Genomic DNA, 72,089 nt, shown 5'->3' on the forward strand with positions numbered 1-72,089 from the left:
GGCTGTGCAAAATTTTTGATTACATGCAATTACAAAAGTATTTGGGTCCAGGTGCTGGTTTGAAAACTATAGAATATTTTTCGTGGGACAACCCCTTTAACTGATGAAGACCAGCTATACAGTGTGGTGTTCATTAGTTAAATAAGAGGCAACTGCAGCCTGATTGGCCGCAGGGTTCTCAACTGCAACTGGGTGCGCCCCAAACGGCTCACACCACGCCATCCAGTTGTACCCTAATTTGCCGCTCTTATGTGCCACTTTTGTGGTGTAAAATCATTGACAAATCTGCCCCAATATATTAATTACAATATTCTGCCTGGACTAAAACAGTGGAAGTCAACATTTTATCTGGTGTTCCTTAAGAGGGTTTAGTAGGGATCTGAATTTGTAACACATTACATCAAGTAGATCATGAAAGATATATTTCTAGCATTCCCTGTATCATCATACGGGATGATACAATAATTTGTATCTCGCTATTTTTCTCATACTTTAGAAGCAGCAGTCGGCTCCTGTTATTTCTTTGTGACACAGATAACTAATTACCAACCTCATGATCTTTAATAGATGCAATATCTGTATTGTCCATGGTGTATTGAAATACAAAAATCTCACTAGTACCAGTCTCTTCTGCTGTGGTTGCTGGACGAATCCCAGCTGGCCTGGGCCTGCTCTGGAGTAGGAGGGACTGATGGAGAGAATAGAGAGAACATGGCATGATTGATGGTGGCTTAATAGAACCCCACTGATCCCTGGCAGGATTGCAGCAGTTACTTCAACTGCTAATTTATTGAAAGTGTATATGTATTGGGTGGGTAACCTGTACTGCTCTGCCATCACTGACCTGCAGTCATCAAAATCATCTAAGCGCATTCACTGGTTTAAAGAGGAATAGTCCTTAAATTAAAGGCAAATTTGTGGATAACCCGAATTATCAGTGTAGTAAAAAATATGGCAATGAAGATTCAGTTCCACAGATCTTGCAGACTACAGTTAAGCCCCAGGGACATAGATATTGGGGACGCAGAGGTAGCAGCCACAATCAGTTGCAATCTGCGGAGGAACTGGTAGCAAGTATTTTGTTCCTCTACTGCATCATCACAGGGGAAATTAAGCATATGGGTCCATATTACGACATCAACAACTAGACTCCCTGTGACTGTATTAACCCAAAGTTAGATCCCCATAGGTTTCCATGGGCTTTATGGGAGGAATTGAAATCACCATCCGGTGTTACATAAAATTTTGCATAAGCTGGGGAATGTATAGTGAATGTACCTGGAGGCCTGTGGACTAAGAACAAACTCTGGGAGAGAGAATGTACTGTGGCAGAAGACAGAGCGGCCATTGCAAATTGAGAGCGCTGGAAATATTTGTCAGAAAAGGTAACTCCTGAACTTTGGGCCATAGACTTTCCTGCACATTGGTTGGGGCAATAAACCTCAGTGTCCTTATTATAAATAAGAGACAGACTGACCATCTGAAAAAACTACACCCCAGAACTTGGGTGCTTTTAGTGCTGAATTTTAAAGAGAACAAAGACTGAGCGAGATACAGATATATAGAGAAAGTGCATGCCACCAGACTGGAAAGAAGTGCAGTCTGATTGTGGAAAGAAGAGAGACTTAGAGGGGACTAGTATACTGCCCACATTTCCCTACACACAGCCTTGGGGAAAATTGCATAAGCCACCTGTAAAGATTGTGCTAATGTTTAAAAGTGCTCGTGTGAACCATCTATCCAACTGCCTCAATAAAGTACGGTGAATTGTTTACTAACATTGGCCTCATCATTGTGTGCACCAACACCTGCTTTGCTATAGTACCACATTGCCTTGCACGACACTGGGATCCTGCCTTGCAGCCTAAAGACTAACTTACATCAAGATCACCTTGAACCATCATCAAGCAGGACCCCAATGCAAGGGTGCACCCCAAGGGAATAAGGGTGCACCCTTCCATCACTGCTTGGCCCAGGGAGAGTGGACTCCCACCATGAGGATAATTATCCCCATCGTTGCCACTACTGCCACCCTTGTTCTTCACCCCTCACTCTTGCTGGGCTCACTGCACACAGATGTGACAATTCCAGTCCACTTTGCCTTCCTAAAAGATTACCATCAGCTTCTCACACTACCCTGAGCACACTGTGCTGTGGTAGTCTGAGACACCCTCTTGCTCTCGGCGGGACCAGTAATGATTATTTCAGTGATCTGTCTATCCCGCTGTGCTTTCCGTGAAAATCTTAGATGAAAACTGAGGGGACTAGGAAGATGGCATAAAATTGTTTTCTGTTTTTAAAATCACAAATAAACCAAAGATAACGCTATAAGCAGCACAGTGGCTCAGTGGTTAGCACTGGGGTCCTGGGTTCAAATCCAACTAAGGACAACATCTGCATGGAGTTTGTATGTTCTCCCCGTGTTTTTTCTCACACTCCAAAGATATAGTGATAAGGAACTTAGATTGGGAGCTCCATGGGGGTCAGCAAGCAATGATAATGTCTGTAAAGCACTTCGGAATATGTCAGCGCTATATAAGTGAGTTAAATAAATGACACAATGTTTGGGTATGTTTACATGTGTCTATAATAACGTAAAAGAAAGAATCACATTAATTTCTTTATAATGTAAACATGAAAAATACATCTGCATCAATGAAGTCATTATACATGTATTTTAGAACCAAATCCAAAGAAGCTGTTATAGAAAAAGCTATGCACTGATATTATTTCATGTATGACTTGTCCAATCATTGTAGATAATTTGCACACAAAATGCAATAAAAGAAAAAAATAATAACAAAAGGACACAAATGTAGATGCGCCCTAAAGATGGCTATACACATTCCTGAACACAGCTTGCATGTTTATGGAGTATTCAGGTGTAATTGTTTAACCCCTTAGCACCCGATGACGTACATGTACTTCATCTCTGGATGTGACTTAAAGCCCAGAGAAGTACATGTACGTCATGGTGATCGGGCGGGTGCAGGAGCTGCTCCTGCCCAATCAGTGGCAGGGGTCCGGCAGTCACTGATAGCCGGACCCCTGCTGTATGCGCCGGCATCAGTGAAATCATCGATGCCGGCGCATTAACCCCTGCACGGCCGTGGTCAGCGCTGACCGCGACACGTGTGGGCTTCAGACATGTGCGGGGTGGCCATCAAGCATCGTGGCTGCCTTCCGGAAGAGCCTGTGAGATCCAGCCCCCTGGATCCTATAGGCAAGCAGGCTGTAAGAGAATTACATTGAGTAATACACTAACAGCCAAGGCATTACAATACAGAAGTATTGTAATGCATTGTAAAGGGGATCAGACCCTCAAAAGTTGAAGTCCCAGAGTGGGACAAAAAATAAAGTTAAAAAAAGGGAAAAAAATAGGGAAAAAAAGATGAGTAGACATATTAGGTATCGCCGCGTCCGTATCGACCGGCTCTATAAAAATATTACATGACCTAAACCCTCAGGTGAACACCATCAAAAAAATTAAATAAAAACTGTGCTAAATAAACCAATTTTTTGTCACCTTACATCACTAAAAGTGTAACACCAAGCGATCAAAAAGTCATATGCACCCTAAAATAGTACCAATCAAACCGTCATCTCATACTGAAAAAAATGAGCCCCTACATAAGACAGATGCCCAAAATAAAAAATATGGCTTTCAGAATATGGAGGAACCAAAAATATATATTTTTTTCAAAAATGCTTTATTATAAAAAATTGAAACAAACAACCAACAAAAGTAGTAATATTTGGTATTGTCGCATCTGTAACAACCTGCTCTATAAAAATACTTCATGATCTAACCTGTCAGATGAACACTGTAAATAACAAAAAATAAAAAACAGTGCCAAAACAGCTATTTTTTGTTAACTTGCCTCACAAAAAGTGTAATATTGTGCAACCAAAAATTATATGTACCCTAAAATAGTACCAACAAAATTGCCACCTTATCCTGTAGTTTCCAAAATGGGATCATTTTTTGGGATGCATCAGGGGGTCTTCAAATGTGACATGGCAACTTAAAATTATCCCGTGAAATCTGCCTTCCAAAAACCATATGGCATTCCTTTCCTTCTGCACCCTGCCGTGTGCCCGTACAGAAGTTTAAGACCACATATGGGGTGTTTCTGTAAACGACAGAATCAGGGCAATAAATATTGAGCTTTGTTTGGCTGTTAACCCTTGCTTTGCTATTGGAAAAAAATTGATTAAAATGGAAAATCTGCCCAAAAAGTGAAATTCTGAAATTGAATCTCCATATTCCATTAATTCTTGTGGAACACCTAAAGGGTTAACAATGTTTGTAAAATCAGTTTTGTATACCTTAAGGGGTGTAGTTTCTAAAATGGGGTCTGTTTTCTGTGTGGTTTCTATTATGTAAGCCACACAAAGTGACTTCGGACCTGAACTGGTCCTTAAAAAGTGGGTTTTGGAAAATTTCGGAACAATTTCAAGATTTGCTTCTAAACTTCTAAGCCTTGTAACGTCCCTAAAAAATTAAATGGCATTCACAAAATTATCCAAACATGAAGTAGACATATGGGGAATGTAAAGTAATAACTATTTTTGGAGTTATTACTATCATAAAAGTTGAGAAATTGAAATTTGCTAATTTTATTTTAAATTTGTAAATTTGGGGGGTTTTTTAGATAAAAATGATTTATTTATTTTTACAAAATTTTACCACTGTCATTAAGTACAATATGTGACAAAAAAAACTGTCTCAGGATGGCCTGAAAAAGTAAAAGCGTCTTAAAGTGACACATGTCAGATTTGCAAAAAATGGCCTGTGCAGGAAGGTAAAAACTGGCCCGGGTTTGAAAGGGTTAAACGACGGCTGTCTAAAGTGTATGGCCAGCTTAAAGGGGTTCACATGGCCTATTCTCACTGAATGGTGGGGGTAGGGTTGTTTCGATACCAAAATTTGGATTCGTTTTCGATACCATAAAAAAGTATTGCAATACTCGATACCACACAAAAAAAAAAAAAAAAAAGCCGCGTGCATTCCGCATTTTATGGAACATCCAGCCCATAATCAAACAGTCCTATCCTAAGCAGTGGCATAGGGGGGAGGGTGAGACTGATTCCTTCTCCCCGTGCTGCTGAGGGATCATGAGCGCGCTGAGAGCAGCGCGATCCATGTTCTCTGATACTGGGCTGTGCAGTAGTACAGCCTAGTATCGATAAAAGGCAAACCCGGTATCGTATCGATACCAGGACAAAAGTATCGATTGGGTATCGAAAATTTGATACCCGAAACAACCCTAGGTGGGGGACAACACCTCACACCCATGGCAATCAGTTATTCTGCAGTGACTCCGACGTTAGAAGTCAGCACTAATAATACACAGTGCCGTCTGTTGTGCAGTGGACGGAGCTACTTTCTGCTGCACTGCTCCTACTGAAGTGAACAGGAGAAGATCTGCTGTAACCACCTCTGTCCATTGCCCAATGGATGGAGCTGTATGGTTATGACTTTGGAGCACCTGCAGGACAGCTGCTATCCAGTGGTGAGAGACTGATGGACCCCTTAAATCAGATGATAAGGATAGGCCAAGACTTGTAATTGCACAACTTTTAAAGGGGTTATCCAGTAATAGATAATGATGACCTATCCTCAGGATAGGTCATCATTATCAGATCAGCGGGGGTCTGAGTCCCGACCCCCCTGTCGATGAGCTGTTACAGGGAGCTGTCAGTCTCTGGTGAGCATAGCTGTCTCCTGGCATCTCTCCAGCAGCTGTGCTTGGTATTGAAGCTCAGCCCTATTCACTTCAATGGGGCTGAGCTGCAACTAAGTCATGTGACCGATATACGCTGATGTCACATGGCTTAGGAAGAGGCCGCGGCACTCACTGAGAATCTGGTCTCTTCTAACAGCTGATCTGCCGGGGTACCCGGTGTCAGACCCCTGCCAATCTGATATTCATGACCTATCCAGAGGATCGGGCATCAATATGTATTACTAGATAACCCCTTTAATCCATATAAGTGCTTTGCAAAACGTAAAACATTTTAGAATATCACGTGTTCTTCTACTTCAGGGATAGTTGTGTAATTGCCAGGATAAACAAACACAGCCTCACTAAAGTTTACAATGGAGCTTCTTTGTATCCATGGATAATTAGAGACTGTTAATGGGCACAATTGAGATAATTCCCTTGAAAATTATATACCCTGATTAGGCAGCATCAATCACAAGGAGTATATTTATACTACAAGCAGGTAAGAAAACGTTCCTAACATTAAAACCCACAGTGTTTTCTTCCATGTGCTCATAATGTCCTGTCTGGTTAGTAGAAATCATTACATAGCATAATGCACATTCTTTGTATGGTAAACTGGTAAATGATGGGCTACATACTGGCCAAACACAGTGGGCAAAGGTCATGTGTCCGAACCATCACCTTTACAAATCTTCATATTTCTAAGGGAGAATACCTCTGTAATATGGCATGTAAAAAAGAGACACAGTACATAGTATTGTACAATAAAAATAATTTTATAACACATTTAGGACAGAAAAAATAAAAAATAAAAAAGAGGCACAGTATAGTGTGCATGAGGCCAAACACCATTTGTGCTCTGCATTATTCATTGTGTATTTATTTAGTCAGTTAGTTAGTTATCTATTTATTTATTTATTTCATGCCCTTATTATTGCGCTTCTATATTCTGCAGACATTAGAATCACGCTGTTCCCAATGGGGCTCCCAATCTAAGTTCCCTATCAGTATGTCTTTGGAGCGTGGGAGGAAACCAGAGAACCTGGACGAAACTCACGCGAGCACGGGGAGAACATACAAACTCCATGCATGATATTCTCATGGGCAGAACATGATATGAATGAGTAACTCTACAACAGGCTTAGCTGATAGTTAGAACTGATTCACACGACCGTTCTGGGTTCGGGAAACACAGCCCATGTGTCGGCTTCATCTCCTGGACTGACCATCGCTTCCCAGACCCAAACTGACAGCATCATAGTGATTTATGATACAGTCAGTTCCTATCTGATCGTGGGTCTAACGTACTGTACTCACATGGAAGATGACTGCATCATAAATCACTATGATGCAGTAAGTTTGGGTTATGGGAGCCACGGTCGGTCTGGGAGATGTGGCCGAAAGATGGGCCTTGTTTCCTGGACCCAGCATGGCTGTGTGAATCAGGCCTCAATGTGCAGAGATTTTGTGTGTATCACTTTGATAACTGATTACCTCTGCATTGATATTGCTTGCATATTGCTAGTAATATCCTATCAGCATAGGATCTGACCACTGCTATCTCCATAGGTTGTTACAACACAGTGTTAGCCACATTAGGATAGCAACATGCCTCTGTCTCCTGTTGGTACAGCTCGACTTATTCCAGGCTGCCACAGGGTCTGCCATTGACTATAATGGGTCAACCATGCAGCTTCCAAAGAAAGCAAAGTGGACCTGACACAAGATGATTTTGCAAAGGAATGAGCTGAGCACCTCTGACAGAAGAGAAAGAGGCACAGAGCTTTCCTAGTGCCACTTTCTCCTAGCAATTGGCAAAACAGCAGTGGTCAACCTGGAAATGTGTGACATATCCGAACAATATGCCACCAATATCTATGCTGAGACCCTTTTATTTTAGATTAACTATGCTGTTTCATGAAAACTATCCCAGTAAAGAGCATAATGCAATTAGAAATAGAGCACCCTTTAAAAGTGCCACTTTTTATGCACTTATGATATTTTATGATTTTATGGGGCGGCAGACCATGCAACTGCTATAAGGGCCCAGGGCAAGAGGGGGCCCAGTTAGGATCATCCCCTCTTCTACTAGGGGTGAAAACTTGGTCAGGACTCTACCCTCTAAAGTAGCAACTTTTAGCAAATGAGGCAGTGGAGAAAATGACCCAAGGTTTACTGAAAGGGGTTTAGGTGGAATCCCTTCTGTCCTGGTTAGATCCTTCCTATGGGGCCCTTACTTCTCTATGTACGCCACTGCCTAGATGCCTTCAAATATCTCATTAATGATCACATGCTACAAGCAAAGTGAGATCACCCAAGAGATGGGTGCTGCCTGTGGCTGCCTCAGGGTCTCCTGAGTTGCTAATTTATAACACTACCTTTAACCCAGGTGCTGAATAATGATTGATTACCTTTGTACACCAAGATGTTCTGCAGGAGATGAAGTCCCAGCTGATCATCAAATGTTCACAGTTTGTCAGCCGCCTCTCTTGGTCTCTGATGCTATTTCCAAGTGTAAAAAAGTATATTGCAATTGTAATTTGTATCTCTCCACTTCCTACTAAATCAATATACATATACATTAATGTTAGGAAAAAAATAAATGATTGCTGCCCTGATGTGCCATTTTGTAATTAAGAAACAATTACTCCAATTATAACATGGTTTTAATTGAGTGGCAATTATGCTTAGATTTTGTGAAACAGAGACCAATAACCTCGCTCATGTTTCAATCTGACTATGGAACTAAATGAACATAGAAAAAATGTGCTGCCTATTTATCAACATATCTCATATGACACATTTATGGCATATTCAGAGGCTGTGCCCTAATTGTCGAATAGGTGGAAGTCCAACTTACAGTGAGAAAGTGGGCCCATGACCTCCATCTCACCAGGCAAGCTACAGACTTAATGGAGAGGTGGCTGTGCACATGCTCCAGGTTTGCTCCAGTCGAGCCTAAAGGAGGTACAGAAGGTTCCAAACAAGTGCAGCTGCCTCTCGATTCAGTTCGCAGTAAGATGTGGCCAATGGTGGCAACGTTGCTTGGTGGAATGGAAGGTCCTGTGGTCATAAATGTCTCAGATGTAAAATATACATCACCTTTCATGTAGCCAACAAGGCACTTACTGCTGTAATAGGGATGATCCCGCCTACTGTTATAGGTGGTTTTTCAGACTACACAGCCAAACTATTGTTATAAGGAAATATCCAGATCACACAACCAGACTTTTACCATAATTGGAGGTCCAGACTGCTGTTATAGCAGGAGGTCCAAAGTAAACAGCCAGACTGCTCAGGGCCACCATCAGGGCAATAATGCAATCAAGGGCCCAGGCCCTGAGGGTCTCTGGCATGGGCAACCTCATTAATATTTACTTCAGTGCAGTGAACATTAATGAAGCTGAGCTTCCTGCTCCATATGAGTTTGGAGAACACATAGACGTTTACTAAAGAAATAAATTGAACCCCAGAGCTTCTAGCATAGCATAGCAGGCAGAAGATTTACCATTGCACTATAGACATGCTATGTTAAAAAGATGGAATTTTCTGTACTTAAAGATATGTTTTCTTCATGGACATGATATTGATAGTAAAAAGTTGCACCATTTTTAGTTGCACTGTTTGCCAATCAACATAAATAATATTTTCACTATATTGTACGGGTTAATATAATTACAGAAATGCAAAACACTATTTTGTAATATTTAATTGGGTGTTATTTAAAAAATGCATTTACTGTAATGAGTTTTTCTCTGTTTTTATAGCATGAACTTTGATCAAATACAGTCAGGTCCATAAATATTGGGCACATCGACACAATTGTAACATTTTTGGCTCTATACACCACCACAATGGATTTGAAATGAAACAAAAAAGATGTGCTTTAACTGCAGACTGTCAGCTTTAATTTGAGGGTATTTACATCCAAATCAGGTGAACGGTGTAGGAATTACAACAGTTTGCATATGTGCCTCCCACTTGTTAAGGAACCAAAAGTAATGGGACAATTGGCTACTCAGCTGTTCCATGGCCAGGTGTGTGTTATTCCCTCATTATCCCAATTACAATGAGCAGATAAAAAGTCCAGAGTTCATTTCAAGTCTGCTATTTGCATTTGGAATCTGTTGCTGTCAACTCTCAAGATGAGATCCAAAGAGCTGTCACTATCAGTAAAGCAAGCCGTGACAAATCCCCCTCTTTTGAGTTTGCCACGAGTACTTGGAGAGGACTACTTGTCAGCCTCTTACCATGTGATTGCGGTCCCATGTTGAAGGTACCTGTTTTATGTAATAGCTGCATAGTTATATAAGTTCATGTATTTTGCTGTCTTTTGCTACCATGTGGCTAATGGAGTCTTGTCTCTGTCCTTGGAAGATAAGTGGATCACTTCTCAATGGTTTCCAGGACAAAAGACTGTGTAGGACTGGTTTTGGGCAGAAAAACCATGAGTACAGCCAGGCCAAAGAGACTTTTACTAACTTTTGAACCCCTGGTCTAATTTGTGCCATTTTGGGATGTTAAATGTCTATGTGTACTATAAAAGGTGGGACATTGTATATTTAAGTAGTGATGTCTGTCTTATTGTCTCCCCATGAGTATTGGCGATTTCCCTTTGTCCTGAGAGATAATTGAATTACACCTCGGTTGTCTCCAGGACAGAAGACATTGTGTATGTTCCTGCCTGTGACAATTATGTTAACCATTGTGTGCCATAATTATATCATAGGCAGAGGGGAGGATTCTATGTGGGTTTTACCTTTGTGTTATTGGTTAATGTATATTGGTTGTGGGTGTCTCCCTTGCATGGGAGCAGGGCATAAAATAAAGTGTAATTCTGAATGCCTGGGTTGCTTCCAGTAAAGTCTTGTTCCAGCATTCAGCTTTGGCTCATGTATGGACTTATTTAGCGATACCAGCGATACCAGCAATATGGCGATACCAGCAATACTAGCGATAATAGCGATTTATCGCTCTGTGGATTATCAGGCTGTGCTATTTCATGGGAAGAAGGGAATACTAGACGGTGACACAGATGATACCGTTACAACTGGTGGCAAGCAGCGTGATTTTCCCTTCTTGTTCCCTGCACAGAGGATTCAAGGAAGGCACTAGTGTATGGTGCATGGAGGGCAACGCTGGCACTCGTGCAGCGACCCTGGCTTTGAAGGAGCTCAGGGGAAATAGCTAGCTACCGGGCAGTGTTCCTATCCACAACAACATGGAAGAGGAGTTTCGCTGGAGGTTGCAGCAGCACTTGGCCCAACTGGATGGGCCTGTATCAGATGAGGGCATACTAGACTACAGAGATGCCACTCGAAAGGGGCTGTGGTATGAGGTCTTAGAGGAGGTACAGCGGCGGTGGAGAGAGAGCCTTCCCATTGAGGAACAGAGGTTCCAGGTACTCATGGCCCTGCGGTCACCCTTCCTAGGAAAACAACCCTTGGCTGAGTGGGTGACGGAACTGTGGAACCTGATTCGGGAGGAGTTGTGGCTGGACAAAGCGTACCGGGCACTAAAGTGGTATGCCACCCAGCGCAACCCATGGATGACTAACCACTATCAGCAGTAGGGAGAGGATTATAATGGTCCGGGCTTACTGTGGGAAGCCTTTGAGGAGGGTGATGACTTTGGATGCCCCACAGAATGTCGGTTCTGGGACATCCACAACATCAGGGAAACCATGCTGGACCTTCCCCGAGCGGACCACCTTGGGCCAGACCTGATGCATCTAGTCACCGTAGAGTGGGAGCTGGAGCAGAGCTACCATCAACTGTTCAACCTAGCTCAACCACCATCCCTCAGCCCAGAGGATTGCCTGGAAATTATACCCTCTTTTGCCCAACCAACCTCAGAGGTGAGCAACCTCATAGAATGGTCCTGGGAGGACCCACAGATGGCAGGTGGAGATGGGACCGAGGTCTTTCTACCGGCCCTACAGGGATGCTGGGCCGCCTGCCCAGATCTCCAGCGGCAGTGCATATCACAGGGAGAGGAGACAACCGGTCTCTCTCCCCAGCGGCAACCTGAGTTCTAGGGGGAGGAGATGCTGGGTCCCTCTGCCCTACAGCAACCAGAGTCCTGGGGAGGAGAGGCAACCGGCCTCACCTTCCAACAGCAGCCGGAGATACCGGGAAAAGGGGAACACAAACCCCACTACACGGGCACAGAGGAGACCGCGGGCTCGGTGCCAGTCCTACAGGGATGCTGGACGGTTGGTCCAGATCCCCAACCATCTCCGCAGGGATACCAGGAGGAGGAGGTAAGCGAGCCCTCCCCTTCCCAGCTACTTCCCAACCGAGTTCTGGGGCCAGGGGATGAGCCTGCGATACCCACTAATCCCTCCCCAACCTCAGCGGGGAGCAACCTCATAGACTTGTCCTGGGAGGACCCACAGATGGTAGGGCTGGCTTGCACCCCCCTCACCCCAGCAGAAGTGCTGGCATTAGTGCAGAACGCCGCTGACTGCTGTCCCCCAAGTAGCCCCAGCGGTTTGTCTAGCTGCACCAGGGAGACTGAGGATGCTGAACTGTTTCACCACAACCTGGGACCTACAGACCAGCACTCTCCCTTGTGGGTGGGCTTCCCGACTAATCTAGGTACTGACCGACAGGAGGTCAGATACCTGTTTAGTCTTAACTCCAAAGGGAAGATATGTGACAAATCCCCCTCTTTTGAGTTTGCCACGAGTACTTGGAGAGGACTACTTGCCAGCCTCTTACCATGTGATTACGGTCCCATGTTGAAGCTACCTGTTTTATGTAATAGCTGCATAGTTATTTAAGTTCAAGTATTTTGCTGTCTTTTGCTACCTCTGTCCTTGGAAGATAAGTGGATCACTTCTCAATGGTCTCCAGGACAAAAGACTGTGTAGGACCGGTTTTGGGCAGAAAAACCATGAGTACAGCCAGGCCAAAGAGACTTTTACTAACTTTTGAACCCCTGGTCTAATTCGTGCCATTTTGGGATGTTAAATGTCTATGTGTACTATAAAGGGTGGGACATTGTATAGTGACATGGATGATACAGTCACACAAGCCATCATTAGGCTGAAAAAAACTAAATGAACCCACCAGAGAGAGAGCAAAATCATTAGGCGTGGCCAAAACAACTGTTTGGAACATTCTTAAAATAAAGGAACGCACCGGTGAGCTCAGCAACACCAAAAGACCCGGAAGACCACAGAAAACAACTGTGGTGGATGACCGAAGATTTCTTTCCCTGGTGAAGAAAACACCCTTCACAACAGTTGGCCAGATCAAGAACACTCTCCAGGAGGTAGGTGTATGTGTGTCAAAGTCAACAATCAAGAGAAGACTTCACCAGAGTGAATACAGAGGGTTCACCACAAAATGTAAACCATTGGTGAGCCTCAAAAACAGGAAGGCCAGATTAGAGTTTGCCAAACGACATCTAAAAAAGCCTTCACAGTTCTGGAACAACATCCTATGGACAGATGAGACCAAGATGAACTTGTACCAGAGTGATGGGAAGAGAAGAGTATGGAGAAGGAAAGGAATTGCTCATGATCCTAAGCATACCACCTCATCAGTGAAGCATGGTGGTGGTAGTGCCATGGCGTGGGCATGTATGGCTGCCAATGGAACTGGTTCTCTTGTATTTATTGATGATGTGACTGCTGACAAAAGCATCAGGATGAATTCTGTAGTGTTTTGGGCAATATTATCTGCTCATATTCAGCCAAATGCTTCAGAACTCATTGGATGGTGCTTCACAGTGCAGGTGGACAATGACCCAAAGCATACTGCAAAAGCAACCAAAAAGTTTTTTAAGGGAAAGAAATGGAATGTTATACAATGGCCAAGTCAATCACCTGACCTGAATCCGATTGAGCATGCATTTCACTTGCTGAAGACAAAACTGAAGGGAAAATGCCGCAAGAACAAGCATGAACGGAAGACAGTTGCAGTAGAGGCCTGGCAGAGCATCACCAGGGATGAAACCCAGCGTCTGGTGATGTCTATGCATTCCAGACTTCAGGCTGTAATTGGCTGCAAAGGATTTGCAACCAAGTATTAAAAAGTGAAAGTTTGATTTATGATTATTATTCTGTCCCATTACTTTTGGTTCCTTAACAAGTGGGAGGCACATATGCAAACTGTTGTAATTCCTACACCGTTCACCTGATTTGGATGTAAATACCCTCAAATTAAAGCTGACAGTCTGCAGGTAAAGCACATCTTGTTAGTTTCATATCAAATCCATTGTGGTGGTGTATAGAGCCAAAAATGTTAGCATTGTGTCGATGTCCCAATATTTATGGACCTGGCTGTATTTAATAAATATAAAAATTTCATTTTCTGCTATAATTTTTATAGGGGTATTCCGAGAATTTAATATTGATGACCTATCCTCAGGATAGGTCAATAATATGAGATCGGCAGGGGTCTAACACCCGGCACCCTCAACGATCAGCTGTTTGAAGAGAAAGCTAAGTTCAGTGATCCAACTAGTTTTGATTGAGATGACAAAAAAAGATAATAAATAAGTAGCAAAAGAAACACTGAAAAACCAACACTGTGTAAACATAGACCAAAGATGTGCATAGACCTAAAAATTGTCATGTATGATCCAAACAATTTTTTTATTTTATTTTTTTTCAGCACAGAAAATAATCCATATGAACATACCCTTAGCAAGAAAGAGAATATGAATAGCTTTTTTTTCCAAGGCATGAATTTCTAATCCATGCTGGGAAAAATCCACATTGTATGAGTATGAACTGTGCTGTGGATTCTCCCTGGCAACAATGGGGGGTGGATCTTGAGCAAATTCCACATGTATTTTGGCATGGAATACCTTCCAGAATCTATGTGGAAAATCCACCTTGTGAACATGTCCCAAAGGCTTCTCTATAGGACTTTAAAAAGCCAGAAAAGAGGCTTGTTTAAAATGCTATGGAAAGTGCTTGATATTCATGGTGTTTTTAAAAAACGTTTAAAATGCTGAAAAAATGTGAAGGAAGCAATAGAGTCATGTGCAACAAGCCAGCAGAAAAGATGGTGATTATACCTCGGAACTTAGGTCTCTGTTGATGACCACTATAGCATATAATCCATGAAGAATTTAAAGGATTATATGCTAATTTAGGGATTTACGGTGGAAAAAATCCTAACTAGGGTTTAGATTGGCATTGCAGACTCGTAAACTAATAATAATAGAGTAGACAGAAGAAGTGGGGATCACTCACTTTATTTACAATGTAGAACATCAAATAAGTCTTCCTGGAGATACCTCTCATGTAGTTGATTTATGGTTCAACTTGTAATTTATAACCATTAGTTTAATTGCTAGGAGCACTTTTACTTACCTGGGCGAGGGCTCCTAATAAATATACAAGGAGCTTCATTTATTATCCTGCTCCAAAGCCGCATTTCATTCTTCTCATTCCAGTCACTGGCAGCAGTCCACGGAATTCTCTTAATATCAGCTTCATATGTGCAAGATTCTTCTTCCCAGCCATGTGCTGTAAATCAGGGCAGCTTATCTGCAGCCAGTGCACTGCTGGCCCTACTGGTTCTGTGCTGGCAGAGATTACCTAAATCATTCCTAATGCCTGACTACTGCTGTGCAAATGATCTCTTATTATGTAGAAGGATCCCCACATAGCATGGGGCCATTCTAGGATGTAGGCTTCTTCACTGTCTGATGGAACTCTCCACATTTCATGTAGTGGATGATTTTTTTTATTGCTGTGCTTAACACAGTTGGTTCATTAAGTTTGGTTTAGTGAGGGAAATAAGATAGGTAGATAGATAGATAGATAGATAGATAGATAGATAGTGAGATAGACAGATAGATAGATAGATAGATAGATTGAATATAAAAGATAGATAGATTAGATATAAAGATTAGATAGATAGATTAGATATAAAGATTAGATAGATAGATAGATAGATAGATAGATAGATAGTTAGTTAGTTAGATAGATAATAAGATAGATAGTTAGATAGATAAATAGATAGATAGATAGAATATAAAAGATAGATAGATTAGATATAAAGATTAGATAGATAAATAGATAGATAGATAGATAGATAATAAGATAGATAGTTAGATAGATAGATAGATAAATAGATAAATAGATAGATAGATAGACAGATAGACAGATAGATAGATAGATAGATAGAATATAAAAGATAGATAGATTAGATATAAAGATTAGATAGAAAGATAGATAGATAGATAGATTAGATATCAAGATTAGATAGATAGATAGATACAGTAGATAAATAGATAGAATATAAAATATAGATATATAGATTAGATATAAAGATTAGATAGATAGAGCTATCGATAGATAGATAGATAGATAGATAGATAGATAGATAGATAGATAGATAGAGCTATCGATAGATAGATAGATAATAGATAGATAGAAAGATTAGATAGATAGATAGAAAGATTTTGCTTACAGAAGTTATGACCTTGTGTGACTACCCCCTTTGTGGTACTATACAATAGGTTACCACTCATTGTACATAATGTAACATAAAGTAAATAATACTGTAAATGTATCCCACAATGAGACCTGTGGTAAACCACAACACAAAGCAAAGCCAGTGCACAATCCCATTCACCGTGTGCTGCAGACAATAGGCACATTCAGTATGCTAGTTCAGGACAATGCTCAGGTCTGAGATCAGATCGGTGAAATTATTTTTTTTTATTCGATTTAATCCAGAGAATCTCTACAATTTCTAGAATGAAATCCTTGCTGGTCATCCTCCTCCAGCCACAACCCTGAAGAGCTCCTCGTGTTATGGGAGGCATCAGCCATTGTCCTCTGGCCTGCAGTGCCCCTCTATCTGATGGAAGAGGGGGCTGGATGCTCTGGGGTTATAATGGAAGTCCTACATAAGCATTTGCTCAAAATGGCGACCAGGGTAGTGTGTTCTGCTCCCAGCCATAGGATACAATTGAATGGAATAGAAGTGGCTGCTAGCATCTGTCTCGTGGTCCTGAAGAACATACACATGTCATCGAGGCAAAGAGCTGGACATTGTATTCATTTCAGCAACCACCGCTTTCCTAAAAAGAAATATCTCTCCAGTAAATCTTAGATATGATAATCCATAGACTTCCCCCAGAACACAAGCCTTGATGGGGCTCCATTTATCATTGCTAGGCCTGGAATGGTTAATCCTGAGGTTTCCTGAGCAGCCCAATAAAATAAATCGATGTTCTCTTTTTCTTTTCTTAACCCACTTTGGATTGATTATGTTGAAAAACACTTAAAGTCCTAAGGAGGTGCAATGCAGATTGGTTGCCATTAAATACTAGAGCAATAGGTTTACATGCTAAGTAAATAGGAATGGGATGTGTGTAGTGGTGAGGGGTGAGGTAAATGACAAAATAGGGGTACAGTGATTTAGAACACAGTGTATGGTAATGAGAAGGTCTGCCTGTGGTTAAGGTACTGCAGCAATCCAAGGCATGATTAATGGTAAAGTGGCTACTTAATCCTGTTTGCTGACTGTCATATATTGTAGGTATGGCCATTTGTGGTTGGGATGGTTAATCAATGGACTGGTAGGGAGGGCTCCTCTCCCACACACAGCATTGTTTGCCCTTGTAATGTGTAGGATGTTATTGCACACAGTACATGAGGAGATGCTGAGATGAGGGAGCATGGAGCTTTCACATAGCTGGAACCAGCAGAGCCTCTAACTTAGTTAACCACTTCATTGCTGCAAGGCCCAGGAGTGAGAGCTGCTCCCCCTGGCAGGAAAAGGAGTTTTAATTAACTGCAAAATCAGGACACAATGTTGTTTTCTCAATGACACTTGTGCTGGTGCTGCATACACTTAACCTATTTTCCCTTTTCACATTTACATTTCTAGTTTTTTTGGTAGAGTTAGTTTTCTTGCAGTTTCCTGTAGGAAGCTTTTCATTTGAGGCATCCTGTAATTTGAGGCCTTGTATGGATGGATAGCTAGGTAGATAGATAGATAGATAGATAGATAGATAGATAGATAGATAGATAGATAATAGAAATATACATAGATAACAGATATATTTTAGATAGATAACATATAAATAGATAATAGATAGATAGATTAGATAGATAGATTAGATAGATAGATTAGATAGATAGATAGATTGATAATAGATAGATAGATAGATAGATAACATAAATAGATAACATATAAATAGATGATAGATAGATAGATAGATAGATAGATTAGATAGATAACATATAAATAGATAATAGATAGATAGATTAGATAGATAACAGATAGATAGGTAGATTGATAGATAGATAGATAGATAGATAGATAGATAATAGATATATACATAGATAACAGATATATTTTAGATAGATAGATAACATATAAATAGATAATAGATAGATAGATAGATAGATAGATAGATAACATAAATAGATAGATAACAGATAGATATTAGATAGATACATAGATTAGATAGAATCTACAGTTAGAATTTATATATAGAATAGATCACAAGAGACTGAACTAGAGACCAGCAGGCCTATAGAAAACCACATATATGGTGATATGTATGATAAGCTATATTGTATTACATCATGTTGTGCCCATGTTTTATATAAATCGGGGTCTGTGTGTGTGTTTAGAAAAACCGACTTTACTTATAAAACTAGTTTACCACAAATGACTGGTATTTTCCTTCAGACACCAATGAGTCCTATAAAGCCCTATGAAAAATCAAGGAAACCATGAATTCGGCTAAACTCAGCCGTACCTAGTGTGTTTATCACTGACTTCTGTGCTACATCTATTAATAGTTGTTGTTATTATTGTTATTATTATTAATAATATACTAATATAATAATAAATAATAATAATAACAACCACTATAATTACACACATACATCATGATGGTAAATATTAGATATTTCCTGCAAGGCGCCGACACTGCTCCTCTGTCGGGTGTTGTAGGATTCCCTTGTAAACATTGGGTTACTTGGAACATCATCATCATTATCATCATCATCATCATCATTCCAACAATAATAAAAATAAGACACAGGAAATCCGCAGCGAGAATTGTAAATGGGTTTTATTGGGACAATACTGTACAGTGTCATCATCATCATTGCTGTGCTCTCCCTGCGGTTCGGGCTCCTTGCTCCTTCCCTCTGATTTCCGAGGGCTCTCAGTCTGTGTTTTCTTTCTCTGCAGAACATTAAGGGTCAGATCTTTCCTAGGAGGAGGGAATGTGATCTCTTGTCACAGCTCAGGAGTAGGAGTCGCGTTCTCCAAGCAAACAGGAATGCGTAGGAAGAGGATCACTCTGAGTACAAAATGATGAATCCTAATAATAAACTGCGGTCTCCTCATTCATCTCCACATCAGCCAATGTCCATAAATAAAATAAATCCGTTCTATCATTAATAATATTATTTATTAACCCTATGATGGGCCATACCCTGTAAACCAATTGCCACTGCGCGAAAGCCCTTAAACGCTAGAAAAACATTGGGCTCTCCTCATCTTTTTTTTTTTTTCTTTTTTTTTTTTATGGTGATTGTCATTTTTTTCTTTTTTTTATTATTGTTTTTTTTCTCTAAAATTGTTAACGCCTTGAATTTCAAATGTACATCTAATATACAAAGAATACAATGAAAGCCACAAAAAAACTATGAACCAAGCAAATAACAGATTATTGCAAACACTCGGGGGGGGGGGATCACGGGGGGGGGGGGGGGAATCACAGGACAGAAAAGATTCGGGATGGTATTGGTTGCATTGGAAGTAAAAAAAAGATTTTAAAAAATGTAAAAAGAGGCATGGTCCTATACTGCAGCTTGTGTCGGGCATAATTCTGCCACCTTCTAGTTGTCTTGTCTATTGGAACAAGTACACAACAATTCAGTTATAGTTTATTCTATATACTGCTGGAATGGAGCAAGACAAATAATTTTTTTTAAAATTAAAAAAAATGTTTCAAATGTCAGATGCCCATTGTGATTCACTACATTGTATTTGCTGCATTTAATTAACCCTTTACATAAACTAGACACACCACCAGCCACAGTCACTGATCATGGGGACTAATCTCCACTAAAGAGAGGAAATAATCATGGACTTTAAATCATTCTTCCAAGTTTTTAGAGGAGAAAAACAAAAAATCCACACATTCACATAAATACATTAAGACAAGGATAAATAATTCATGGTACAAAAAAAAAAAAGAGCAAAGTTGAAAAGTTAAAATAATAACAATAATAATAAATAGGTGTCACATAGCTGAATGCAAATTTCAACAATTCATAAATAAAAATCTCATATGCAAGTCATTACCATTTGGTACAAAAAAATAAAAATGAAAAAATGAAAATAAAAAATAAATGCATGACACTGGCTAATGCTAATCTAGACTTACCTTCAAGTACATCATTAATAGTCTATATTGTGCCTTGCTTTGCAGTTTATTGCACTGTCATGCTTAGAATACTTATAAGGTTCCTTCTCATGGACATGGAGCTTCTTCATGATGAGACCTTCCTTATAGCCGTTGGCACTCACAATAAGGATCCTAACAATGTTCTTGCAGAAAAAAATTGAGGTAATTAAAAGGAGGATTATCTTCTCTCTCTCTTTCTTTCTTCATCCCACTTGTGGTAGTTACAAATGTGTTAGCTTGGGCGCTTCTGGCATCCTTCCCTGAGTCGTATGGTGAGAAGTTAGGTCTGTGTATGTAGGATGTGGGTCACAAGGTCCATGGTGATGGTTGCCTGGAATCTGTGCAGCACAGCTGTAGTCCACACTGGCAGATGATGGGTGAGAGAGGTGACCCACATTAAACATAGGACCAGAAGCTGGCATGGAATCCACAAAGTTCCCTCCAACATAAACAGGGCTGCCTTGCAAATTGGGATTGGCAAAGCCACCGTTGCTCTGCATGGGGTGGTGCTCATACTCTGGACCAGGGTACCTTTTCTGCTGGGGCAGGCAGCTGCTCAGGGGAGCTGTGTAAGCTGCCAGGCCATACATGTTTTGCTGGGATTTGGCAAAGGATGTTGGAGATGGAGCATCATAGCTGAGGCTGTTAACAGTGGGCAGTTGGCTGGAGTATCCAATATGGCTGGAGCCACTGAGTGGGGGGCTGCGGTCTGGAGATTGCCCCGCTGGAGAGTGCATGATCCCTTTAGCTTTCTGGTCCTTTTTGTATTTCATCCTGCGGTTCTGGAACCAGATCTTGATCTGACGTTCTGTCAGGTTCAGCAGGTTGGCCATCTCCACCCTGCGTGGGCGACAGAGGTACCGGTTAAAGTGGAACTCCTTCTCCAGCTCCACCAGCTGCGCGCTGGTATAGGCTGTGCGCACTCTCTTGGACGCGGGTCCGGTCGGACTCTTCTCCTCGCAGTTGTCTCCTGGATTCAGAATCACAACAAAAACACATTAATCCCAACGAATAAAACAATCATTTTTACCTACATCAGCAAACGCATAAGTCCTGCACTGAGGAGGCCCCATTGTCAACCCTGCTGCTCAAGGGTTAATAGTTAACCATATGTAACCAGCAGCCATTTCATTCATTTACTAGCTGTGCGTCCATTTTGATAAATGCAATAAATAGAGAATATACTATATCCAGATCAGCGACTTCAATCTAAAATGGGACTTTTCTACTAACTGGGCAGATCTGTGCTTAGCTTTTTATATTTGGTATATATAGACACATAGCAGATAATGGATAAATATATAGGAATAGATAGGTAGATGGGTAGATAGATAGATAGATAGATAGATAGATAGATAGATAATGGACAAATATATAGGGACAGACAGATAGATAGATAGATAGATAGATAGATAGATAGATAGATAGATAGACATGAGATAGATAGATAGATAGATAGATAGATAGATAGACATGAGATAGATAGATAGATAGATAGATAGATAGATAGATAATAAACATTAGATAGATAGATTGATAGATAGATAGATAGATAGATAGATAGACATGAGATAGATAGATAGATAGATAGATAGATAGATAGATAGATAGATAATGGACAATTATATATGAATAGATAGATAGATAGATAGATAACATTAGATAGATAAATAGATAGATAGATAGATAGATAACAAACATTAGATAAATAGATAGATAGATAAATAGATAGATAGAACATACATAAAAAGACTGATAATAGACTAAATAATTAGCTAGTATTAATATTCTCTAAATGACCACAATTATTTCTTCTGCCCCACCATTTCTCACTTTTCATTTCACCTCAATACTTTCAGTTTTCTATGTGTATGGCCCCCAAAGTCAGGAGAAGCCTTGTTGTTTTGGGCTTTTGGCCTTTACATTATTTACATGGAAGTAATTGAGATTTCCATATACATTGCCATCTTGTTTTCTTCAAATGGCTCCAACGACATTACTATGTTGGAGGGATCTTTCACACCCTGACCATATTATATTATCTATATATATATATATATATATATATATATAACATCCACCCAAACCATAATCTCTAGTCCGCATTATATTGGCTATGGATTATGTACCTGGAGGAGTGCTGACATTCTTCTGCTTGGCGTTTTGTCTTGATTCCTTCATCCAAGGGAATATTTGCTTGGTCATAGTAGGCTGGGAAGAATTAGATGATCCAGAGGACTTGCTCTTTTTTTGTGTTGAGGTATTACCCTGGTTAGGAGAGGAGGGAGGCAGAGATGGAGCCTGGTGAACTTGGTCATTCATATTGGTGGTTTGGCTGGCATTCTGATTAGAAGATGTCCTCATGCAGCTGCCACTAATGTCACTAGTTTTATGATTTGGGGGCCTGATTGCAGATGGTTGAATGGAACATGCTGAACCTGGATAATCATTCTCTAGAGTAGATTGGGAGTAAGGTTGATGACTGGAGCCATAACTGTATGACTCAGGCTTGGCATAGGTGTAACCCCCAAAAAGTCCAGAGTTTTCATAGTAGGCTGTCTTCTGCATCCTGCTGTCTCTCAGTGATAGGGACTCTGCACCCTTATCAATAAGCATTGACTTCTTCTGTCCAATCTTCTCAGTCTAAATCATTCGGGGGGGAAATAAAGCAGAATTTCCATAAAACTAATCAAAGCACATATTCCTTCATTCTACAACATTGCCCATTGTGGTCGAATGGGTTTCCATTTGTTTCCAGTCTACCTTCTAGATGCTCTCCACCTACACCTCTTCTGATATTTCCGTCATTACAGCATATGTAAAAAAAACATAAAATCTGTTATAGCTTGAACCTACATTATTATCTTTTCCTGATAAATTATTTATTTTACAGTAATGCCTGATTGGTATCTCTGTAGGACCCTGTGTTATTGTTTGCATTATGGCATGTTTCATGTGTGCATGAATTATAGCATGATGTGTGTTTATTTTAGCATGTATTATATGTATTACATGTCATATAGATGTGTATAGCATGTCATATATTTGTGGGACATGTATTAAATATATGTATTGTTGCATGTACAATATATGTCTGTATTAATGCATATATTATATATGTGCGATAATGGTATGTATTATAAACGTGTGTGTTCTATGTGTGTATTATATCATGCACCATATAGGTGTGTGTTATAGCACGTATTATATGTTTGGTGATGTATATATTAATACATTATATCTGTGTATTAATGCATGTATGATATATGTGATATTACATTTTTTTGTGTATTATAGCATGTATCACATAGGTGTGTGTGTGTGTGTGTGTGTGTGTGAGACATGAGAAATATCTATCTAATGTCAGATATGTATGTATTAATACATTATATGTGTGTGTATTATGATGTGTATTATAAATATGTATTAACGCATGTATTATATATGTGTATTATATCATGAGTTGTGTGTGTGTATTTGTTGCAAGTATGTACTGTTCATGTGTATGATATAGCACCAATTTTATATGTGTATTATAGCACACAGCTTCCATCGGTCTAATGGTTTGAGTCCCAATGAGCAGTTTTATTTGTGGCATGGAGTCTCCCAATCCAAACTGGAAGCATTGCATGTACACACATTAGTGGATCAAATGGACTTGCTTGGGGTATTAATATTCCTCTCTGTTTCTTTCAACATCTGCTCTCTCCAGTGTGATCAAACACATATAAATTCCCAGATGAGAGTATGCACTGAAATATTTCTCAGTGCCCAGACCTGACTTGCCTTTTAGAAAATTTGGATAAAGATTAACTTGGCCCCTGCACCATCCAGCTTGGGTGAGCTGTACATAGCTTGATGGATTGAGCTACATTCAGAACCTGAAAAACCAGAAGAGAAAACCCCTCTATGTCCATTGTAAGCCAGGCCTTGTAACGACCCAGTTAAAGTATAACTTCTTCTATTCAACATCTTTCTGTTTGATCCGTTTGGGGAAGGGGGGAATGCTATGTCAGCTTTTGTGAAATTTAATTATTTGATGTCTTTTATAAGAGATCTCAGCTAAACTGCGAGTGTTGTGTATTTTCACTGCAAGGTACAAGCAAGCCTGCTTGTTGTGACAGTAATTGTTTTAATAGTAGCACCATTGCCAATATACAGAAGATTTATTATCTTGTCCATATTAGCATAACGATTGAAAGAAAATGGAAAGCAATTATACAAACAGTATAGTTTAATCACATCAAACTGTAAAACATAATGCAAGCTCCCACTTACATTATTACTAAGCCACTTCTAGATGATATAGGGTCTAATTCACCTTTTACTTAGTGACTATTTCAATAGAGCCAGCCTTATACTTGGCACAGGTTTAATTCTAATTTGTGCCTCAAAAATTAAGGCCATAGTCATTATATCATATTATTTGTACAATAATATCTAAGGGTGATATTCTGATTGTCCCCAGTGGATTCTTGGTCTGCTTGGAACAACACTGAGTCAATGTAACCCTTATGGCTTGATCTGTAAGGCCATGGCTTAATATTGGGATGTATTATAAATGTGTAGATCATTGAGTGCTATCATAGATCCACTAGATATTGTGAAATAAATGAAAGTGAACTTCATTGGTGAGGGCTAAGAATGGATTGCACTGGCAATGTGTTGCTATCAGCCCTGCATAGCTTCCTGCTATATTGTCTACACCACATAAACAATGCACGATTTCTTGCATGGAATCATATTTAGTAACAGACTGGCAAGAGGATTATTCTTGTTCTGAAAGGTCCAACTGTTACTGAACTCTGCTTGAACCTAAATAAGGAGCAATGTGCAATAAATCATTTGGACAATGGGCAAATGTTTTGTGCTTCTTCTTCTTTACCCCAACAAGCAAAATACAGATTAAAAAGCAGAAGCCTATAGTGTGTGTATATATATATATATATATATATATATATATAATATATGTATAGCTATAGATATATATATATATATATATATATATATATATATTGCTATAAACTCAACATATATATGTAATCTGAGCAATAAAATTAATCTATAGCAATAAACATAAATAACTTTTCCTTCCCTGTCCTTGGTGGGAGAATATCATTTTACAATAATCTACTCCATTTTCAAAGAGGGGTTCTTCCCTTTGCTAGGTTTAACATAGGTGGCAAGTTAAAACTCTAAACCTTTCCTCCACCGACATCTAATGATCAAAACTACCCAAATGTACGGGAAATATTTAGTATCAAATGTGAAATTTATTTCAAAACAAGTAGCAGGAGTCTTTTGATTATTAAGCAGTCCACACACACAGAGCATATCAATGCACCTGTCATTGGGGTTTGGAGAGAAATTTATGACTGCTAGTGTTTTACTAAGGGGGGGAAAAGATCCCCGAGAAGTTTCACACATGTAAAACAGGCCAAGCGTAGGAGGAAGACAGAAAAGAATCCCCTACTCCGCACATTTTTCCTTTTTAGAGGCCTGTAGAGCAGAATTATAAAAGCTGCCCTGAGCCATGAGTGTAGCTAGAACTCTGCCAGCACTTTACTAGGACACACACACACACACAAATTGTGACCTTTTTTTTCCTGGATTGCATGAAAAAATATAACTACAAATGGATAAAATATGGGGAAAAAACTTGGATTATACTTCTGGCCTCATAATGGAGTCTGACACCTTCGGCCTAAGGGATCTAATGGGATGCTCTCCATATGTAGGTGACCGCCCAAATAGAGCAAAGGATATCACCATTACCACCGACAGAATATTCTATATCACCATTACCACCGACAGAATATTCTATGATATCTTTGGAAATGTATTGGCTTTCTCTGGACCGTTGTTTGCGAATATTCTTAACTGAAAAATACAATCACCCGGGATATTTTGTTTTATTATCATTAGTATTATTGCTACTTTTATTGCTATTTGATTCTGGAGGTTGTAAAATAAGAACATTGCTTGAATGTCATTTTGAAATTGTCGCAAAGATTACAAAATTCAATGGCAATGGGGATGTAGGAGAAGATTCCTTACAGTCCCCTAAAATTCCTGCTAGCAGCCGTTTGCTGATACACCGACATGTAGACTATAAAGGCTTTGTCTGGCAGTGCTCTATTGCAGCTCCACCGCTGGGTAGCCTGCAGGGCGCCTCTATAGTGGCATCATTATATCAGATTATACATCATTTATATTCAGAGAGAATTGTAGTCAGGGACTTACCTCTGCCTTCTAGGTTCAGGTCTTGTATCTGAATTTTTTCAGATGACGCCTTCTCTTCTTAGTCCTGCCAATCCCACATAAGCAGCTGCAAGATATGAGAGTTTCAATGTATCATATCATGTAAAGTAGCTATACAGTCAATGTATGCGTGTAGAGTCACAATGTAGAATACTCAGGAAGGTGATGTAATAGGAATAGAAAATAACATGACAGGTTTTTATTTGTTTCAGAATATAGGTGGTACATTTTCTGTATACATGGGTCTATGTATTTGCCACAGAAGAATACATCATGAGCCCCTGATCCTAAGCCATAAAAGCTGGAACCATGCAGGGTATAGTTTAGGAAATGTATCTTTTCCTTAATGTGTTGATTAAGTAGCTTTAAGGATCCCACACAAAGACAAGCTAGGCCACATAAGAGATAAATCCAGCTACCATAAGCCATTCCAATGACCTTTGGCTTGTATAGTAATAACTCACCCCTTAATGAACAACCAAGTGAGCACTGAGCAGTAGCTTCTAGGAGAACAGTGCTAACAACTTTCCTGCAAGTCCTCATGATCTCAGCTCAGACACCCCATGAAACCAGGTAAAGTGACTGGACAGGAGTGAGGCTTGTAGATGAGGTTCAGACAAGGACTCGGAGCTCTGTAGGGTTCCTACTAGAAGGCTAGTCCCATAAGGTGGGCGGAGGTCAATATTCATTTTATTATTTTTATTATAATAATTATTATTTTTGTTGATTATAGTAACCAAATGAATTCCTAGAGGCAAATGATATAATAGGTTGGAATTCATCTGTTGCATCACCCCCAACCTCCTACATTTCAATTTCTAGTCCCTTCTGTATGGTGAGAATGTGTATACATAAATATATTTCCTGGTGGTAGAAGCTATTTTATTGTACGATTCTAATCGTATAAGATCCTGGCGACCACCGACATAGAAAAAAACAAAACAAGTGTTAAAAATGAAAGTCAGTTAATTATTTTGTGTATTAATAGCCTTGTGTGGGTGTAGGTTCAGCAAAATGAAATGAAGGGGGTCTGCTCCAATAGTGATTTAGCTGGACTGGTGACGGCTGCAGGGCAAACAATGGGACAGAAATGGCCACGGGTTTGTGCAAAAAAAATGTGGGATTTGTCCACCCACATACACACTGAGCATCATAACATGACATTTTGGTTGCTAAGGGACTTTTATTTAATCAAGCGTTTTTCAAGGAATCAAAGAAATGTGTGTAAAATAATAATAATAATATATATATTTATATACACACACATTAAATATATATATATATATATATATATATATATATATATATAGTAAGATCTATATTATAAGCAACAGCTATATGAATTATGAGCTGGAATTGTACAAATATACAATATACACAAAAGTGTTATCTGTCTATCTACATCTATATTGTCTTTTACAAATTCCACACACATATAAATATATATATATATATATATATATATATACATACCTTCTGTCATATTAACACATTAATATGACTGCTACTATGTATTATTATTATTATTAACAAAAAAAAATTTTTGTCCAAATATCAAACCACAGTTGCACAATATTCCTATATTGCTTTGGAAACCCTCTACCTATAGCAATGACTGCCATTAAAGGGACTGTAAATATACATAAATCAGCTTGTCTGTTGCAAGTCCAATAGCCCAAGACACTCTGTTAATGTGGTGTTCAATCTTCCTTTGACAGAAGAAGCAAAAAGGCAAATTTATATCAATATATTTTAGTTTCTAAGAAAGTATCTTACCTATAATATATTGTCCTATGTGTGACTATATGTATCCTATGTTGGCATATTGTAACACAAAGGCTTAGGGTATGAGTAAAATGAAACAAATGCACTGTACAGTACACATATACCTTGATTAATCATGATAAAATGCTTATATGTGCTTTCCTGTCAACCTTATGCCTAAAATAAAAAATGCTGAAAACACAATAAATCTGAGCACAAGTAAAGCTTGATAAAGGCTCCATACAAAGGCTGTGGATTGTTATGCAAGATCTTACCTGTGTATCAATTTATCATAACCCTGGGTTCCTCCAGTCTCTATGGCTGGCTGTTGGATGGAGCTAAGATGTATTCTTCACCCTTTGTGTGTGTGGAAGATTCTGTCCTAACCCTGATCTTGCGGATTTGCAGACATTTCCACCTACAGTAGCAGCACTGCACAGTATTCCCATAGAGAGGCAATGGGCTAGCACTCACCTACCAATTACAGTCAGGGCAATGAACTTCTCTCATAGTGTCTGAAATCAAACAACTTGGCCAAATTAATAGAGAGTCTTCCTTGTGAGGGGGTTTAATGAGGAACCATTTCTAGGTTGGTGATGTTGGTAATGTCCCCTTAAAATCACTACAAGTACAGGCTCTGCCTTAAGATGTAAACCTATTTGTTCACGTGATCTCTATACTAAACCCTGCAGCTATGGCTTTGTATATAACCTATATATTTCCAGCCCAATCCCAATCTGCCCTCTTCTCTTCCGATTGTTATTTGATGCCGATGTATACATGATACATGCCATATGGTGGTACAGGGATGTGCCACCTTTACCAACCATATCACTGGACAGACTTTCAAGTTCCTATGCATTATATTCAAGGATCTATACCTCAATATAGCAACAAAAACTAATAATTGTACAATGTACCATACAATGGATTCCTAATAGATCAGGAGCCAGGACCAGTCTCAGCAGATAGTCCCACTGGATACACAAGGATGAGGACTTGATCACTTCTTTTGAATTACATCTTATGTCAATGTATTAATAAAATTAATAAAATGATTTTTTTTTGTTTTATTGAAGGGCAATTGTAATTATATAAAGATTGTATTGTTCCTGTATTGTATGCCACAGCCAGACACAAGCACAAACTCATCCAAAATCTCCTGGTAAATATCAATTGTTTCTGAGCATTAAGGAATGATTGGATGGGACTATGAGGAGCTATAATGACACAATGCTGCTGAGAGCAGAGCCCTACAGAGGCTTCAACAACTGCAACCGAATGGAAAAGGACCCAGAATAAAGTGCTGTTTTCTTCTCCTGCCCGATGGTGAGAAGGGGACTTTAAACAATCCAATTCAAGCAGAAGATCCACAGCAAATGAACCGCAGCATAATGTGCACAGGGCAATAAAACTGCAAGATTTACACCCCTCAGCCGCCCCCAACAGCCTCGAACCCTTTACTTCCTATGATTTATAACAACAACTTGGCCCATTGTCAACTGATAAAAACCTCCATGGCCACAGCTAGGAAATAAATGGTATTATTCCAAGCGCTGACATGTTGTATCATTACTTTTTATACATGGATTTGTATATTCAGAATATTTTAGATACATATATACTCTGTTAGATGACCAGGATAAAAATAATATTCATTTATTACAATAAAAATGTTACTGCATGCATGATTAAAAATGAATAAAAAGCTACATGAAATGATGTATGTATGGATAATTGAATAAAAGCAAATAATAAAAGAGAAGAAAAAAAATGCAATAGTCGGGTGCAGCTACTCTACAGAAAACTAGTAAAAAGAACAATGTACAAAGAAAAAAAAAATACTAATTCTGGTTTATAAACTTCTCAATATCCCAATGGCCGTGATTAGTGATCCAATTTCTGAGCTATAAATCTGAATAGCCGGTGTTATCTAATGCTGGGAATCAGGAAATATATCTGTTCAGCTGCCTGGCTCTCTCTATTGGGATCCACAGCCAGATCAGTAAATATCCATTTACTATTATAGATTGCAGCAAATGGTGGGAATAAATGGCGGTGTCCAGCAGAAAATGATCCACTTTAAGTGTAATAGTAATGACTATGGAGGACACTCGGAAATCATTATGTGCTGGAACGTTTGCCCAGGGTAACATTTCAGCTTTATCCCCAATTCTATTATTATGACGCAAGATAAAATTTACGACTCAGGCATGAAAAGAAGTTCAGGGCCCCTTTCTCTGTGTCTTAAGAAAAGGGCAGCAGATGCCCTGACAGTTCAGTATTGTTCCCAGGAAGACTCAAGGCTTGTACTAAATCTGAGCTCTCATACAAATCTTAAAGTAAATCCATTCAATTCCTTTTACTGCCCAGGCTTTCCCCCAAAGCAGGACTCATGGAGCAGTTGCATACATCATCCTAATTTTCTTATAAACCCTAAGCCTTGTGAAACAAAGGTCACTACATCTCCTGACTACTGCAAGGAACAGCCAAAGGCTCCTATTTATCAACCCTAGGATGACAGCCAAGGTGGTTATTAGAGAAGAAGAAACAAAATATTAGTAATAATAATAATAAAAATAATCCTAGAAATAGTAGAAATAATAATAATAAAACAGAGACATACCCACCAGCAGCACAGATCTTCTCTCCTCAGCTATATGACAGAGACAGTGCAGAGTATACAGTCTGCTCTCTTTGTATATAATATTCTTGGGATCTCTTCAGTTTTCAAGTCTGATAGAGTCCTTTGCTTGGCAAATTAATGACGACGCTGTGTTTCTTAAGGGACGTGCTGAATTAATTATTTGCTGGATCACGTGGGTCAGGAGTTGAAGAAACCTATTCTTGGCATCTTGCATCCACTTTGATATTGAACATGTAAGGAACATTTCTAGAGCCCCCTGTGCTGCTGATGCCTCCTCTATGTTTACTAGTAAATCAATGCAGAAGCCTCTTGGTGGAAGATGGCAGGGAAGATGTGAGGCTCTGCATGGAGGGATTCTTCCTGATTTACTGTACTGTACAGTGGGAGCTGTTTGCTATTGACTCAGCCTTCCCTTCATTCTTTTCCATAACGACCAGTGGTGATATAATACACACTATTTTATTGATGTATTGTTAGTAGCAGAGGAGGAGCCATTTGGCAGCACAGAGATGCAGCTACTACACACACAGGCACTACCACACTGCACACAGACACACACTATATAGATGCATAATACACACAGACACACACTGTATATATATACACTCACACATATATATGCACACACACACTATAGATGCATATTACACACAGAATATATATATATATATATAGAGAGAGAGAGATACACACATACACACTATATAGATATACACACAGACACACACTGTAGATATGTATATATATACACTCACACATATATATGCACAAACACTATAGATGCATATTACACACAGATTATATATATAGATAGATAGATAGATATATAGAGAGAGATACACACATACACACTATATAGATGCATATTACACACAGACACACTGTATATATATATATATGTATATATATACACACACATACTATAGATGCATATTACACACACATTATATATATATGTATATATATATACATATATACAGACACTACACACAAACACATATTACACATACTCATGATGCATATTACACATACTCTCTCTCTCTCTCTCTGTATATATATACAGAGAGAGATACACACAGATGCATACTGTATAGGTGCATATTACATACACTGTGTAAATATATATACATATATATACACACACTATATATGCATATTACACACACATTATATATATATATATTTATATATATATATAGAGAGAGAGAGAGAGAGATACAGACACACACTATATAGATGCATATATATATATATATATATATAGACACACGCACACAGACACTACCACACTGCACACAGACACACACTATATTGATGCATATTGCACACACACACACACACACACACACACAATACATATATATAACTATATAGATGCATATTACACACACTATATATATATATATATATATATATATACACACACACACAGACACACACTGTATAGATGCATGCTCCACACACACCCAATCACTATATGAATATATATATATATATATATATATATATATATAGACACTACCACATTACACACAGACACACACTTTATAAATGTAGATTACTCACACTATGTATATATATATATATATATATATATATATATATAGTGTGTGTACACATAATATGCATAGGTTCAATATTATCGTCGATAATGGCTATAATATGATATGTGATATGATATCTGTCTTATTGTCTTATCTATGTGTCAATACACTATGGATAAAGTATCTGTTTATCTACCTATCTCACATCTATCTCATATCTATCTTATATCTATCTATCTAACTCACACGTTTAAAGAATTGACTTATAGTTTTGGGGCCACTATGTTACTTCTCTACTTCATGGGTATTTTGAGACATTATACCTTGATATTTCACCAAAAGGCGGAGATGATATGGGACCACTGGGTCTATCTATTGCTAATAAATTGCAGGTATGATAATGATTGCCACATCCAACAGCAAGATACAAAGGTTAAGGAGACATTTTTCACATTCTTTTTTATTAAAATACAAAAGAACTGCAACACACAAGAGGTACTAATGACCTGATCCATGGTAGGTAATAGAAATGTGGTGCAAAGAGGAACACATCCTTGGTTTTTAGGTGCACACGTAGTATACATATGTGCATAGAGAGAAGAGCCTGCCCAACCCATGTCTTTTTTTCCCGTACCCCCTACTTCATATGTATAATCATAGGAGAATTTGGAAGTAGTTGACTTTGAATCTATTAGGCATTTAGACCTACACGAAATTTGCACAGGTTTTTAGATTTACACAGGTTTTTAACTACATCCTTTCTTTCTCTTTGTCTGTGTATATATATATATACACACACACACAGAACAGATATATATATATATATACACACACACACACACACAGAACATATATATATATATATATATATACACACAGAACATATATACATATATATATATATATATATATATATATATATATATATAGAACAGATAGATATAAGTTGCTTGATCCCGGTATTGTATCTCTGTACCTGGTGCATCCCTTTTATCAGGGTAAAACATGTACAAAGAAGTCTTTTAAACACAGAAAATCTAAAAGGCTTCTATGTCCAAAGTAGGGAGTTAAGGTCCAGGAGGTCAAGGGTTTAGAGGTCAGATCTCCCGGCTGAAATACAACTAATCGCATAGAAAATTTGTCCTCAGGATGAACCTATGGTTTTTGGCTGAGCAGAACTTTAGTAAAATACCTTTTCACCCTCTCTATGTGAAGCTGCTTCTCCCCTGTATGATCTGTCATAGGGACAAAGATGCCGCTCTAATACATGGATGAGACATCTCTAATATCATCTACAGCTATCAGCAGCCTGAGAACCCAGATCTCCAGCTCAGGAGCAAACAAAGAATTCCCCCATATCATCCTGTCAGTGTTTTACAGATGTATCAGCACATACTATATGACCCAGATAAGGATTCCTTACATACCCCATGTGCAATTAATTTCCTGTCCTTCTGCCTCTATTTATATTTTATGTATATTCAGCTACTGATTTCTACTCAAAAACTGTATTGTCACAAAATGCTGCAGTGGCTAAAATTTCTCCGACAATTTACCCTTTTAATTAAACAAAAAAAAAAAAAAGGACACATTTAAATGTATATATATCACCTGCATGTAATCGTGAATACCTCATTATTAGCAGAATTTTCACGTTTCCTAACTATCAGGACAAAAAGCTACTGTATCACCTGGAAAACAAACTATTTAGCATACAATACATTCCATTTTGACGGTGAACATTTTCACAATGGAAAAACCCCGAAATTTTCAACCTAAAGGAAGACTCAATCTACAATTGAATATAATAGAAGACTTTTTTATTTGTTGTATATTGCTACAGAAAATAATACAAATAAAACAGAATATGCTACATGTAACTGTACAGTTTACTATGACCTTTTATTCTCCCTGTGGATTTTTTCCCATAAAAATATCACATTTATCAAATTTCTCTTTAAAACGCAAAATTACATTTGGTCTACAAACTAAAATCCTATTTCAGGCATCTCATCCTAAACCCATCCATAAATATATAGAATAGTCAGAGCGAGCGTCCTCCATCCACACTATACATGAGAACAATTCTCCTTTGTGTATTTTTGGCTTTGTGGTTGTATTCTTATTATGATTATTTTGCTTGTGTTTTCTGAGATCAGGTCCCCTATAAATAAATAAGTGAATACACTTTACAAATAAAAATAAACCCGTTTTTTTTTTTCATAATAATAATTTTCCTGTAATTTGGTATGGTGTGATTTATAATACTGGCAGTATTCACAAAGAAGGAACAACGAAATCATGGCAGAGCTTTCCCATATGGTCCCCACATTTATGTTTTATCTCTCCCATTTCCTTGTTAACTCAATCATGCCCTGTGCTATCAGACAGAACATACAGACAGATTTACCTAAGACATATTTCCATAGATCTCATTGCAGGATCCTCATGGTGTGGGCAAGAAAAATAATAATATTAATAATAATAATAATAATAATAAAAATAAAAAAAGAAACATGTCCTCACAGTTTTTGATCTCCAGAATTAGATAGGTGTGAGCTCTCTAGTCCTCGAACAGGTTTACTTCTGAACATAGGAAGTCCTGGCAATATTTTATGTCATTACAGAGCAAGGATAATAAAAAGTAAAAATAAAAATAATCATTTGCCCTTCTTCCTATAAAGAGGTGAGGTCAGTCTGATGCTCCTTGGTGAGAGTTTGTATGTGCTGAGAAGGAGCAGATGAAGATCTCCCCTTTGTATTGGGCAACTTGTGGTCTTTCTTCCATTTCATCCTCCTGTTCTGGAACCAGATTTTTATTTGGCGCTCAGAGAGGCACAGACTGTGGGCAATTTCTATCCTGCGACGTCTGGTCAGATACCTGTTAAAATGAAATTCTTTTTCCAGTTCCAGAACTTGCTGCCTGGTATATGCAGTCCTGGAGCGCTTGGGTTCTCCTCCCGTGTAATTTGGGTTGACTAAAACAAAGCAATGATAATATACTTAATGAAATCTAATGTAATCACCCTATAAAATCTTAGACAATGCTACATTATATGTATATATATATATCTGGACAATGCTACTCTGTATAAAATATAATCATAGAATACTATATATATATATATATATATATATATATATATATACACAACACACACACAATATATATATATATATATGTATATACTACTTTACATAAGGCATGCACACACTTTGAGGATGGAGTTTGCTCCTTAGCAGAAACAACAAAGCCACATGGCCTATTCCCTCATCCATAAAAATTTATGACGAGTGTAATGGCTTCCTAGGCTTAAATGGCCATAAATAATATTTTCAGCAGCCTCCTAGCCTAGCTTGCTAGAATTTCACTCTGAATTGGGAAGAAGTTGCTGCTTACCTGAGTTGATATGGCTTTTCTTCATCCAGGGGTAGACTATTGCAGGCTGCTTGGAAAGACTTCCATTTTTAGGGTGCTGTTGTTGGCTGCAGGGTCTGGAGATCTGGGCAGGAGCTGGGCAGGGTTCCTCAGGAGCAGGGAAAGGGGTCTGTGGTTCCTGCCCATGGTGACCCCGTGGCTGCAATGCAGAAGAACCTGGTGCATGGTGGCTACAGCTGAAGGAGGACTCATCGCTGTAGTTTGGCCGGGAGGTGTAGATAGCTGGATGCTGGTTATAGTCAGAGCCCTGCTGGGAGCTGTAGAAATCAGGGGCTTGCTCTGCTAGGTAGCTGCTCTGCACATACTCCTCGCATGGAGGGAATTTAGGATCCACATACTTAGAGTTTACCATATAAGAACTCATGGCCATTAATTTCTCAGGATAGAAAATACTAATTTTTCTGCTCTTGTCTTTTTTTTCTTGCCTCCATAGAGCCCTCCTACTTGCTGTCAACTGAATAAAGTTAGGAGGCCATGTGACCAGGCCAGCCAATCACAGAGCAGGAAGTTTATCACTGGATTTTAATTGTAGCTCATAATTTTCAGAAAATAACAAAATAATATTGATTTAATTGGACCATTATGAACATTCCATCCCCTCTCCTGTTCTTAATCACACACTGCATGTAGTGCAAGAAGGTCTTCCCTGATGCTCATTATAGAACTGCATAGAATGACTAATAAGTATTTAAAAAAATCATCTTTTTACATAGATGATACCTCATATGTTAAGAGAATCTATGTCACAATCTGAGCTTTTTAAAACAGATAAAGATTGTGTATCTGTGATCTAATGTGAGAAGGTAGAGAGAGAGAGAGAGAGTGCTTATGTTGTCAGGGGGACATCAGGGGCTCTATAATATGTACAATGGACCTGTCTTGCCTTTGTCTTTCAAGGGGTCATCCAAAAGTTACCAGAATCAAGTCAGGTTGAAAATAAATTAGATAATCAGTAACTTGTGGTTTACTTTTCACAGGGTTCAATAAATTAAAAGGCAATTATTTCATATCCACCGAGATTTCTCAAAATTTCATTTTCTATTGAAGGTGCTTGAAGTTTTGTAATTTGTATAAGGCAATTGGAGCATAAATCCGCCCACAATACATGAATATGGTTTAAACTATGTAACTCTGCAGAAAATGATTATTATACAGCATTCAACTAAAGTATAAGACAAACATATAGAAAGGTTAGGTATATATGGGTATAATAGGAGTTTCATGATCAATGTACATGTAATTAGGGGATAGATAGTATATAGAATGAGGGTCAGATAGTTGAGGGTCAGATAGTAAATGTATAATAGGGGTGAAGGTATATATGAAAAAGCTAACCGTATGGATAGTCAAAGTATATCATATATATGATAGCTTAAGGAATGTATATGATATATATATACATATATATATATATATAGTGGATATAGTGAATAATAGGGGATAGACATGAGCTTAAGCACCAAAACTGGAAGAAATATTGGCTGCAGACTGAATGGAAATGATTATGACAATGAATATGTGATTATTATTCTCATATTTAGTGACTCGGAATGAACTCTAACTATTCAAGGTGAAGTCGACGTTTTTGCATCGACCATATATTCCCCTAGAATCGAATCTGTGACTATGTAGACACCACACAAATTCGGTTCTACAGGGTACATATAGACAACGTATATACAGTCCTTCTACCTAGTAGAGAAGTGTTCTAGAAATCACCTATAAATTACATATATGGCAAGAAAGATGGCAGGTATCAGAAAAGTACAAAGGGATAAGGTGGTATATATATATATATATATATATATATATATATATGTATATATATACTTTTTTTCGGTCTATATGCATATATTACATATATTTTATATATCTAGCTAAAAAACAAAAACCTTTAATGCAAATAAAAATAAAATAAACCTTAAAATCATAGCAGATAACCTGACTCTTCTATTGATCTCCACACCTCTTAAGAATCGTATTAAAATGACCTTATATTCTGTACAGGTTGTTTACTGGACGATTAAATGCTACTATGATCCACAAAATCCCAAAACAAGACAATATTTAATTGCAAAGCTGTAATTATCTAATACTACTACAATATATTGACACCCGAAATGCAAACAATGATGTCCTTAGATACAATGTAAAACCGTAAACATAAAGAATAGCACCTGCAGATGCAGCAGAGCCAAGGTGGTAAATACACCAAAGTTGAGATTATTTTATTTTGATTTTTTTGCATATCTCAACGTGATATTATGATGCATTTTTGCTTTTACTATTGAAACTTTATGCTCATTACATAAATCACCTGGGTCATTCAGTCCTACCATATCTATATCTACATAACCTAGAAACAGACACCCAGAAAGCACACAATAATACTATCTCATAGAAAAAATATAAATATAAATATAGTATATATATATATATATATATATATATATTTATTATATATATATATATATATATATATATATATATATACATATATATACACACACATACAATTCAAGACAAAAATAGACTACTATGAAACTATATCATCGACCTACATCCAGCAACTGTATAACATCAGTGTGTGGAAATGTCACAATATTTCAGTGGACAATCATTATCTATGAATACGAACATAAATATACAGAGAGCCTTACATACCAGTCAAGTTTCTGGTGAGAAGCCAACCTTTGCACTATGCCCAGAAATGAGTGTGGTAGCGTTTATGGTGAAGAGCAGGTCAGAGGGCATTAGCAAACATATCCCAAAGTTTCATTATTTTTAGTGCTAGACAGTCACACAACAGAGGACAAAAGTTCACGATGTGTTCCTGACCCATGTGCAAACTCAGTGTCCTCCCCTCTGCAGTAAGGCAAAAATCCTCCAAATTCCAACCATGAAGTCCTCCAAATTTGAGCCCAGCTTCACTTTATGTTATTAGGTAAGTGCTTTATGTCTAATGTGTATTATTTTTGTATTTTAGTTTTTATAGCCTATTCTGATGCAGTTATAGTTCAGATGTAAAAAGACATTATTATATTTGGAGGCATATTTACTGTGTGTGTAGTGACATAGATAGATATATAGTATATAGATAGATAGATATAGATAGAAGATAAATAAATATTAGATAGATAGATATGAGATGGATAGATAGATAATATAATTTATTTATCTCATATCTATAATCCGTCTATTTTCTATCTTATCTATGTCTATTTATCTATTATCTATCTCATATTTATCTATTTCCTATCTATATCTATATGCGCACACCTACTTTCTTTTACATCTAGACATTTATTTTCTATAATATAAAGTATGTAGTATGTGTAATCTAAAAGACCTTTGTATCTGTAACTCACAATTATTGTACCTATTACATATTTAACTTGATCTTATTCTCTAGAATTTTGCTCACCCTACTTTTTGCTATCAGCTAGCAGTGAGCTGACATTTTCATATTAGTTAGACGTTGTGACCTGCATTTCACCTTATGGGAAGACTTGCTCAGACAGGTCAAAGCCACAGAGTTATTGATGAACAAAAGCGTTAAATATTCACCTCCTGCTCCACTGCCCATAGAGCTGCTTTTGATCTAACCTCTTTTTCTGGGACCTAATTCATAGAAAAATGTATTATTCAATGTTTTATGTATTAAGATTCATCCCCTGTCACTGATGAAGATTTGAGATGCACAAGTCAGGTGGGGGCCTCAGTGACATTAAATAAGTGATCACATAATGAGAAATATATGACATTTCTATATTCATATTTGCATTCGTTTTTCTTTAAAAGGATATGTATAGAAAAACTACAACAATTTTAATTAGGGGAAGGAAGCAGAAAGAAACGAATATCGTATGTTAAATATTACTGTCCAGGTGGGTCCACTTTATAAGTATATATCGTGCAATTAAAATAAAAAATAAAAGCTAAAAATAATACAAATAAAATGAAAGCTGTCCTCAATGCAATGTAGAAAATATCCCTAGAAATCTGCTAATCCCGTTGTAAAGGTGCAGAAATGCAGCAGAGACTTTCCTACGATTTATGCACTTAAAATACGCAGGTCCTAATCCATTTACATTAATTCGAGCTATGCATCTGTACTATACTGAATATCATCACTCCTAACTGTGGGAGGCGCCATACAGTACAACAGACCAACAGGCAATGACTTATACTTCATTCAAAATCCAGCAAGACAGACATCTGGAAAATGTCCAGAATCAATAAAAGTCTTCCATATGATTACATCACTTCCAGTCAATACTGTACCCCATGAAAGAGTCCAGCCATATGTTATCATATAAAGTCCCAGAATGCACCAAGCTCATTTACATCCTCAATTGCCACCAAGTAATTCAATACCCACACCAACCATCTAGAAACCCCGAAACTATGTAATGCCTAAACAAGCTCAAGATTCCAAACAATCACATTAATATATATTATCACACATACATTGTATCACTTTGATACATAATACATTCCATCTTTTGTATTGATACATAATGTCACACTTGATACATTTTCTAATAGACAGAATTCTCTGGCAAATCACACTGTATGTATGAGAGCTGTATACTTACCCAACATGTCGATTCATGGTGTGTAATAACCTGTTGCCAAACAAACAAAACAATGAATGAATCTAGTGTAATATGAACATTGCAACAAAGGGTTAACAATGTAACAATATTAACATGAAATATATAACATAACATAAAATATACAATAATTATCACGAGGATTGCTAGCAGCAACATCATAAGCTGCCATGTATATGCACATTGCTCTCATTCGTTTAGTTCCATAAAATTGCCTCCAAGTTCACAGTTGAACCTGATCAGACATGATCACAGATCCTGAAGGTAGAACCTATATATGACACAGAAACATCACTTGCTCCTTTAGAGGGTCATGTATTTCATGGTAAAGTAAAGCAAGACCATCACAAGCACTTGTGTCTCCTGCTTCTGCTCCCACATCAAGCCCAGGATTACATGGAGAATCACTTACTTTCTATTCTTTCCTCTTTTTTCCTTCTTCTTCTTCTTGTAAAAGTGGATCCAGCAGATAGAAAGGCTTCAAGAGATCCAGGCAGAATGATCCTTTCTAAACACTGATCCTTATTACTACATGCAGGAACACAACGCATCTGCACTTGTATGCTGTTAAACTAATTTATGGTGGGAATTATATTTTAGCTTGTCAACTCTCAAGCCATAAAACAAAGTTTATTGGAATCACGTGTTCCCATCCAGCCAGTCAGGACTCATCTCAGTGGAACCATAAATAACCATCAGCTTTAAACTTCTATTCACTAGATTGAGATTCCCAGAAGTCTCTAATAGTAACACCAAATAAAAGAAGGAATATTTAAAAAGTGAAAGTTCTACTGCAGTGCAGATCATACAGAGCCAAGTGTAAGCTTCAGGGGAGGACTATCATACATACATGCTAAGAAGCTAGGATAGAAAGATAGATAAACAAACAGAAAGATTACATAGATAGACAGAAAGAGAACGAATAGATAGTAGGTAGATAGATAGATATTAGATAGATGTTAGATAGATAGATAGATAGATAGATAGACAGATAGATAAGCATATTTCTGGATTATAACCTTATTTATAAATACATGCAAACAGAAGAAAGAACATTTCTAATATCTCTGTTTTAGAAATTAATTAATTAATATTTTGTGTATTTTTTTAAGATTTTTTTCCTGGTGCATTATATATATATATATATATATATATATATATATATATATATATATTTCTGTGTTTTTCTTGTTTCTCATTCTTTTTCATTATCTTTTTTTCTTCCATGCAGGACCAGCAATATTGAAGATAGGAATCTGAGGAAGAATGCAGCCTTAAGGGAAATGCATGGGGCAAATGGGCTTTTTCTTAGTGCTTTAGGTGTCAATTGTAATTTACAAGCCAACAAACTGTTTACAGCTTCTAGTAGTGAGAAGATCTTTGAACTTTGGACGCTGGGAGGACTCTGGTGTAAAGTCATAAAACAAAATAGTGTGAATACCCAAGGTTTCACAAGAATGAATTTGGAGGGCAAGTGTGAAGGAGGAGACCCCAGGATACAGAAGAAGCACAATTTATCACACAATCCAGAAGCACCATATGTGAGGCTGAAGAGGGATCTCAATTATGATCCAGGAAATATATACCTCCAGTAACTAGATATGAAAAATATACATTTTGAGGCATTCATTACCCTTTATAATTAGATGTTAGGCACTTTGATACATTATGGACAGTTTACACTTGAGGCTAATCATAGATTTTTTTTATTTTTTCTCATTTCTTCACTAATTGGACCCGTTTGTTCAGTGGGTTTGTGAATATAAATTAAGCATTATAATTTTATGGAATTTGGGCTAAATTCAAGATTATATCTAAATATTTTTTTCTATAAAGCAATCCATTAATTGCCTGTTGTAGCCGCCACGAGTTTGCATATGCATGCATAATTCATAGCCTGGGTTTCCTCTGTGATTGAGGGGCATGAATAGTATAGTTATAGATCTCATCCTACATATTTTATTTATCAAGTTCACAGGTCTCAGTGTTTGCAGCTTTTTATTTTCCCTCCTTGCTCTCTCTCTACATAAAATCATTTAGTAGATGAAGAGTATTATTTCCTATGAAAGGTATTGCGATTAATGTATGTAATACTGTTTGAAGACAACTTTGCAAATAGGCAAAGCAGGTGCATTATTTCACTGGTGCATTAATTCTTGTCAGCAAAAGAGCTGCATTTTCAGCTATCTGTCAGACACCATTATATACATACATTTCTGCATTGTAAGACAGTACATGGCAGAAGCTTCTTCTACAGTTATCATTGAGCGGTTAAACTGATGCTAAGATATTAAAATACTTGGCTGAGTCTTGCATGAGTCTTAAAGATAATGAATACAAGACATTAGCTAAGATCACGTGCTTCCCATATCCCCCCCCCCCCCCCCCCCAGGTTAACCAAAGGGCAAGTCACACAGTAATTCACAGAATACAAGAGACTTGTCCAACAGCGCCTTCCTATGGGCACAAAAGGGAACTACACCATAAAACACTTGAACTTCAGTACATCTTTGACTTTACTCAAGGATTTGCTTGATTTTTGTAACCATTCCCTCTGCAAAGAAATTCTGGTATGAAAACTTTCATTGCTCTAAACAGTAATTGTTGAGCATGAATACCAATAGATCTCAGTGATGACTTCCTTTAATAGTTCAGTTTATAGTTAAGTTATGTGTCTCATAAAAAAATCAATTTCAACCATTTATTGTAAAATATAACACAGTTATCAGTGGATGCTCTTACAGCCTACTTACAGCTTTCTATGTTTTGGACTACTTTTATTTTGCTCTTAGCTCCCATATGTGTCCTTTGGTATTTGGACACTTTGGGCCAGATTTATCATTAGCTGAAATCAAAATAATGGAGTGAAAAAGTTGCAAATTTTTGCGCAATCGCTAAAACTACACAAACTTTTGCGACTTTTACTGGCTCTGCACTATGCTCGCCAGTTTTCTGAAAATGGGCGTGTTTTCTTATGTAAATGAATCTCTAGACAGATTTACTATTGCGACAATTTAAAAAAGTTGCAAAAAATTACGCAATTTCACTCCAGTGAGGACCATGCTTATCTTATGTGACTTTTTAATAGAACATGCGACTTTTTCGGAAAGACGTGCGACTTTTGTAAAGCCGCTTACTGAAGGATAAACTCTTACCGTCAAACCACATTTATCACAGTAATTAAGGACCATTAATAAATAAGTGAGTTTGGACATATGTAAAAGTGGTGTAAGATGTAAGTGTAATGATAAATGTGGCCCAAATTAGTATAACATTTGTAGTTTGTGTTTGTGAAATAGATGTGGTTTTTCAGATGCACCAAGTGCTACAAATAAATTCTCCACCGCTTGTCTTTTTGGAAAAATATTTTGTGAACCAGCACAGTTACGACCGGCCATTGGTCATTAGAGTGCTCTGTTTTCCCTAACAGGTGTGTGCCATGCTGGAGGTAATCCAAAGCATGGCAACATTACACAAAGGTTGTCCTTTAGCATTTCAACTAAGGGCAAAGTAGAAGGAGGGACAAGTCTGATCCGCTGCCAAAATGCACTAAATTAGAAGACAGGTTAAGTAGTCCAAGGCTGTTCAACTAACTGGAACATACTGGCTTGACAATGTCTGTTAGATGGGTACAATGGATCCATATGTGCTGTATGTTATCCCCATCCAGTTGGGTGTCAAAATCAAAGGTTTCAAGGCCCACCTCCTCTGGTGTTAATTCCAGACACTTTGTGATAAAAAAAAACTGCACATCTGATTCTCCTTCAACTTTTATATAAAAAGGTGAGACTAGTAATTTAATTATCTAATTTAATTAAATACTAAATAAATTCCGATTCGTATCAATGTGATCCTGCAAAAATTAAATTATTAAAACAAATATGTATAGACTGAGAATTTGCTATACATGGAGCTCTACAGGTTATGGATTTGGGAGAAATACTGCTGCACTCGATGTCCTCAATGCAATTGATAATTTATTGACCAAGAATGCAACGTTTCGACTACAATGAGTCTTTTTTCAAGCAGTGATCGCTCTGCTTTAAAAAGACTAACTGTAGTCGAAACGTTGGTCAATAAATTAGGAATTGCATTGAAGACATCGAGTGCTGCAGAATTTCTCCCAAATCCTTGATTGTTAGGGGCCTGCTGGGCTAAGGCCTAATACTGCTGGCACCCCCACTTTATTGACTGTCCAATTTGGATCTAACAGTAGTGCTGCTTAATTTTGGATAGCTCCAAAGGATATTCCACTAGGCCCAATGAACATGCAAAAATAACTGTGATGATTTTTTTTTTCTTTCAGTCTGATTTATCAGAGTCATTATGAACTATGACAATAACGTTTATACATTTTACAAATTCCAAATAAAACAAAGGGAGTATTCTCTACACTTCAAGGGTAATATGTGAGGTTTGATGGTTGAAACAGAATGTGAGAATGCGGTATAGTATCTTATAATATAATGGACTGTGTATGAATGTTAGGGCTTACAAAAAGTGGAGGAGATGCCTTAAGTAACTACTGAGAAAGTTACTTGCATCTTCTCACCTGTGCCCAAAAATTATGTTCTGGATTGGTATAATTAATGATTGTAAGTGTAACCAATTCACAAATGGACTGAGTCCTTGTACTTCCATATAATTGGTGGGCACCCGTATACATCTCCTACACAATGATCCACTGATTTTGCAATAAGAAAGAATAATATGATCTTTATACTACATCTCAAGCCTATACTATATATTTACTGTGTCCATGGGACAGTGTGTGTGTGTGTGTGTGTGTGTGTGGGGGGGGGGGGGGACAGAATGCTAAATGCTCATATACCTTCACCCTTATAGAGAGTCAAGTCACATTATTATGACCATCAGCTAATATCCAGAGTAACCCCCCCTGGTAGGTTGTCACAGGTATATAGGTTGTCACAGGTATACAGAGCCATGCTGACTGCAGTGTATCCCAGAGCTGCTGGAGGGGGCATCAGGGAGGATACATAGAGCGAACACAACAATTGATGTGGTCCCACAGATGCCCAATTGGGTTCAAGTTCGGGGAATTAGGGGAACAGGGTAGTACTTGGAAGTCTTGATTATGTTCTTGCAACCAATGTCAGACATTTACAGCCATGTGACATGAGCGATGATCTCACCCGCTCCAGGGAAGACAACCAGCATGTATGGGCGTACATGATCTGCAAGATAGACTTATACCCAAATCAGATAGACTTATATCCAAATCAGGAGAATGCCTGCCATGTTGAGGAATGGGGCCATAGAATGCCACAAGAACATTCCCCAGACCATAATGCTGCTACCATCAGCTTGTGTTCTTCCAGCAATGGTTGCAGGGTATTTGTTTTCTGATGTTTCTCGTCAGACTCACCAACATCCATCCATTCGATGAAGCAAAAAATGTGAATCATCGGAGAGGGAAACACTTTTCTGAGGCAAGTTCATTAGCAGAGGTGAAGTGAACATCCGTCTGCTTTGGAGCCCCATACACAGTAGGGTTCACTGATCTGTTGTTTTAGACATGTCTGGTAGCTCCCTGGTTCATTTTCGTGGTGAGCTGCTCCACTGTAGCATGCCTGTTTGCCCTCTTGCACCTTCGTAGCAGACATTCACCTCTCACATCAATGGTATGTGGTGCTCCACAGTTTCCCTTTGCTTATTTGCAGTGGTGCCATTTGTCTACTCATGATACCCTTTCACCAAGGCAGCAGCGAACAGTTTACAGTTTCAGAAATACTGCTACCCTTGGCCCAACAGCCAATATTCATCCCATTTTGCAATTCTCATAAATCACCCCTTTTACGCATGACAGCAAAGAGTGATATGTGTGCAGACAGCCTATCGCACACCTTATATACCCACCAAGACAGCTCACCACACTTGACTTCCTCCATGAGCTACGCGCTGCTGATGCTGAACCTAGGAAGTGGTCATAATAATGGGACTTGACTGTGCATAAAGTGAAAGGTACCCTATTGGGAACCAAGTTTGCAGATCATTGCCCATCAATTAGGGTTCTTTGCTTTTAGAAGTGAACTCTCATACAGCGATTAGTGATTAAAAGGTGAAAGGTGTTAAAAGAGTGTGGGTTTCTTATTTCCCTGGGCACTTGAAAGCAGTACCCTTGTATTGCCTGCTTTATATATGATCATATGTTTCAATTAGTTGTCATAATGACTTATTTGTGCATTCATATTTTATTCTGAAAGTTAGAGAACACATAGGAAAGGTGATGTGGCAAACTAGTAGATATTTAGAATTCATAGAAATGTACAATAACTTAACATATTGAAAGTTTAATAAAATTAACTACCTTTTTTTGGTCGTGATCTAAGTTATTCAAATTTTCTTAAATGAACACTAAGCAAATTCACAAAAAATATCCCAGCACTTCTTTCTTTAATCCATTTCTCCTATTTTGTCTAACCTACAATAAAGACTAAGAAAATATAAGAAATGTATTCTCTTCTCTGTATGCGTCATTTCTCTCCTCCTGCTCCTCGCTGTTTGTAATGTAAGACAACTGGCTGCAGCAGGAGCCTCCCTTCTCTGTTCTGCCTGCAGTAGGACATAAAGGTAATCAAGCCGTGCCCCTTGACTAAACCCTTCCCCCAAAATAGGAAAAACAGCTGGAATTTAACTTTTGTTCTATGCAGGATTTGTTCAAGACTAAATGTTTAAGGGACAGAAAATAATTCAGACTTGCAAACAGTGTAAGTTTATCATTAGTTTCCTTTTATCATTTATTTCTTAGGTTAGGTTTAGGTCTTATTTTAATTTTGATCGCCTTCTGCAAAAATAAATGTCTTACAGCTAAAAATAATCAACCAAAACCCCTAAGCCTAGTACAATGCAAAAATGTCTTGTCAACTTTCAGGACTCCCTTATTTCAGTTCAACATCTGCATGGCTTTTCTAAGTCCCCCCACGTGTTCCCATGGGTTTCTTACAGGTACTCTGGTTTCTTCCCACACCCCTAAGACATGCTGGCAGACAATGTAGATTGTAAGCTCCATTGAGGACAGGCAGTATTGATAAGGGCTGTAAAGCACTCCAGAATAAGTTGGCACTATATAAGCGAAGAAAATAAAAATAAATACAATTGTAACACATTGAATCTGCCTTTTAAAGGGGGTATCCCATCAGGGTAAGCAATGCCCATAAACCATAGTAGGGGATAATAATTTCATAAAGGGAGTCCTCTACTCAGGACCTCTCTTTATTAGCAAGAATTATCTCTCACTCTAGAGAACTTAGCACAACCATGTATTACATAATACTTATTGATTTAAATAGGAGTCATGTATTACTACATTTTCCTTGTACGGTTGCTGAGCTGATCAGAATGGTCTTGTTGCAGGAGCCTCTTTTGATCATCTGTTATCACCAGACGTTCCAGCAGGACTCATGTTGATCAGCTTCCCAACAGTGAGATGCCAAACAAAATAGGACATGTTTAATAATTTATCAAAACCACACAGTACGATGATGTTACCTGACTTAAAGGGGGTTTTCCAATATTTTTTAAAACCAGCACCTGGATCTGAATATTTTTGCAATTGCAGGTAATTAAACATTTAGTATAGGCACTGAGTTATTCATTGAAATCTATGTGTTTAGCGCCACCTGCTGTTTGCTCTTTTTCTAATTCCTCTGTCCTGCTCATTGAGATGGAAGCACATGCTCAGTTCCATGAGAAACGACATTCCCCAATAAATCTAGCAGAATAGTTGGACCAATGAATGTGGAGATCTCTGGATCTATGTGAGGTACAGGGCTAGTTCTAGTTTGTTAGAAAGAGATTGTCACATACTATATGATGTTTGTTTTTTTATTTTTTTACATTAAACATGTGATAAACCCTTTAAATTGGATTTCAAGATCTTGGGGCTGGTATGACTCATAATTCAAAGCACAATTTGTTACAATTTCAGGTGCTAAGAATGCTGCCAATTCCAAATTCATAACTTGGATATGGGAATCAAGTGAACAAGAATTTAATTTGCTTGACTTCCACACTGGATCCTCAGTTTGGAAATTCATATCTGAATTATAAAATTTAATTTGACAGAATTGAGTTGTTTTTTGTTTAGTTTTTTTTTTACATATTTGTTATTCAATTAGTATCTAAACTGGCTTATGTATGAAGAATTAGGTTTCCATTCTGAAAAGAGGAAGTAACTATACCACAAAGGATTTACCTAGCTTAGTACCAACCCAGTGGAGCAGCCTAAAGGCCCCATCACATATGGTGACCCCGCTCAGTATCTCTCTGGCATGGTGCAGAACGGACCTCTTGGTTTTCTATGGGATTGTTCATTTTAATTCGGTGTATCAGTTGTGATGTCTGATGTCAAAAATGGCTGGAGAAGGGAGGGAAAGGGAAGGAAGGGAAAGGAAAGAAGGAAAGGAGAAGGGGAAGGAGAGAAATAAAATACAACAAGAAGAAAAGCACCAAAGAAGAAGAAAAAACACACCAAATTGCTCAAAATAACATAAGCAAAAGCCTCTGGCTACAATTGTGTTGGTCAGAGGGTACCAACAAAGGATACCAACACATATACCATATACATGCCATCCTGGTGTACGTTTGTGCACAGACATATATATATATATATATATATATATCAGTTATGTCCAGCTCCACTAAAATACTGGCTGGACACAACTGATATACGTGCACCCAGCCTTAGGCTAGGACCACTCACTAGATAGCTGTTGGCTGAATGCTTGTTTGGTTGACTCTCCATATACATCGATGCTTAAATAGGAGATGTCCCCTCTCATGACATGTCTGTCTTAGTTACTGCTTGCATTCCCCATGTAATAACAATTCAGGAACATCTATTCTTATGACTCTGTGTTGTGCCATTCCTCTATTATTCTTTCTAGATGTTTACAAATAAATTGCCAGCAGTCTACAGTAAAGGTATTGCTGCATATTACCAGTAGCGGGTGAGCCTTACTAAATCAGTGTCTAATCCCTGCTGCTGGTGTCCGATGGTGCACTCCCCCCCCCCCCCCGCCCAACTGGTAACACCCATCTGTATCTTTACTGCAAGCTGCTAGCAATTAATATATAAACTTGTAGTAGAAATAACAAAGGAATTCTATAACATAAAGTCATAAGAATAGATGCTCTAGAATTATTGCATGGGGGATACAAGTAGTTATTAAAACAGACATGTCAGGAGAGATGACAGGCTCTCTTTAGTAGTAAGAGGGGAATGTGCAGCTGCCATACACTTCTGGCAGAGGATTATCTCCCCTTAGAACAAAAGGATTGGGCAGGTTTTAATCTAACAGCCATAAGGGGAGAGTATGGACACACCCAAACACATTAGATCATCAGCAGGTCCTGGCAAAATAGTAACAATTATATCATTATAACAGTATATCACTGATTTTTAATGATTGTGCTGCTGAAAGCAATATTGCTGTCAGGATCACTATTGGTACATATAAATGCTGCTTGCAGCGACATTTACATTTCCAATATGAATAGCTCTCACAACTGAATTATTCCTTCTGAGAAGACTCCCACCCCACTGATCATATGACAATCATGGATTCAGCTTATTTTGCCTCTGGTAAAACAGATATTACTGGCGGAATCTCTGTGCCGCCTCTCATTTTCCCATCAGCAGCCACAGTAGAAGAAATGACTGGCCATGTGATACGTGTCTGGATCAAGTCCCCAGTCTGGCAGCTCTCCACTCTGGCTCATAGAGAAAAGTAACAAGTCTACAATATAGGCATGCAGCTGCCATAATGGAACATGTGCAATTTTTAAAGGGATTCTCCAGGAATGATTTTAAATGGCTGCCAGCGACCTGCCCTAGAATGTGAGCAGGACTGGTTGCCTCCACTTGCAGAGCTGCCTAGGAGGGTGTGGGGTCGGGATCTCACTACATGATACCCTGCTCTACAATAGGTAGTAATTATCTACATTTAATATGCCATCATGGCTGAGCAGCCTGACAGGAACACTCACCAGTATGTAGTATATGCAGGTGCCAGAGCATAATATATAGTGAGGCCCCACCTCCTTATATAAGTTACGATACGAGTCATGATAACTGCAAACAATTGTACACATATAAATATGTCAAAAGCCACAAAATCTTAATTGTTTTTCTTGTTTGGCAGCCAACATTTTTAACATGTCTGATAAGTTTTGATTTGAAACAATCAGATTATTTACAAGCAACTGTATTGCTATAAGTGGACATCAGTTCGCATAACATTATATTGTACAAATTCACCTTTAAAATGGTGCTACCATTAGTTAAAAGTCAACCTAAGGAGGGCCAGTCTACTCTCTTAAAATGTTTGTTTCAGTAAACACATGTAACCCCCATGAAATAGCAATTATGGATCATATTTTTACACAAATTTGTGGTAGTACAATTCTCCTTTTCAAATGAGTGTGTCCCTACACTGTCAGCACTGATGTAGGAAAGCACCTCCAAATGGTATCTCCCAGCTGTCAGTTTATTAATAAAATTCTATCAAGAAATAAAAAAAAAAGGAATGGCACAACAAAGAGGCCAACATTTACTAAAGTGGCTGCACCTAGCATTTGTCTTGAAATGTGCCAAAAGGTGGTACAATCTGGTACATTTTGGTTTTAGACCTATTTATGAAGCAAATAGGTCAAAAAAATAATAATACACCACGCCTAGTTGGCCAAAGAGGGTGTGACTTAGTGGGAAAGGCATGTGACAGTGCTAAAGGGGTGTGGTCTAAAAAGTGGAAAAGTGGGTGTGGGAAAAGATGCAAGAATTTGCACCAAAATGTTGTCATAAAGTAAGCTAACGTTACATGTAAATTAATTGATATAAGAAAAGCAACAGATGCTTTAGATTAGTTATTTCATAGAAAAAACTATTATTTACTTAGGGTACTTTTACACTTGCGGCAGAGTGATCCGGCAAGCAGTTCCGTCGCCGGAACTGCCTGCCGGATCCGTCAAAACGTATGCCAACTGATGGCATTTGTAAGACGGATCAGCATCCTGATCCGACTTACAAATGCATTGAAATGTCGGATCCATCTTTCCGGTGTTATCCGGAAAAACGGATCCGACATTTATTTTTTCCACCTTTTTTTTTCGGTCTGCGCATGCGCAGACCGGAAGGGCGGATCCGTGATTCTGGGATTTTGAATGCCGGATCCGGCACTAATACATTCTTTTGGAAAAAATGCCGGATCCGGCATTCAGGCAAGTGTTCAGTTTTTTGGGCCGGAGATAAAACTGTAGCATGCTGCGGTATTATCTCCGTCCTGATCAGTCAAAAAGACTGAACTGAAGACATCCTGATGCATCCTGAACGGATTACTCAGATTGCATTAGGATAAAACTGATCAGTTCTTTTCCGGTATAGAGCCGCTAGGATGGAACTCAATGCCGGAAAAGAAAAACGCTAGTGTGAAAGTGCCCTAAAACAGACATGTCAGGAGTTGTGAGAAGTCCAAAACAGTGAATATATGTGCACAATAGTTCATGGTGGCCAATGACCAACTGATATCAGGCATAAAGCCGATTACTCTTTTTGGATTCTTTTTTTTTTCAGCAGGTCATCGACTGAGACTATTTACATATGATATAAACAGATAATAGGTTGCCAGTTTGCACCTGTACATTTTCTACTGTTTACAAACATGTCCCTGTTCTCCCAGTTCAGTTTGGCATCTTGATCATTTCAAACCATCTGACATACAGTTGATCATCTATATGGCGGCCGGTGATAATCTGAAATAGATGGCCAGCTTCCGGAAATCAACGATATATAGGAATATAGAGATATAGATAAATGGAGACAGATAAATTACATAAATGAAACAAAGAAATGTGCAGCACTCCACTGAAGTCCAATGTAAAGTGGTTAAAGGTATAATGGATGGGGGGGGGGGGGCGTCCTACCACTGAGACCCCCACTAATCTCAAGAATGGAGACCCCTTAACCCTTGTAGCACCCCAAAATGAATGGAGCAGCAGGTTGGACATGCAAACTGCCTTGCATGCTACATTAATCTGTATGGGAGTTCCGGAAATAGCTGAGCAGTGTACTCGGTTGTCTCTGGAACTCCCCTAGAGATGAATGGAATGACAATTTGCATGTTCAACCTGCCACTCCTTTCATTCTTGGGGGGGGGGGGGGGGCTCTGAGGTGTATGGAGTATGGGGGTTCCTGTTCTCGTGATCATGGGGGTCCCAGATTAATTTTTAATAGATAGACAGAGAGATAGATAGATAGATAGATAGATAGATAACAAAATTCAAAAATGACAGCAGCACATTCAGTAAGTGATGGGGTGCAATCCCTTTTGGAGAATAGGCTATGCTCGCTTGACAAAGGCCTCATCGTGCTGGGCTGCAACGTTGCCTTGGGGAATAAACAGGTCCAACACCCATTCACCTGGCTTGGAGTTGTGCCTCATTTTTGTATTTTTAGATAGATAGATAAAAAGGACTAGAGATAGAGGTCATGTTTAAATTAGAGACTTTCATCTGGTGAAACAAGCCAGTTTTCTGGCAGTGATTCAAGCACCTAGGCTACAGGACAGAAATCTGTTTATGTTTTACTCTGTCAGAAAAGGAATCTATACCCCAATGAGGATTGTGTGCAAACTATTACAAGATTCTCGATAAACATTCTTCAGTGTTCTACAGAGGAAACCCTGGTTATTTTACACACAGCTATGATACTAAAGAGATCAGAGTTACACTTTGAAAATTCCAGAATGTCAACCTAGAGATTGATGATTGATTATCTACAGACCAGGAAGCTCAGGAGCTACAACAATGTGATCTTCTTCTACTTATGGGTCAGGCCTGCAGCTCAGATGGTCCCAATTGCAATAACTGCAGTAAAATACACACTACAGTAAAGGTATATTTCTATCCCCTCCAGAAATGTGTAAAGTAACTTTATTCCCTGTTGAAATTATTTATGTGTTTCTATGTATGTAATCTATGTATGATATGTGCCTAGCACATTGTAATATATTTCTACAAAGGTCTAGAGAACAGACTGTGGGATCTGTAAAAGAACATCAGAACAGAAACCCCTCTTGTATCTCACCCTACATTGTCATGAAAATGACTGTAGGGTAGCATAGCTCAGAGTGGGTTCATACAACTTAGTGGGAAGAGAGTAGGCATGGTAGTAGGCATGTTGAAATGTATGCCCTTTTATTATATAAGAAAGTGGAATGCACATAAATGAGTTAAGCTTGTGAACCCAAAGGGTACATTCACATTTGCTTATCTTCATGTGTCAAATCAGGTTCTTTTTTTTTTTTTATCACTGAGTGTAAAACCTGCCTTTTTCTTAAAGCTCCATGGAATGACCTTGGTGCAATGTAGCCCAGCCTATTATAGTACATCACTGGTGGGAGTAAAATATCTACATCTACTTTTTTGTTTTGTAATGTAAAGAAAAATATGCTGAGAAAGAAGCACCAGGGGGACAAAGAGGTTAGAGGGTGAAATTGGCCCGAGGGTGCATGCACACTTGCATAATATGTATTTATCAATAAATAAATAAATAACTAAGTTTGGATGCATCAATGAATTCTATTTACTTCAAGTGATCTTGTTAACATCAGTCATATAAGTTCCATCATTACTTCTCATCATGCTCCATGCTCTCTGTAAGCAGTATGAATAATACAATGCATCTTGACATTTTGGATAGGTATCCACTAAGGCCACTTCACACTATTATGCCATTGAAAATATGTTTTCAGTAGAACTCCATTTTGGTCCCAAACTGCAAAAAAATGTACTGTAACATTTGCACCTTATAATGAAATGCTGCATGGCATGGGTTTCTGTCTACTGAGGTAAGACTCCACTGGGGCAGTTCCCTGTGGCCTTTTTTTTTTATTTCAGTGCCAGAGAGAACAATGGGCACTGCCTACCTGCAGATCTGAGACTGCTGCTCCATTCTGACTAGGCTGTTAGTATTGCAAACAATGGGATGACCAATGTTGAACAGCACTATAGAATTATCAAAATGTTCAGTTAGGTTATTCTTACATGACATCAGTTACTTTCCTTCACTATACACCCATACACCCCCCCCCCCCCCCTCTTACAAAGAGACCCAATAAAATGCCAACTGACACATTTTTATCGTTATCCATTTTTATGAGTTCCAACTTCCAATGTAATAAAATGAGCAGCCAAGCATTTTTGGGTTCTTTCATTAGTTTTATTTTACAACATTTAGCATCTGTTTTGTTAAACTCTTCGCTATTGCTTAAGAAATAAAATTGTTTCAACATACAATGTCTCATTCTTTCCCATTCTATTTGTCTCTCTAAGGATTGTGCCAATATTTGACAATAGCTATGGTTTGCTCATTCGGGTCTATTATCAAATGTAATGCATCTACCAGCAAGCCACATCTCTCTTTATATAATAGATGCATACATACATGTATTCCATTTAGCTCATCTTTAAATATGTTGAACTATCAAAGTCTACCTATCTAGTATCTATCTGTCTATTATCTATCAATCTATCCATCGTCCAATCATTTGTTTGTGTTTCCATTTTAGATATTTCAACAACAGCATATGCAAGATACAATAAGTACACCTTGTGATTATACCAACATACCAGTACAATTACCAAGAGTGCTGACACATTATGGAAAAAATGGCATTCCATAAAAATGTTGGAGTGAATATACAGTGACTATATTCTACTTTATAATGTACCTCTTCAAATCTATCTATCAATATATCTCTCTGCCTTTATATGTTTTAATCTTCATATGTTCCATTCTGTCTGAAGAATGCTGTAGTCTACCTCCATGACTACTTTTATGCAACTGAACTAAGGTATTAAACAATGGAATAGAAGGAAGTAATTAGAGGTTTCTAGTGATCATGACTCTGCAGGAAAGGGATGTAATGACACTTCTTATTGCCCATATTGCCCCTTTCAGGAGATTTGCAGTGTGTGTCTGTGTAAAAACTGGTAAATTCCTTTGTCTACTTTGTGAAGTGCTTTATTGCTGATTGCACCACATCGCCACTAGTGTGAATGGAGGCTTCCTTTTCTCTTGAACTTCCTCTATTTCCTGTGATGCTGCCAGCTGCTCTGTTCTGCCGCAGTGCAGAGGGGCAGTAAATACCTTTCCCAGCTGTCTGACAAACATGGCTGAAATGCTTTCTTTGTTCTGCTTTTCCTGCAGCATAACCTAATAGTCAAATATTACTACGCTGCACATTGGAAGCCATACTGCAAGGCAACATTGTACACATAGCATCCAATCCATTATAGATACAGTATACAAAATAATCAGAAAAAAAACGTTAGACAGAGAATTAGAAGTGTACTTGGATAGAGATAGATAGATAGATAGATAGATAGATAGATATTAGAAAAGTAGATAGATAGATAGATAGATAGATAGATAGATAGATAGACAGGCAGACATAGATAGACAGAGATAGATAGATATTAGAAAAGTAGATAGATAGATAGATAGATAGATAGTTAGATATACAGATATTAGAAAAGTAGATAGATAGATAGTTAGATATACAGACATTAGAAAAGTAGATAGATTGATAGATAGATAGATAGATAGATAGATAGTTAGATATACAGACATTAGAAAAGTAGATAGATTGATAGATCGACATTACAAAATCAGATAAAGATAGATAGATAGACAGATATAAAGATAATTAGACCAATACACTGTTTCCCAAAAAATCGATGTCAATTACACCATATGCAAAGATCTATACAATAAAAAGCATGCTGGTTACTCCCGAATATTCTCATATTGCAAAGTGACCAGATTGCGTTGCTATTTTTTTCCGGACAGGTCTGCACTGTCACTGCTCAACATGGAGGTGGAAGATATTTGTGAGGATTCATTTTCTGCAGACAGATACAAGCAGATAGGGACTCGATTGTAGTCGTTTACACTAATATTGGCCACCATATAGAATACGATTATTTACAGCAACTGAAATAATAATGAAACCTTGCCAACAGGTAGTGTAACCACCAGTGTGCCTGCAGTGACGTATGTTCATAAAATATACCCTTAGTAAACTGAAATACAATACAACAAATGGCAAAAGCTTTCAAATGCATCAATAGGTGCAAATCTTGGCAGTATGTAGCAATATTTCTAAATTATTTCACCTCACATATCTATTATAATGCAACGCATAGTTTGCAACCACATAGAGAAACATGCGCATTTTCCAACAAGCAATCCACCCCTACATGAAAGGATTGTCTGCATAACTATATATATATATATATATATATATATATATATATATATATATACACAAACACACACATTTATAGATGATAGATGCATGCATATTATACAATAGCCAACAGTTTACAAATTACAGCCTACTACAAAAAATAAATAAAAATAATGCTGTAAACTACCCAGCAATGCATTGTATTGAACAGTATTTTATGTATTCCTTTCTATGCATGCTGTGTGAGCTGTGGTCTACATAAAGTCCAGAAGCCCTGCACGCAGACTAGTGTGGCTGGATAGAAAACAGTAGAAGGTGCTGCACAGATGGAAGTAGGAACTGTAAATAGCATCCAGCACTTACCCTTGCTGAGCACAGGCAGGCAGGCAGGGATGGGGATGGAGCTGTAATCCATGTGGCATTTTAGTGGTTACCAGACTACAATCTAGTTGTGAATGCTTTTCCAGATTCCTTCTGTATTGCACCAGTAGAGAAACTTCCTCAGTGGGAAGGAGCATCAGACTGATCATTCACTGGTGCTGGTGACTCTGGGAAGGGATCAGCAGCATAAAACAAACCACAACAGGAAGCAGGAGATAAAATAAAAGGAGGGGGGGTCTGCTCTGCATCATACATAATACTACATGCACTTCATCTGAGACAAAGGTTACAAAAAGAAGGTTTGAGACTCTCTAAAGGCAGAAGGCTGCAAAAATCATCCAGGGAACCCAGGCAAAAGGCCATGAAGAATCTCACAGGCGCCATGTGACCAGCAGCAGCCAATGGAGGAGCCAGGGAGGTCATAACAAGGGCTATTACCAAGTTGTAAATTTTCTTCAAACAAAAAAAGGAATTTACTGCAATTCCTTGCGGATTTTTGGACATATTGCCAACCAGCGCCATTTTTCTTGGCTCTTGTATAAACCAGTGTTACAAGATTTTCCCAGATTCTGTGGCTAAACACCCAGCACAGGGCGCTGCTATAATCATTTAACAAGGGCATAAACACATTTAATATTTACTAGCTGTGATCTAGAGGAGCTGCTCGTTGTGTTATTACTAGATTATAGAATAGATATAATATTTTTTCTGGTTGCATAAACCTCATAGACTAAACTACCCCTATGCAGTGAATCATTAGAAAGCACAATATGGCTTTAGTTAGGCAAGTAAAACTCTCCAATGAATTTGATAATGAAATCATGATATAAAACATAACATTGCATGATAAAACATCATGTAAAAGTAGAGATAACAGAGGCAAGAAAGGCCCTGCACGGCTCTTTAATATGCTATTTAATATGATATTTTATATTGGACGTACTGTATATGCTGTATGTTTGTTCAGGACATACTGTGTCTATATTATGACCTTCAAATGATCTTCACTCCCCTCCAAAAATTTAATAATTGAGCAAATAATCCATAAGGTAATATATTCTTGCCCAGCTGTGTTGTTGCATAAATTAAAATGAAAGAGTTATCAGTAAATATAAAACGCTTTTATGGAATATATTGTGAGAAATTAATAAGTCAGTTAATTAAAAAAAAAAAGCATAAAATCATTCATTTAAAGGGATTTTTTTTTTATTCGCTTGTAAAATAGTGAGCAACAGCTATCGAATTATATATAAATGGTAGGTGATGAGATCTGTGTATGCAAATACGGTACATTTAGGGTGGGAATATTATTACTATTTTACTGTTCATTTTACTAGTAATTTTACTATTTTATATACTTAACTGTAGTAGTATATCGGATTTATAAAACGCAAACAGGCATGAACTGAATGTATTTTATCTATACATAAAAAAGTTTTTATTGGCACTGCACATATCAAGTAATCTCAATATATGCTTGGGGCTAAACAATGAAAGAAATAAATTAAGAGAAAGAAAGAAAGAAAGAAAGAAAGAGAGAAAGAAAGAAAGAGAAAGAAAGAAAGAAAGAAAGAAAGACAGAGTAAGTAAGAAAGAAAAAAAGAAAGAGAGAAAAAGAAAGTAAAAAAAACCAAGATGCAAACGGTAAAACCGTAGTTGTGCTGACTAGGTAAGGACTATAGTGACGCTATAGAACGGACGATACAAAATTTGCTGCAAAAAAAAGATGCCTCAGGCAGTTTTTAGGATAAATGCTGCAGACTGTAGAGTTTGCACTGTTATGGTACCATTCCTAACTGAAAATAAGACATGAATGAGTCTATATTGGGTTTCTTGTAAATTCTTCTTGGAGAGGCCTCAGTGTGGGGAAGTCCTAGAGACCGTTCACTCCAGACACATAAATAGAGCATTCACTCCTCAGCTCCCAGTTTATTGCACAGCTGTAATGGGGAGTTATACTCTGCTTTATTTAAAGAAAACTATAAGTATTTCCTTTATTTCTCTGGCATTTACATAATCAGTAATTCCATCGAATTCATTGCAGATTATTATTGGATATAAACAATATGATTTCTAATGCAACATGTATTTGCATTGTATTACTTTGTATTTTTGTATTGATATTTCTTAAAACCCAATAAAATTTAGAATGAAAAAAAACAGGTATAATGTACTCATTTATTTATAGAGTTTCAGTAACAATTATTGTTTTGTATATACTGAGAGGAGAACCTGCACATAAGACAGGAGCATACACATCGTACTGCAGGAATAATGCTGAGGTGTGGGACAAGTCAGGTTTAGTTGTTTCAATTGTGTTGTGTGGATTTTTCTACACTATAAAGGCCACTGCACTCCTTACCTAAATTATAGATATAGATGTGAGTGTGTGGAGGCAGGGGAACATAAATACATTATATAGAGATTAAAATGGGAGAGAGAAAAAAGAGAGGCCTATACAGATATCGAATAGTGAGATGTAAGAGACAGAGGGACAAAGAGAACAGCAAGGGTGAGATATCATAAAATGTAGATAGATAGATAATAGATTATGAGATAGACAGATAGATAGATAGATAGATAGATAGATATAGATATATTGCATAGAAAGATAGTGATAGATAGATAGATAGATAGATAGATAGATAGATAGATAGATAATAGATTAGGAGATAGATAGATAGATAGATAGATAGATATAGATATATGCATAGAAAGACAGTTAAAGATAAGATAGATAATAGATAGATTATGAGATAGATAGATAGATAGATAATAGATAGATTATGAGATAGATAGATAGATATAGATATATGCATAGAAAGATAAAGATAAGATAGATAGATAGATAGATAGATAGATAGATACCACCAGTATTTATCTTTCCATTATTTCAGTGTTTGTTTTAGTGTATTTGTTATTCTGCATGTCTTCCCCCATATTGTCGGTACATAATAAAATATCAGTCTTCCCATATAAAAGTCAGGGAAGGTCCGTTTTGTGTCCAGTGTATAAAGTGTGTCTGGACTTCTCATTGCGCCAGACAGAAAAACGTTGCAAGCTACGTTTTTCTGTCCGGTTTCTGGACGCCGGAGAAGTGAACACTAGAAGACAAAAGACAACTGGACAGAACCGTATTTAATCCCAGCTCTATATAGAGATCCTCTAGACGCCATAAAACAGCTGATGTATCATGTTATCTGGAACAAATGAGATGTTGGCAGTGGCTTCCTATACACCGATTGTTTTGAGAGAAAAAAAAATACGTGCGTATGTTTATTTTGTATAAAATTTAATTTATATGCACTTAATAAACACAGTTGAATGCCCTATCTTGATTATTCACCATTGCGAAAAATATAAAAATACAAATAATATCAATTCATAGTCGATTCTGAATATTTTGACAAATTTACTAAATCATTAATTAGAGTGCACATGATTCTGATTGCATTATGTCTGTTCTTATAAATATAAATATATATATATATATATATAGGTAATTTATTTTTCAATATTCAGAATTAAAATATTTAATTATTACATGGCATATTTCCTACATTGTGCTATTATCTTATTTGTATAGATAGTAAATTTAAGGACACAGGTTTGCAGCAGCTCTTTAATCGACGTGCCCCACAGTGTTGCGGAACTACTACGACTCCCATCATGATCTTGTACTTGCATAGCACTGAGAAATATCTAATAGTGCTGCTGCTTGCTAAAATAGGTAGTTTTATCCATTGTGATTTGTGCAGATTAGTGGATTATATCGGATTAGGCAATTGTATACTCCCCATACCATTTAATATATGACAAGTCTCAAACAGGGAAGTCAATTAGTCTCTCCTCCTCTGTCCACTTGTGCTTCTCCCTTTGCGTCTTCTTTGGCCTCTTGGGAGGAGACTGGGAATTTTTCTTTATTATTCTCCTTTTTCCATTTCATTCTTCTGTTTTGAAACCAAATTTTGACCTGTCTTTCTGTCAGTCCTAGTGCATGAGATACCTCAATTCTCCTCTTCCTGGTTAGGTAAGGGTTAAACAAGAACTCCTTTTCCAGCTCCAGCGTTTGGAATCTGCTGTATGTCTGTCTCCCTCTCCTTCTACCAGGGACTACTAATGAAAAGAAAGCAAAACATATGCAAAAGTTCAACGTCTTCCCACCTACGGAATTTCATTTAGCATTACTGAATATCACCACCAAGGAGCCTCAGCACCCACATGGGGCTCTATATGGGCATCAAGGAGTCTCTGCACCCACATGGGGTTCTGTATGGGCATCAAGGAGCCTCTGCACCCACATGGGGCTCTGTATGGGCATTAAGGAGCCTCTGCACCTACATGGGGCTCTGTATGGGCATCAAGAAACTCAGCATCCACAGGGGGCTGTGTATGGGCATCAAGGAGCCTCTGCACCCACATGGGGCTCTGTATGGGCATCAAGGAGCCTCTGCACTTACATGGGGCTCTGTATGGGCATCAAGAAACTCAGCATCCACAGGGGGCTGTGTATGGGCATCAAGGAGCCTCAGCACCCACATGGGGCTCTGTATGGGCATCAAGGAGCCTCAGCACCCACATGGGGCTCTGTATGGGCATCAAGGAGCCTCAGTACCTACATGGGGCTCGGTATGGGCATGGAACCTCAGCACCTACATGGGGCTCTGTATGGGCATCAAGGGACCTCAGCACTCACAAAGGTGGGGGGGTGTATGGGCATCAAGGAGCCTCAGCACTCAGAGGGAAACTTTGTATGAGCATCAAGGAGCCACAACCCCCACATGGGGCTGCATATAGGCATCAAGGAACCTCAGCACCCACGGGGGGGATATGGGCATCAAGGAGCCTCAGTACCTACATGGGGCTCGGGTATGGGCATCAAGGAACCTCAGCACCTACATGGGGCTCTGTATGGGCATCAAGGAACCTCAGCACTCACAAAGGGGGGGGGTGTATGGGCATCAAGGACCCTCAGCACCTACTGGGGGCTGTGTATGGGCATCAAGGAACCTCAGCAGTCAGAGGGAAACTTTGTATGAGCATCAAGGAGCCACAGCACTCACATGGGGCTGCATGTAGGCATCAAGGAACCTCAGCACCCACGGGGGAAGGGGGGGGGTATGGACATCAAATAGCCTCAGTACTCACAGGGGGCTGTGTATGGGCATCAAGGAACCTCGTCACTCACGGGGGGCCCTGTATGGGCATCAAGGAGCCTCAGCACTCACGAGGGTGGGGGGTGTATGGGCATCAATGAGTCTCAGCACCACAGAGGGCTGTGTATGGGCATCAAGGAACCTCAGCACCTACAGGGGTAGGGGGTATGGGCATCTCACGGACCTACAGCTTCCTTACAGAATTTATAGGGTTCAACAGATGCACAAATCGTAAATAACTGAAACCTATACACATAAAAAGCCCGACTCTGGTGTTATAAAGAGGGCAAAACAACATAAATAACCCGAGCATAGCAATACAATGCTGCAAGTAATAGTAGCAAAGGTTAAAAAAAAAAGCGCCTATAATAAACTAAACTAAAAGCTATTAATACATTTAAAGATTGTAGGGTATGTTATAAGTTATATCTAAAAAGGCACAGAAAAAAAACATAGAGCTAAATGCATGTACATCAGCTGATCTGTCTATCCTTTATCTATCATTTTGTCAATGTATCTGTTTCATGTAGCTCACATCTATCCATTCATCCACCCATCAATCAATGTATTACATATCTATCTATCTATCTATCTATCTATCTATCTATCTATCTATCTATCCATCTATCCATCCATCCACCCAGCTCTCTATATGTTTGCACAGTGTACACTAGGAAGCAGGGTGACCTTAGTGCACTTTATTAGTGCTATTCTAGCTACATGGTAAGTTGAAAGATTTTACTGCAGCCAACCTTGTGGTCTCATCCAGGGGAACATTTGAGAAGCAGAAGAGTTCTGATTTAAGTGCTCTGGATCCCCTCCAATATTACCACTGGACGATTTACAGTCAGGATATTGGACCAGCTCGGCCTCTTGATGTGTCGTAAAAATCTGCTGTCTCTGTAAGTTATCGTATCCGTAAAATTTAGTGGGGTCACCATGACAAGTAATCCCACAAGGAGCCTGCTGATAGCCTGCAGGGTTCGGGATGCCTGCTGTTGGGTTCGCAGGGTGGTAGAAGTCCTGGTTGGGGTGCTGGAGACTTGGACTGGCACTAAACACCAGAGAGTGCCTGCTGCTAACATCTTGGGCAAAATGACAGTCGTAGAAAGACGGATTTATGGCATCTCCTGCTTTGTATTTGGAGTAGAGCGGATTTACAAAATAGGAACTCATCTGGGTTAGATCAGGAGACAGTAGAAGAAAAGGAAAAAAAAAAAGCTGAGTGCAAAAAAGTGTCTGCCCTTTTCCTACAGTACTGCAGCCCCAGCACTCATAGCAGCAGCCCACTGCACTATGCTGTCAGTGTGGGACAATGAGCCACACACAAGTCTTGCCTCACTGCCTTTGCCATTTCCTACTAGGCACAAAGCACAAAAAAAACTTCATATAGTTTAGTAGATCTTTGGCTCTAGTTTACATTTACCACTCCTGAGGCATCAAACAACCCCCCATCAGGGAAATAGATCCATTCCACAAACCAGTAAGCAGAGTGATTAGCCAGATAGCCGGCGGAGGGATACCTCAAAGTTTTTTTTCTGGTAAACTGCATGGACCGCAGCACAATATCCATGCGCCAGGACGCCCAGGGCTGCAGAACACTGGGGACTTTTTTTCACCCTTTATTGTATTAAAACATCATTTGCTTCCATTATCCAGACTGTAGATTCCTATTAAGATCCTATCCAACCTCATCTCATTACATTTCCTATATATATTTTATACATTGTGCAGATCACCTAAAAAGAAGGAAGAAGAAGAAGAAAAAATACCTTTGCAAATAGAATGAGCATTTACCCTTGACTCGTGGAACGCTTGGCTGCAACTTCAGGTTAATTGATAGTAAATGAAATTCATGCCTCTGAATATATTTCCCATCATTAGCCCTTGACAGAAAACTAGGAGAGGCTAGAATAGTGAATTATGCATAAGAATCAATCTGGAAATGATTTACAGTCTGTTATTTATTATTTATCAGTACAAATAAAGGCACAAAACACATGGGGTGCGGTTTTGCATGGGATTGTACCATCAGGTTTATATGAAACGGTCACTGTTGCAGTCATTAGTTTGATAAGGTGTGCTAGAAAATGCTGTCTGACTTCCCACTTATAGGTATGAGAGCTGACAATATCATATAGGTATAATATAGTGAATATTATATAGTGAAGGCATTGCTAGGTATATCATATAGATATAATATAGTAAATACTATATAGTGAAGATATTGTTAGTTATGTCATATAGGTATAATATAGTAAATACTATATAGTGAAGATATTAGTAGTTATATCATATAGGTATAAAATAGTAAATACTATATAGTGAAGAAATTACTAGTTATATCATATAGGTATAATATAGTGAATACTATATAGTGAAGATATTACTAGTTATTCCATATAGGTATAATAGAGTAAATACCATATAGTGAAGATTTTGCTAGTTATATCATATAGGTATAATATAGTGAATGTTATATAGTGAAGATATTACTAGTTATATCATATAGGTGTAATATAGTAAATACTAAATAGTGAAGATATTGTTAGTCATATCATATAGGTATAATATATTGAAGATATTGCTAATTGTATCGTATAGGTGCAATATAGTGAATTTGGAATAGAAAATGTATTAGGCGAGCACTCTTACATAAAACACACATTGTGTGTTTTATGTTAGAGTGCTCGCCTAATACATTTTCTATTCCAAATTCCTTCCTTTTGAGAGGCAGGGTATCCTGTCCATTGGGCTGGTAGCACCAAACCATAGGTAATAGGGAGTGAGCCACCACCACAACTGTTTTTTCATTGCAGTATAGTGAATACTATATAGTGAAGCCATTGCTAGTTATATCATATATGTATAATATAGTGAATACTATATAGTAAAGATATTAATAGTTATATCATATTGGTATAATATAGTAAATACTATATAGTGAAGGCATTGCTAGTTATATTGTTTAGGTATAATATAGTGAATATTATATAGTAAAGATATTACTAGTTATATCATATAGATGTAATATAGTAGATACTATATAGTGAAGATATTGTTAGTAATATCATATAGGTATAATATAGTGAATATTATGTAGTGAATATATTACTAATTATATCATATAGGTGTAATATAGTAACTACTATATAGTGAAGATATTGTTAGTTATATCATTTAGGTATAATATAGTTAATACTATATAGTGAAGATATTGCTAGTTATATCATATAGGTATAATATAGTAAACACTATATAGTGAAGATATTGCTAATTATATCATAGGCATAATATAGTGAATACTATATAGTGAAGATATTACTAGTTGTATAATATAGGTGTAATATAGTAACTACTATATAGTGAAGATATTGTTAGTTATATCATGTAGGTATAATATGGTGAATACTATATAATGAAGATATTGCTAATTATATCATATAGGTATAATATAGTGAATACTATATAGTGAATATATTCCTCGTTATGTCATATAGGTGTAATATAGTAAATACTATATAGTGAAGATATTGTCAGTTATATCATATAGTATAATACATTGAATATTATATAGTTATACTGAAGATATTGCTAGTTATGTCATATAGACATAATGTAATGAATAGTATATAGTGAAGATATTGCAATTTATATGGCATAGTATAATGTAGTGATAAATACTATATAGTTAAAATGAAGATATTGCTGGTTATATAATATCATGCAATATCATAATATCATGCAGATAAAGCTATGACACATACTTCTGGTGTAAATAATGCTGGGTGCATACTATACTGTAATGCAGATACCTCTTGCTATGCCATATAGTTATAATATGGATAATGATAGGTACACCATATACTTATAACTAATATACTTTCATGCAGTTACAATGCAGATAGTGCCAGGTACACCATATAGTTATCCTGCAGATCACCAGTGTTCTTTACATTATAACTTCAGGCATAACTTGCATTAGCTCTATTAAAACTATGTGGCATAGCTGCAGTATATTTAATGGCATGGGTAGTATTCTCTATATCATAACTATATGGCGTAGATAACATTATCTACATTATAACTGGGTGATAGGACAGGTATCATTTACATCATATTATAACTATATGGCATATTTAGAATGATCTACTTTATAAGTATATGGTGTAATGGCATTATGTCATATTTTGTCATTATGATTTAGATCAGGGGTCAGCAACCTTCGGCACTCCAGCTGTTGTGAAACTACAACTCCCAGCATGCTCCATTCACTTCTATGCTAGTTGTGAGAACAGCCAAGCAAGTGTACTGTTCATGCTGGGAGTCGTAGTTTTACCACACCTGGAGTGCCGAAGGTTGATGATTCCTGATTTAGATAATACTACATATGTCATATAGCCACAATGTAAATAATTCTACTTCTGCCATATAGTTATAGAGCATATTATACTAGCTTTTAGTTATAGTGTAGATAATACTAACTATACCATATAGTTGTATCTACGTCTACTCTGCCATATAGTTATGGTGTAACTAATGCTACTTATGTAGTATAGTTAATGTAGAGACAATGCAAGTTTTGTCATAAAGTGTAATGTAGCTAGATCTATGATGTAAATGATGTAAATATAACTATTAGGGAGAAGTAGTTAATCCTGGTTGTGACACCTTTTATAACGCAGACAATGCTAGTTTTATCACAAAATTAAGAGCTGGATATTACTAGTTGTGTCTCATAGCTATAAATTATGTCAGTAGCAGTGCTGATAGCGCATATGTATGATATAGGCATTGCTGAAGAAGTCATGCTAAATTATACTAGCTGTGTACAGTTATGATGTAGATTATGCTAGATATGTCGCTGGGGTATGATGTAAAAATATCTGCTATGTAGTTTATGATAGTTATGTCACATGTATAATTCAAGCAATTTAGGGTATGTTGCTGGTATATTATCTAGATAATACTTGCTATGTTATGGTGGTGATGTAGGTTATGCTAGTTATGCCATATCAGTAAAATGTGAATAATACTATGTATAAGTTATAAAGTACATAGTGGCCCTCACTTATGATTTAGGCAATGCCAGAAATGTCATATAATTATGATGTAGTGAATGTAGGGATTGCCATATCTATCTATCTATCTATCTATCTATCTATCTCTTAGTATATTGCCCATGTGGTTATGATTTTCGTACCAGACCTGTAATATCTTCATTTCTATGCAAATATATGGAATTTTTAGCAGATTAGGTTAAGGAGTAGTTCTAAAGGCATGTAAGCAACGTTGTAGGGGGCCATGACAGCTCCTCTATAAAGCACATGGAGTAAGAGCGCTACCTAGCGGTCACGTAGAGTCCCCGCAGGTCATAAATTTGTTTATCTTACCATAAATGTTTATTTCACTGCAATTGAAGTTATTGCTGGTATCAGGATTGCAGGAATAACGCAGCATACCCTGTCATTTTTATAACTTTAAAATGAGGAGATTTCAAGCCATATGCCATTAGTTCTGTCCTACTTTCTACCTTTTTTTGTAAATTAGAATTTGGATTTGGGTAAAGACAATGAACGTCATATGAACTCTGGTCCACACTGATCATCATCTCATCAATGTCTATGGGATCAGGATATTATATAGACTATACAGACCTTTGGGTCAAAATTATATTAGATATCTAATATTTAAATTATTGACTATATATATATATATATTTATTTATTTATTTATTTTTCTTATAATTTTTTTAAAATAATATTTAAATAATTTTAAAAATTTAAATTCAACAAAAAAATGTACACATAAACTAATTGGCTAAAATTTCTACATAATTCTGTATTATGCTCTCAGCAGAAAATCGAGCCATGTCCTTAGACTTTACCCACAGCTTGGCACATATTTTATACATATAGTATGATTAAATATTTAAAAAAAAATTCTGCTGCAGAAAACCAAATGAAAATATGGAAACATTTCAGAATTTCAGTTCAATATTTTCTATCCTAACAGAGGCCGGCTCGTCTTTGAATGTGAATTCGTTTACTTATCCTTAAACGTGGTGTTGTTTCTGGACATCTGGAACAGTCAAAGAACAGTCCAAGTTTCCCAGAATTTTTTTTGTTTTGTTTTGAAGTGACACAAACATCCAAATAAGACCCTTTGAAAGGAGAAAGCGCACTGGACCACCATAAAACCATTAAGTCCAGACGTCTAGCCATTCAAATGACTTTATTACACCCCAGCTCTTCCTGTTTTAAAAGAATTAAAGGCATAGAGTAGGCAATGGAGTCGTTGAGTTGTTCTAAATACAAGAGCTTATTCTTAGACAAGGACAAAAACTTTATTTTATTTTTTTCCTTTAGAATTTTAGATTGTCCAAACAGAGGCATGTAAGCTACAATTCAATGTAAACAGAACTCATAACCAGATACTGATAGCTTTAGTGCTGTATGTTCGTTGTCCACGTGAAAGGGCATGTGTGGCAGTGGAATAGTCAAAATCAGACCCTATATATACATATATATATATATATATATATATATATATATATACACACACACATATAGTACCTATGCCACTATATATACCAACTTATGACAATGAAGTGAGTACATTCCACTTGCTCAGTGCAGTATCCCTGAATTAATAATTCTTTAAAGTCGTTTTCCTATCTAAACACAAGTATAAAACCTCTAGTCCTAAACACCAACATCAATGTCCATGAATCCCGCATAAACGGATCCTGTCTTGTCCATGTACTAAAGTTTAACTGAAGAAAATCCTTCAATTTTTTTTTATTTGGATATTTTTTCTTGCTATCAATTAAAAAAAAAATGTAAATAAAAAATAGTCATAATAAAAATCCTACCATCAAATAACCGTTTTGTAAACTGAGCCCTAGGCCTAAAACAATCTGGTTTTGCATGCGCCTTATTTGTTTCCACTAATAAAATGGATATTAGTGCCCCCATCACATGCAGACTGTGACAAAAAATAAAAATAAAATAAAATCTGCTGTATAGACTATGGCCGACTTCATCCGATGCAACTGTACAATTTTTTTTAAGGAACTACACTACTTCTTTACAGATCCATAAGATGCTTCAGAAATGTCGCAAAACCTACCTGCAATGTCTATAGCGTGCAATCACAATAGTATTCAATCAGAAATGAGTCCCCAGGAGAACAAAAAAAAAAAAAAGGTTGCATCTTCAGATGCTCACTGACAACCAAGTTTGCAAAATACACAACACATTTTACATCTATCTTCAAGAGAGAAAAAAAGACCTAAATATATATATATTTATATCTCAGTGTTCCAGATCCTACAGAGGGGATTCAGGGCGTCAAGGCTATTGGTCCTTGCTGCCCCTTTCCTTGTTCATTTTCTTCATTTTCATCCTTCTGTTCTGAAACCAGATTTTGACCTGTCTCTCTGTCAGGTTTAATATTCTGGCTACTTCATAGCGACGATCTCGGGTCAGGTACATATTGAAGAGGAACTCCTTCTCTAGCTCCAGAGTCTGGTATTTGGTATAGGGACATCTCTTCTTCCTAGTGGATCGAGCATGGATCCAGTTGGCCGCAGGATTATCTAATAAAATACAAGGAAGGAACAGAAAGAGACAGAAAACAGGCTGAGGTCTGGAATAGGAACAGAATGGCTTTTGCATTTGAGGATGACTATATATATATATATATATATATATATATATATAAAGAATTATCATAAAAGCAGTCTGGGTGTTTACAGTAGCGATGATGTCTTGATCTTAGGTGGTTATGTGAGTAATAGAATCATTTTATAGCCTCTTGGTTGCAGCTTGGGCTATATGCTGGCCGTCTAGACGGTTTTATAGCTTAGTAAAACTATCAGTTTTGCACATTTAGAGCCATGCAGGTTTGCTCTATAAATCAAACAGCAATTTCTTTCCCTTTTTTTTTGTACTTACTTGGGTCAATTTGTGGATTCTGTTGCTGCTGTGGCGGCTGCTGCGGCTGCTGCTTCTCCTCTTTGAGCTCAGGGCTCTCAGGCTCCTCGCTGGTTGCTGCAGAAGCAGGAGTGTCTTTAGGTGGAGGCTTCTCTGGGCTTTCTGTGAAGGAATTGCAGGGGTACTCCGGCAGACCCATTCCCTGGGAGTCAAATGAGGAGCACTCGGTCCTTTTGGGGAGGCTTTCGGGTTTGATCCCATAGCTGCGCCCGTTGGGGTGAAATCCAGAGAAGGAGGAAGACGAAGAAGTGGTGGAGATGGGCTCCAGCCAGGAGCGCACTGTGTATCTGCTGCTCTCTGAGCCTAGGTGGGACTGGCTCATGTAAGGGTGATAGATCCCAGTCATTCCTGGAGAAGGCTGAGGGTGCACCGTAGACCAAGACGCAGGGAAGACGCTGGATTTTGACGCAAAGCTGCAAGAAGAAAAATCTGAAGTATCTCCAACACCTGGCGGTGGCCTAGAGGTCGTCGTGTGACCTCCCTGGGAGAATCTAGCACCATAGACCTCTTCATTCTCATGTCCTATGAGAGAATCCACATAATAGTTACTTAGGGTACCACTGGAGGACATTTTAGGCTTCCCCTCTTCAGTCATATAAAAGGTTACACTCTTAACTGTATGTAATACCCTCCCTGAGAACAATCATAGTATTTTGCAGGCTGCATCCTCCATCCATTGGTTGTGGGCTCCACGTGATCATATTTACCAATACAGAGTAAATCAATCCGCTTAACGGGGCTGATGTGATTAAAAACACATACAATTAAAAAGAAAAGTGTAACTATGAGGAGATATATGGAAGGAGAGGCTCGGGGGAGGGGGTGCAGGGGCTGATGCCACCTTTCTGCGTAAAAGCGCAGCTTCTGCTTCCCCCACTAGAGCTGGGTTACCAGGGACTATTTCTTTCCTCAGCTCTCTGCTCTCCCTGCCATTCATCTTTAATCACTTTGCCTGAATTTGTTTAATTAGCCTTTAAACTGTGGGGACCCTCACAGGAGAACTAGGGGAAGCATGTTCTGATTATTGACCTGTTGGGTATAAAACTTGTTTTACTAGCCAAAAACAAGAAGCCATCGTGAAATTAAAGAGGAGAGAGAGAGAGAGAAAGAGAAGGGGAGAGAGAGAGAAGGGGAGAGAGAGAGAAGGGGAGAAAGAGAAGGGGAGAGAGGCAAAAGCACATTGTTGTTGCCCCTCTCCTGCGTTCAGCAACAGTTCATATTTACATAGAAGAGGCCATTCCAGGCTGCAATGTGTGAAATGCATAAAACCTTCATAGTGTTTTTTAAAAACAGGTGGAGGAGAACTATCATGATTTTTATGGGATTCCATAAAAATTTTATGAGGTGCATTTGATTATACATTAATGTGCCCTGTGATCAAATGGTCTAAAGAAGAACATTAAAGCCTCTGCTGAAATCATCTGCCACTGGACTCTGCTATTGTTTTGGCCATCAATCGTTCCTCTTTGTTTATTTGTACACACACCCACACAGAACACACAGACTTACACATACACACACACACAGGCACACACCCACACACACACACACAGGCACACACCCACACAGAACACACACACAGACCTACACATACACACACACACACACACACAGATCTACACACACACATACACACAGAAGCACACACACACACAACACACACAGACACAACATACACACACACAGGCACACACAACACACACACACAGACCTACACACACACACAATATTTTCTCCCTTAGATCTTTATCCTGTATAAAATAGTATGAAGCTGACCAGACAAGGGAAGGAAATCTGAGATTTTTTTTTATGGAACCTGTTTTATCACATGAAACACTAGAGTAAATAGGATTTAACCACTATCTCTGAGGATCT

The 72,089-nt window shown here is 37.9% G+C and overlaps 4 protein-coding genes across 11 annotated transcripts; all 4 read right to left on the reverse strand.

The window, feature by feature from the left end:
- Positions 1-18,776: 18,776 nt before the first annotated feature.
- On the reverse strand, positions 18,777-57,422 carry HOXD3 (homeobox D3). Of its 8 annotated transcripts, none has more exons than XR_006387054.1 (6): positions 57,044-57,422; positions 40,395-40,424; positions 26,385-26,469; positions 22,271-22,784; positions 20,121-21,111; positions 18,777-19,834 (listed from the first exon to the last, which is right to left on the reverse strand). XR_006387054.1 is itself a non-coding variant. In XM_044271858.1 (6 exons), the coding sequence occupies exons 5-6, from the start codon at positions 22,755-22,757 to the stop codon at positions 20,363-20,365; spliced, it is 1,236 nt and encodes a 411-aa protein (XP_044127793.1). In that variant the 5' UTR covers positions 22,758-22,784; positions 22,905-22,930; positions 26,385-26,469; positions 40,395-40,424; positions 57,044-57,422; the 3' UTR covers positions 18,777-20,362. The 8 variants fall into 8 exon arrangements, 7 of the variants coding, with proteins under 7 accessions (XP_044127793.1, XP_044127792.1, XP_044127791.1 ...); XM_044271858.1 differs by adding an exon at positions 22,905-22,930 and having other exon boundaries at positions 18,777-21,111; XM_044271857.1 differs by adding an exon at positions 22,905-22,933 and having other exon boundaries at positions 18,777-21,111.
- On the reverse strand, positions 34,161-37,378 carry HOXD4 (homeobox D4). The gene is made up of 2 exons (XM_044271861.1): positions 35,758-37,378; positions 34,161-35,335 (listed from the first exon to the last, which is right to left on the reverse strand). Exons 1-2 carry the CDS (start codon positions 36,164-36,166, stop codon positions 35,034-35,036), a joined length of 711 nt encoding a protein of 236 aa, XP_044127796.1. The 5' UTR covers positions 36,167-37,378; the 3' UTR covers positions 34,161-35,033.
- A 2,415-nt stretch (positions 57,423-59,837) lies between the features above and the next one.
- HOXD8 (homeobox D8) lies at positions 59,838-63,722 on the reverse strand. The gene is made up of 2 exons (XM_044272226.1): positions 62,970-63,722; positions 59,838-61,177 (listed from the first exon to the last, which is right to left on the reverse strand). Exons 1-2 carry the CDS (start codon positions 63,391-63,393, stop codon positions 60,897-60,899), a joined length of 705 nt encoding a protein of 234 aa, XP_044128161.1. The 5' UTR covers positions 63,394-63,722; the 3' UTR covers positions 59,838-60,896.
- Positions 63,723-68,304: 4,582 nt separating this feature from the next.
- Positions 68,305-70,822, reverse strand: HOXD9 (homeobox D9). The gene is made up of 2 exons (XM_044272277.1): positions 70,176-70,822; positions 68,305-69,817 (listed from the first exon to the last, which is right to left on the reverse strand). The coding sequence occupies exons 1-2, from the start codon at positions 70,807-70,809 to the stop codon at positions 69,576-69,578; spliced, it is 876 nt and encodes a 291-aa protein (XP_044128212.1). The 5' UTR covers positions 70,810-70,822; the 3' UTR covers positions 68,305-69,575.
- Between the last annotated feature and the right edge of the window lie 1,267 nt (positions 70,823-72,089).

This window comes from Bufo gargarizans, chromosome 11 (assembly GCF_014858855.1).
Source record: "Bufo gargarizans isolate SCDJY-AF-19 chromosome 11, ASM1485885v1, whole genome shotgun sequence".
Lineage (NCBI taxonomy): Eukaryota > Metazoa > Chordata > Amphibia > Anura > Bufonidae > Bufo > Bufo gargarizans.

Bases quoted from the DNA above. Each gene is read 5' to 3' on its own strand.
- HOXD3 (XM_044271854.1), bottom strand. From the start codon at position 22,757: ATGCTTATTGATAAGGGTGCAGAGTCCCTATCACTGAGAGACAGCAGG. The intron at 21,112-22,270 runs GTACATAATCCA...TTCTGAATCCAG, and splicing joins GAATGTCAGCACTCCTCCAG to GAGACAACTGCGAGGAGAAG.
- HOXD8 (XM_044272226.1), bottom strand. From the start codon at position 63,393: ATGAGTTCCTATTTTGTAAATCCGCTCTACTCCAAATACAAAGCAGGA. The intron at 61,178-62,969 runs GTTGGCTGCAGT...TCTTTTCATTAG, and splicing joins CCCCTGGATGAGACCACAAG to TAGTCCCTGGTAGAAGGAGA.
- HOXD9 (XM_044272277.1), bottom strand. From the start codon at position 70,809: ATGACTGAAGAGGGGAAGCCTAAAATGTCCTCCAGTGGTACCCTAAGT. The intron at 69,818-70,175 runs GTAAGTACAAAA...GTATTTTATTAG, and splicing joins GAATCCACAAATTGACCCAA to ATAATCCTGCGGCCAACTGG.
- HOXD4 (XM_044271861.1), bottom strand. From the start codon at position 36,166: ATGGCCATGAGTTCTTATATGGTAAACTCTAAGTATGTGGATCCTAAA. The intron at 35,336-35,757 runs GTAAGCAGCAAC...GCTTTGTTTTAG, and splicing joins GAAAAGCCATATCAACTCAG to TCAACCCAAATTACACGGGA.